This window comes from Lissotriton helveticus, chromosome 9, assembly GCF_964261635.1.
Source record: "Lissotriton helveticus chromosome 9, aLisHel1.1, whole genome shotgun sequence".
NCBI classification, from domain to species: domain Eukaryota; kingdom Metazoa; phylum Chordata; class Amphibia; order Caudata; family Salamandridae; genus Lissotriton; species Lissotriton helveticus.
Genome location: NC_136070.1, coordinates 1,200,926,121 through 1,200,998,209, shown reverse-complemented (window position 1 = coordinate 1,200,998,209; position 72,089 = coordinate 1,200,926,121).

Sequence of the window (72,089 nt, the reverse complement as noted above, 5' to 3'; positions counted from 1 at the left end):
TATTCAGCCAGGCGAAATCTTGTGATCCCTTCTGAATAACCAGGGCAAGATTCAACTCCATGGTTTCCCCTATATTGGATGAAATATTTACTCCTAAATACATTTCCGACTGCTCGACCTGAAGGTCATTTAGCCTAAGATATTCATGAATTACGATTTGGGTTTTATGCTGATTGAGTGAATACCCTGATATTTCCCCAAAGGCCAATGTTTCATTCATGATTTCAGCCAATGCTGGCTCCGGTATTGATGTGGTAACCGCTAAATCGTCTGCATAGCCCACGATCTTGGTGTCCATCCCATAACAGTTTACAGGCTTTATCCTGGGGTTAGCATCAATTCTGCGGATTAAGGGGTCAATATAGCAAGCAAACAATAAAGGAGAGCAGGGGCAGCCCTGCATAGTCCCTCTTTTTATCTTGAATTCCTCTGTTTGTCCTCCCACCAGTGCCAGTCTGGCTGTAGGAGCAGCATATAATACTCGTTAATCTTTAATAAAAGCCACTCCAGCCCCCAGCTGTTTGAGGACCGCCCACAGAAAGTCCCAGTAGACCCTATCAAATGCTTTCTCTGCATCTAAAACAATAAGTGCCATAGAGTCTCCTGGGATTGACGCCGCGTCGATGAGCGTGATGAGTCTTCTGACGTGATCTGTAGTACCCCTTCCAGGTATGAATCTGTGCTGTCTATGCGAGATAACTCGGCCAATAACAAGGCTCAGGCGGTTTGCCAGGACCTTTGAATATATTTTGGTGTCCCTGTTCATCAACGGCAGAGTTTTGCGCTGGGTGAAGTTTTCCTCTCCTTCCTCTACAAAAAACAGAGCCTGTTCTCGCTTTCCACTTTTGTCCCCTCAGTTGTCTGTCATTGTCTCTTATTGGTTTCCACTTCCCCCTGATGTACTTCCTGTAAAACGTGGACCAGTGGTGGAGACCAGGTAAGTCATTCTCCTGTTCCCACTCACACCCCTTAACCTAACAGCATGCCTGTTATTAATGTAGGAAATGCAGTAATTTACAAGAGAAAACAACAAAAACAGTATAAAACAAGGAATAACAGGGCTGAAGCATAAAGTTGCAGTTAAAAAGGAAACCGTTCTTGAAATTAGGCATAGCGAGGGCAGGTAAAGACAAGCACATGAAATCGAGATTTTCAGATTTTTCTCATCCTTGACCAAGCAATGGTGGATACGAATATTGGACACACTATTAGCGAAGGTAATTTAGTCAGGGGAAACCACATTTCACCAAGGGGAAACTGTTGCAAACTGGGGCAAGTGTTGCAAAAAAAGAATGAACCCTTCTAGGCATGGGATAAGGAACAATAGATACTTATTTGTGTTGTTTTATATGGAAATGTAAATGAAAGCCTTGGATTGTATTTAGAAACTGGGAGGTGGGTCAAGTTGTGACAAGTGTGAGTGTAATAATGCAAGGATAGTGAATGAAAGGGAAATGAAAATAATACAGGTGTATAAATCATTCTCATGGAGAAAAACGTAAACAAACTTTTTCAATTTCTTTTTAGCTGATTGAACTTCCAAGGAAAGCCTTGTGTGAACCCTGCTGCTTCAGAGGAGGCGGGTGAGTGCTGAGGAGGAACAATCTGTTTTTCTCCATGTCTTTAAAGTATGACTATACTGGGTAAGGGGAGTGGAGGCTGCTAGTAGCCATATGTGTTCAAGTTCTACACCACTGTTCAGTTTTTCCAATGTTACCTTAGTTTCACGTTGCCCAGCTTCTATAAACATGCATTAATGCACGTTTGTCCTACATCTACAATGCTGCAGTAATGTAGATAGTTATCTCATTTTCACAAAGTGCAGCAGCACTTACATGTCCACAGCTTCAGCAATGCTACAGCTGTACATGGTTTTATCAGCTTTTTATGTTTCTTCTTCTTAAACAGATGGGTTTACTATTGCAGAAGAGAGACTCTAGGTTCCCCTCATGGATGGGGCTGGCACACTAGCGTTGGATACTGAGACCAATATGTTAAATAAATATACTATAGATTGCACATATGGCTCTACAAAAGGTACAATGATTCCGTTTGACATTTTATTGACATATCCCATTGAGACTTTGAGAGATCCTGAGCATGTTTACTTGTTGAACATTTTTATTTTTCCCTTAAATGTTCTCCTTTCCTGCCCCTTCATGACAGCCTCATCACCCAGAGAGCTGCCCATCGGGGCAACGGTACATAGTAAATGTCTGTTGGAGAATAACTAAATCTGGTGAGCAGGACTTGACAAACATCAAAGCTACTTCATCCCAGATGAGAGCAATTTAAGAGCTCAGGAAGGTGATTGAAAATAATCATATTGAAATCTTGCTGAGAATTATTAACCCTTTCCCTGCTGGGCACATTCTCCCGCTGTGCTCGGGGGAGGGGGTTGTGCGCACAGCGCCCCGTGCTTATGACGAGCTCAGCTCGTCATGCAGCACAGTGCTCGTGTGCTCATGACCACACCCGTTTCTTTAGAACGTTCGCACAGCAGGGGAATTTGCCCAGCGTGCGAGTGTTCTAAAGGTCATGATGACAAGAACCGTGGCTCATGACGAGCTCAGCTCGTCATGAGCAGGGGAGGGGTTAAAGACATTCTTGGGAAGAAAAGGGCAAAGGATCTGGAAGCGAAGGAGGAGGCACGAAAATGAGTGGGGGTCCTATATTTGAACCAAGCTGTAGACATATTGATTAGGAGGTAATTGGAATCTAGGCTCCGAAAATCACTTGTATTCACATAGTGTTGATAACGGCATGGCCCACTCTGAAAGTAAGGGCATATTCACAAGCCCCTATCGCCACAACAACGTCACTTTCAGTGAAATTGTGGTGGCGTTAGGGGCCTTGCCTTATTCACAAGGCAGAGTTAAGCCATTATTGTGACTTAACGCTGCCTTGTGAATAAGGTCCCCTTTCATGCTGTGTTTAGCGTGAAAAGGGCATGCAGTGGGTGTTGTGGAGGGCGTTCCACCCCAACACTCATTGATTTTGACGCTGCCTCCTATTCACAAGGGCAGCGTAAATAGGAAGCAGCACCAAAATTAAGACCAGGAAAACCCTGGTTCTAAGTTTGCTAAACAAGGAGAAATGCTTTATTTCTCCTCGTTTATGCTTTTTCCATGTGTGCTGCCTTGTGCAGCACACATTGAAAAAGTGCATCCTTCACTTTCACGAGCGCAATCCCTGTGCAGTTCCTGTGACCAGGAGCTTATTTCTCCTCGTTTGCTGCTCTGAGTGGTCTCTGACCTTTTATACACACAATAGGCATGTGAACTCGCATAGAAGCTCCCCCCCATTTGGCCCCGCCCACACACTAGCGGTGTGCACCGTTTTCCCGCCATTTACCCACTATGATGGCCAGCTCACTCAAGGGAACCCTGCGGCGCGATGACAGTAACACACACATGGTCACTGGAGACAACTCTTCTGCACTTTACGCAGCTGTAGTGTAGAAAAGCACTATACATTTACCCAACGAGGTAGCACTTACTGGATTAGCCAGTAGAAAGTACTCCAGTGCAAATCGCAAAAAAATCCACGAGTTCGCAGGAAAATCCACGAAATCGCGGATTTTTTTGCGATTTCGTGCGAATTCGCGGACCGCAGATCCGCAAAATTCGCCCATACTTATCATGCACGTATGTAGTCTCCTAGAGCCAGTGCACTGTGTGATGCCTAGCACCAAGGCAAGCATCACGCACCATGTGTTACAGGCAGGATTGTTTTTGTGCAGGAAGGGATACCTTTCTGCCAAAAACAAACCCTTAGAAGCAATTTCCACTTTCAGTGTGTTTTGCAGAAAGCAGCACATAATGGAAGAGGATGTAACTAGGAGAAATAAGGATATTTGTCCTTTTAATGCTTGCTTCGGGGCAGAGTAGCTTTTTGGTGAAATACCAGATTTACTCAATTTAATAAATCTGGGATTGTGTCAACGTCCATGGGGGGATTAATGGGATTCTCATGCTCCACCCAGGGAACAACTCCCTGATGGAAAGCACCTCAAAGTAGCACCATGTGCTGACTTTAATTTGTATTACTAAACCACACGGAGATGCTCCCAGAACTGGTTTTGAGAAATTACAGAGGAGGGGCTGATACTTACTCTGGCCACACCTCTGGGTTGGCACACAAGATATGCACAACGGAGGAAAGGTTTCTCCATCTTGTCTTAAGTAAGTGAGGGGCACTGCTGGAAAAGGGGGTTGAATTACCACTGGGCATGTTTACCCTGTTGGTTAGGTTGGGTCCAAGAGTCACTCCCAAACAGAAGCTATTGCCAGGCATAGACGTGGCACCCCAGCGCAACCTGTTCAGAACACTACTGAACAAGTGGAAGACGGAAGAAAGACTGTACCTGCTGTTGAGACTTAGAGGAGACTTGAAAGGCTGGATGTGGTCTCACTTGTACCCAGGACTGGGATTTAGACTCCAATGGTCAGTTGGCTCATCGCCTTTTAAGCTTCAGAGACACAACAAGCTGCAGGACGTCCCTGGACCTGCCCTAGACCCTACTGGAGGCTTTCGGAGTGAGTCTCAATGCCCTAGGACTGTTCCTTCCATGTCTACCTGGACTTGTCCTGTCACCTCTGAATATTTTCAACTTATATAACTTTTGGACTTCAAGACCTCCGGAGGATCGGAACAGACCTGTCAAGTCAAGTGGCACAATGGGTGACCTCATCGGGCTGAAGAAAAAGGTTTCCCCAACTCTGAGTTCCTCCGCAGCAGAGACCTTGGCAAGACGATATTTGACCTTGTGAGCCCTTGTCAGATGCAGTTTCGCCCTGTTGGAGGTTTCTGAGCTCCAAAACAGAGACAAAGGGGGACAAATCATGACCGGGTGAAGGTGGCAAAAGTATCTGGCTGGAGAAAGGACTTTCCTGGCAAGAAATTCAAATGTTTCCGCTCACAGCTGTTTGCAACCGCGACACCAGGACCTTGTCCAACATCTATCTAACATCATGGAGACCACTTAGGACACAACCTGATGCCTTGCTCTTCTGAAGTGCCTTGACTTTCATTTTTGAGACTAAGTGCCAGACCTTATCAGATGGTTTACTTCATCACAACGGTGACGGAGTAACTCATCCACCAAGATCCCAATCAGGCCCCAAGTCCCTTGAAGGTTGATTGAACCTGGTTGGTGTATCTGACCTGCACTCTATTGCAGCTGACCTGAAATGACACCTAGGTTCTGATCTACCTTGACCATTGACAACCATTGGCGCTTTACTTTTTTGCAATATTTTTCTTTAAATCTTATAAATCTTTTTCCCCTTATTAGATTTTTGTCATTTTGGTGTAATTATGTTCAATACATTTTATTCCATCTTTCTAAATTGCTGTGGAATTTTTATTGTATTGTTTTTTTGACCTTTTAGCAGTTTATCTACTTCTAAATGCCTTACCCCCTTTCTCTAAATCATGCCCGTCTGCTTTGTCCCATAGCTACCAGGGTTTGAGCTCAGGTTTAAATTACTGTAACCTTTAACTGATGTTAAAAAGATAGTGCCTTCCGTACTTGTGGTCTACCCCAATGGCCCTTTCTAGGGTGCTTCTTCTCAACTTTTTGCTTTTCTCCTTCCCAGTTTTCCGCTGGTCTGGTTGCTAGTCTTGGATGGGAGCACGTTTTGCATTGCCGTTCAGTGTTAAAATGCTGTGCTCATCATATACAGACTGTGGAGTGGAGAATATAGGATGGGCTGATTTGAGTTAGCTGTAAGACCCTTGTCGTGGGGTAAGACCTGTACCAGGGGCATGCATCTCGAATGTGCCTCAGTAGGCTTGCCGCACTGGTTCTACCATCCATGGAGGGAGCTCATCGATTGTGCCCCATGTTTGCCCTGGTGGTACATGTGCGCACGGGTTACTGTTACTCAGTTTGCTGTTTAGAGAGCTACGTGCCCAGGCTCTGTATGTTTCCTGCTACATCAGAGTTCTCCCTGGTGACAAGGTGCGGTGTTGGGAAGAGGTCGAACGTTCCTGTGAGTGTTACATGCAAGGGTCGTGAGTGGCAGCGGTTGGTGTGTTCAGTACGACAGAGCCTGATTCTCCCATTGGATTAACCTAAGGTGGTTGTAGGTAAAGGCAGTTGAGCATTATTTCCAATGGGCAGAATAGTAACAGTATAGTGTTTGGTATGGATGAGTTTGTAATTGAGAATGCTCTCTGGTAGAGGGAGGGGGTTCGACATTAGGGTAAGGGAAATGTAGCTTTGCAAAAGTGGGAATTTTTGATGTGCCTCGTGGCCTTTCTCCTAATTCAAGACTGGGTGCTAGGGGGACAGCCACATCTGTGCATTCCTGACAGAGGGCCATAAACTAGGGGTTCACTAGAAACTGCCTCTGACTCTTACGGGCCTTTCTGAGATGGTTACGTGGTGGTGGAATTGGCACCTGCATTCCAAGGTTCAGGGTCCTGGCCCAACTGAAGATTGTGATCAAACCTCCTGGGGTAGGATGGCAGACAGGACACAGTTTAAAGAGGGCCTGTGCATTTCAAAAATGGCCTTTTGAACTGATAGTATCTTCAGAGGCCATGGTGTGTATAACGGATCACTGACAGAATATCGACTGAAAGAATATCGACTACCCAAAATATCGTTGACAAAATATCGACAGTCAAAATATCGAGTTCCAATCTACAAACAGGTAAGTACAAAAATATCGAGTACAAAATATCGTTTACAAAAATATCGTTGTAAAAAATATCGACTTTACTAAAAACAATGTTTAATTACATTAATATAAAAAATTAATTACTAAAATATAATTAACAATACTTAAAATAACTTTTAATAATTAAATAATTAATGAAAGTAAAAAAATAAAAAAAATTTCATCATATTTCTTAAAACATATATATATAGTAACAAAATTTTATTAAATAATAGGCAATATTGTATATGTACCCCAAAAACCCAAAACTGACCCTGAACCCTAAAAATACCCCTTTACCCAAAAACAGAAAACTGACCCTGAACCCTAAAAATACCCCTTTACCCAAAAACTGAAAACTGACCCTGAACCCTAAAAATACCCCTTTACCCAAAAACTGAAAACTGACCCTGAACCCTAAAAATACCCCTTTGCCCAAAAACTGAAAACTGACCCTGAACCCTAAAAATACCCCTTTGCCCAAAAACTGAAAACTGACCCTGAACCCTAAAAATACCCCTTTACCCAAAAACTGAAAACTGACCCTGAACCCTAAAAATACCCCTTTGCCCAAAAACTGAAAACTGACCCTGAACCCTAAAAATACCCCTTTGCCCAAAAACTGAAAACTGACCCTGAACCCTAAAAATACCCCTTTGCCCAAAAACTGAAAACTGACCCTGAACCCTAAAAATACCCCTTTGCCCAAAAACTGAAAACTGACCCTGAACCCTAAAAATACCCCTTTACCCAAAAACTGAAAACTGACCCTGAACCCTAAAAATACCCCTTTACCCAAAAACTGTAAACTGACCCTGAACCCTAAAAATACCCCTTTGCCCAAAAACTGAAAACTGACCCTGAACCCTAAAAATACCCCTTTAATTTAACATAATTAGCAATTAATCAATTAAATTAAAGTAATTGCCAATTACATTTTAATTAATTAAAAAATATTTTTTAATTTACAATTATTTAAATATTACTACCAATTATTAAATTTACATATTTAATTAATTATAATTAAATTACTTCCCACCCTATTCCCCTATAAACCCACAACCCGCTACAGAAAATACATTATTTTAATTTACATAATTAGCAATTAATCAATTAAATTAAATTAATTACCAATTTAATTGTAAATAATTAACATATATTATTTAATTACCAATTAATTAATTATTACTACCAATTAATAAATTTACATATTTAATTTATTATAATTAAATTACTTCCCACCCTATTCCCCTATAAACCCACAACCCGCTACAGAATAAAATTACACAATAATTTAAAAAAATTATTAATTAAAAATAATAATTAAAAAAAATGACACTTTTCACATATAATATAACATAAAACACTATAAATAATTAAATATTATTTAAAAAACTATATTTTTTACTATCTAGATTATATACTTGGATATTTTCACTGTCTATATTATTTACAGTCGATATTACTTCACTTACCTTAAAAACGATATTTTGACTGTCGATATTCTGTCTAGTCGATATTTTCTCCAAACGATATTTACAACTCGATATTCTTTCCAGTCGATATTTTGGAGTCGATATTATGTCTGTGCACCGTGTATAACTACTGGGGCTTCGGCCTCCCAAAGTAGAAACAATTTTGGATTTTGAACCATACTACGTTGGTTTGATACTGGAACATTGACACGAGGAATCATTAGGGCAGGAGGTACTGCAACTTGACTATCAGCAGACTTGTGGTGGATTGGAGCTTGTTGTGCTCCAGGACGGGGCTATCACTTGGTGGATTTTGCATGGACGTTGCTGGCCTGCAGCTAGTGCCAATTGTCATTGCCTGGGTTTCGAAGTACTTTCGAAGGGCCGGTGAGATGACCTCCAGTCCACGAGATCCCAGGTACACAACGGAGCTCACTGTCGCCACAATATCATAAGGACTGCAGGGGTGTGGCGGAGACAGGCGGAAGTGATCGCTAGTGGGACAAGGACCGTCCTGACATACACCATCATCTCACTGTGCAAGAGGAGTATGTGCCCAAAGATCAGCAGCAATTTGAGGTGCCGGGATGTCAGGAGCTCAAGGAGTGCGGGGGTAGCTTGCAGAATCCGAGGGACGGATGTATGACATTACAACGCATGCTTTTACATCGCATGCCTTTACAACGCAAGTATTACAGCGCAGTCCATTACAACGCATAGTGCTTTGGGGTGCTGGATAGTGAATAGTTTAATTTACTATTCCAACTCCAGTCCCCGTGGACACTAAGGAAGGTTATTGGATAGTAAATTAACCTATTCCCTATCCTAGAGCGCCCCCCAGAGCAATGCGTTGTAATAGTTTGCGTTGTAATGGTTGCGTTGTAAAGGCTCTGCGATGTAAAAGTTGCGTTGTAAAGGTTGTTTACCCCGAGGGACCTTTGCTTGCAAACAGGGGACCTGTGCTCGCATGCACTCGGGAGCGTCTGTTGTCAGAGGGGTGTTGGGGGAACCTGAGCCGGTAGCTGAGACTGTCTTCAGCATCCAGATCAGGAGGACAACAGTGCCTGACATTGCGGGCTATCTCTAAAGTTGTTGGCTCCCTCTCCCTAGACCTACGCCACAGAGTGCTTTGTGTTGGAAAAAATTGAGATGAGACTCGAGGGGTCTCATAAGCCTTGTGGTCATCTGCAGCTGACGGTCAAGGGTCTACAGCAGGTTACACCTTCTCTTCAGGGGGAAACATTTCTCCAGATGGCAGTGTGCCAGCTTCTTGGGTCACAACCTTTTGTCTACAGAGGGGATGTTAGGAAATTTGTTAGGAAATATTTAAAGCGCGTGAATACCAAAGGTGTCTTGGCGCTGTCAGGCAAGGCAGGTGTGTAGAGATGATGTTAAGGAAGGAATAGCTCTGAGGTGGGGTGGGAGGCTGTTCCATAGTTTGATGGTGTTGAGGATTATACCTCTGCCACCCAATTGCATATTTTTAAATGTCGGCCAACTAAAAGATTTGCGTTGGTCGATCGGAGGTCTCTAATGGGTTTGTATCTCTTGAAAGCCATCCTGAAGAATTCTGGGCCTGAGTTGTACACTCCTATGTGGACCAGGCAGAGGACTTTCAACTTGGTCCGGCTGCGCATGGGAAGCTAGGCAGCTCGCGAAGTCCCTGCTTGATGGAATGGAATTTAGGAAGATTAAAAATCAGTCTTGCTGCAGCATTTTGGACTAATTGTAGTCAACTCATATGTTTTTCTAAAACGGTTAGATAAAAACTATTACAATAGTCCAGCCTGGGAAGTACAAGCAGGGTTATTAGAATTTTTCTCTGACTGTCCGGAAATAAAAGGAAGAATTTTTCCTATCATTTTAATGATATAATAAGTTGCAGATATGACAGATGATATTTGCACGCTCATATTAAGTTGTCATCAATGATGATTCCTAAATTCTTCGCTATGGTGACATGGCGGGGTGGTTGTGGAAAATTATCAGACCACCAATTGGTGGACCAAGCTGGGGAGGGATTGTCAAACACCATAATCTCAGTTTTCCCTGCGTTGAGTTTAATTCAAAGGGATATCGATCTCGCACTCATGCAGGATGCCGTCGGGTGCCTTTGAGGCCTTCTCCGGATGGATGGAAATAAGTAACTGTTTCTTTCCATGTTAATGTAGTTCTGACTTTCTAGTCAATAGCACACCAGCAGGGGCAGTGTGTATCTTTAGCTGGTGGATTTGAGAGACTGAGGGGCTGGGTCACGAGGCGTAGTTAGACACTGGTGACTGTTTGACCTTTCCACAATGGAAAAATCTGACAATTGCATATAACCGTAAAGTGTATATCCAGTGAGTGTTTAGTTTTAATTTCAATAGAGAAGTTTGACATTTGCGTGTAACTGTAGAGTGTATAAACAATATGTATCTCATTTTGATTTCAGTGTGTGTGTGTGTGTGTGTGTGTGTGTAATATAAAGACTAGTGTTTTGCATACATCCGGTGTGGAGTCTTTTTGTGGCGAACGGAGTGTGTTGCGAAGGGGGGTGTTGTGCCAATCTACCAAGAGGTGAGCATGGGTTATTTGACAAGTGTATCATACTCATCCTATTTGGAGTGGCGGATTCTGACTGGCTTTGATGTTTCTCGCCCAGCCCGAAAGCGTTGGGTCTAGCACGCCTTAACTAATAAACCACTTTTTAACAATGAATCATTAGGCTTTTGCATCCTAGCTTTAGACTACATTATGTATATAATAATATGCACAGGGTGGGGAGTTTGAGAAAGGTAGTTGTAAAGAATCCACAGTCTTAAACCTTGCATGGTGCTTCCTATTAATGTCTTCTGTTTTACTAGTGGCCTTTCCACTCACCTTGACTTAAGACACACTGATGCACAGTAACCAGTGAAAATGAACATTAAACCTTGTTTGTCTGTATCTTTATAGGCAAAACAGTTATTTCTATTTACTTCATGTAACTCAATGTAAGAATGTGTAAATATATTTCTTTTTGCTTATTTGCAAAGCCCTGTGGCCTTTGGCTATTGCCCAGTAGCATTCAGCTAACCAGACAATTGTGAATGAAGAATGAAGGGAGAGATTGCAAGCAGTACACTTATGCTTTGTTTCCATATAAGTGGAACTCTATCAGCAAACCAGACCATTGCACAGACTTAGGCATAGCAGGATGCCTTTTGTGCATTCCGCTAGTTAAGAATTTATGTTTTTCCCTTGGGGGCGTGACTGTGGGCGGTTGTATGGCATGGACCTACCTAACAAAAAAGATGGCAAACTATTCTTGATCAAAAAGTTACCAATTTCTCCACACCTCCCTGCCCCTATACCATTTTCTACAAAAGAGAAACAATTCACTCTTCCATTACAATATTTTGTTCAACAGTTAACTGATACTTCCATTGGTTATGCTAGCCTGAAAAAGAGGATGCCATATACTGGTGGCACTAAGCAGTGTCTGTCTTGAAACAATAATATTCATGACCTGCAATATCTAAAAATGTAACACGATTAAAGACAGACTGATTGTGTTTTCCAGAAAGAACAAATCATCTAGTGGACCTGAAATGATTCCACAAATGTCCTAGAAACACAACTATGTGTAGAGATATGTGTGCGTTAATTCTTTTCTGCATAATTAACAATTTGCACTTGATTACACATGTACACACTGATATAATACTGATGTTTTTACAATAAATGTCCTGTGATGTGTAGAACTGCGTTTTCCTGACCCTTGTTAACTAGACCTCAATTTGGCAGAATTTATATTCATGTAGTGGGATAATCCTTAGGTGTTAAGGCAATATGATCTGTAATAAAACTGTGCTCTCATTGACTGAGAATGTAAAACTTTTGATCATACCAAGCATGATTCTGCAGTTTTAGTATTTTCAAATGCAAAAATAATGCATAAAAACCCTGGATTTTGGGATCGTGGCAGAGCTTTCCTGAATGCTGCTGCGGATGCTGTCTGTTTCTCTTTTTGATTTTGGTGCCCACTTGAGGCTTAGAATATTTTTGAATTTGCACTTCTATGTAATGCTCTCTTTGATATTTAAAGAATGTTCTATCTACCTGTAAGGACTTGGCTCTAGGAGATATTACAGTTTTTCACCAGGTAGGGTTTGGCACTGACCATACCTGCTTTCTCCATGATGCAACAGTTCTTGACAATCATGTTGCCTTGGAGAGGTCTGTTTGTAGAAGAAATTCTAATTATGTGTTTTCCATAACTTGATGAGATGTGCAGGGAGGCAGAGGGCAACGATATTAGGTGACGTCATTAGACTCTGAGGGGCTGGATATTGACACAGTTAAGGTGAGTTTGAACTAGAGCTTGAACAATGGCTGTGTAGCTCACTTTATCGCTTGAATCTACAGAGGAGTAATAGATGTATCAATCATACCATGCATGCAGTGCCTAATATGTAAAAGAATAAGTTGCAAAACCAAAGTTTTCACTCAGAAGATATGGAGTGTTGGTGCACCAAATGCCAAGACTGCATAATCTTGATTCCACCTCATGCCTCTTTAATCCACCACCAGACACATTCTGTCCCTTTATCTCGCTCTTGTGTAGATTTCTTTGATGCTTGCTTTCTCCCATTGTCATGTTTTTTTCATCTTTGTCTTCCTCCTTTTCCCCTCTTGTAATTGTTTCCTTACTTTTGCTCTGGGTTAAAGTCTGATGAGGAATATTACCTGTTTGTTTCTCAAACGTGAGTGCTGGTGGGCCCCATTTGCAACCACTGGCTTAAATTAAGCAGTGCAAGCATGCTAGTAGCTTTGTTGATATTGGGAGCCAAAACGATTGGTGGGCTTCACTTAGGTGTCTGAGCTAAGAAGGAGCTCATAATTAGGCAGACAGGTATTCTACGCAATGTGAAAACAACCACATTTGCCATTACCTAGCAATGGTGCTAGATCAGCTGCATTAAGGTTTGTGAATTGCCCGAATCCACCTGTGTTTTCTGGCATTATGTTTTTTCGAATGAGTGGTCAAAGTCTGTTGACATGCTGCATTACTCTAAACGAGAATGTAACCAAAGAAAGGGCTTAAGTACAAGTTTGTGATTAAGAACTCAATTGAATTTTGGTGGCTTAAGTTAACAGTAATGAGGAGCCAAACGGAACAACATCGAATTTTTGACATATAATTTGTGAATGATAGATGATGATAAACCTGGTAACTACTTTTTTTTAATGTAAGTAGTTAAAAGGGAAAAAAAAGAAAATGTCTCTGGCTACTCGACATACACCCATGATGAAGTTTGAGAGATGTGTATTGGAACCATCCAAACATTAAGGGCCAGATGTAGGTAAATACCATTTACCGATTCTGAAATACCGAATTTTACCGATTCGGGATTTTAGAATGGGCAACTGGTATGTAGGTATTAATTAGGTAATTTTTACAGAATCTGTCAAATTCGGTAAATACCGATTCGGTATTTACCGAATCGGTATTCCCCATTGATTCCTATGGGCCTTCAGGCCGATAGGAATGAATGGGGAATACCGATTCGGTAAATACCGAATCGGTAAGCGGGGAAGACTTACAAGGGTGGCAGGGTGGCACATTGACACCCTGTTGCACCCTTGAATAGTGCATGGGTGCACATGTGGCACACATACATGCCATGTATGTCTGCCACATGGCACTGTTAAAAAAGCACAAATTTGCTTTTTTAATGGTTTTCGTTATTTACCACCAACTTGTAGTTGGTGGTAAATAACAAATCCTTACAGGTGAAAAGCACTCACTTGAGTTCTTCCTACATTTCAGATACGATGATTTACCAAATCGGTATTTAAGAATTCGGTAATTTACCGAATTCTTAAATACCGATTTGGTAAATTACTGAATCTGAAATGTAGCCACCTACATCCCAAATGCCTATTACCGGTTGGTAACTGCCAAAATTCGGTAATTTCGGCTGTTACCAACCAGCATTACGGTTCCTACATCTGCCCTTAGTGCGTGCATAGAGGCTTGAAGTTACCATGCTCAAAGATTCCCTGTACTGCAGCACAAGTTTGTTTACTGTCAACCACAAATAGTGCACAGCTGTATCTGCAAACTACACTCTTGTTCTCATGTAGGGGCAGAAAATTAGGAGTTTGTGGAATATTTTGAGTGTATTCCAAAAACTCTTGCCTGCAGAGTATATGGTCATATACAAAACGTATGTCAGTAGCAATTTAAGCAGCAGCCCACTGCACTTAACACAGGTGTAGAGAGCGAGCAATAGGAAAACTAGCTTTTGTTGCTGCTTGTTTGTGTAGGTTTGGGAGAACATATGATTTGCTTTTCCTGCACCAAACAACGCTATTTCAGTATAGCTGTATGTAGAGAGTTCCTCTGCAGAGGAATACAGATGTGATCTTTATGGTATGGGAGTTATCTGTCCTTCATTGTATACTGCGTATGTTTAGATGGAAGTGCTGTGAACAACTCTATTCACTAGGTTTATTTTATTTTTACATGTCTGTAAATATTTAGGGCCTGATTTAGATCTTGGCAGTGTTACTGCTATCCTGCCGTGGTGGTGGTCTCAAGTACTCCATTGAGTTGATGGAGGTCCGTCTGTCGTATTTAGATGTTCCGGCATTGGGCAGAAGACCGCAGTGGTCTTTGCTTCTGGCTGACAGTACTCCATCGCTGTCACCCCAGCGGGATTGGGCCGAGCTGATTTAGATTCAGACACCCTTGCTTCATGTTGCAAGAGTGCCTGCATTTTATTTATTTATTTATTTATTTATGTATTTATTTTAAAGGTTTTCTATAGCGCTAGCTAGACCCAGGGGTATCAGAGTGCTTTACAGGAATGTCAGGAGGTACAGTATTAAAAAATCTTTGAGCAAAACAGGAGCCAATATAACAAAGAAAGCAGATAAAATACGAAGGCTATTTACAGAACACTATATTAAGCTAGTGTGGGTAGTGAGAACTTAGGTTAGGGTGGGTGGGGGTGAGATAGAAGAGAAAAAGAGAGGGGAAGAAGAGAAAATGGAGGGGAAGACCTGAGTAGGAGTTAGGGGAGTAGCAGGAGTAGTAAATCAGTGGGAGGTCGTGCGTAGGGCTAGGAGTCATAAGTAGATAAAGAGAGCAGGGAGGAGGGTAGAGTAAGAGAGGGGGGATTGGTAGGAGAAGATGGAGGGTAAAGAATTGGAGGGCAGTAGAGAGGGACATGACGTGGTCACAGCGCCTGAGATCAGTGTCAGAGGTAGGAATTAAGAACCCCAGAATTTGTTGAGGAGGAACAATTTGAGTTCTTTTTTGAAGTTGAAGTAGGAGGGGTTACAGCGTAGGACTTTAGGCAGGGAGTTCCAGATGGAGGGAGCGTTACCGGAGAAGGAGGGAACTTGAGTGCCTTTCTTCTTAAACAGGGGGGATAAGAGTGAGAGCGTTCGTGCTCCTCATCAGTCGTTTGCAGCTTGCTTTGTGGAGTTTATCTGAGAGGTAACTTGGGGTGTTTTGGTGAAGGGCTTTGTACGTGATACATGCAATCTTATAGGTGGACCTGCCTTAGATTGGTAACCATTTGAGGGTTTTCAGGGCGGGGGAGATGTGATCGAAACGTTTGTAGTCGGAGATAAGTCTAGCTGGTAGGTTGAGCACAGATTTGAGTGGAGTGAGGTGGGCTTTAGGTGTTTCAGTGAGGATGGCGTTGCCATAGTCGATTCTCGACAGGACCAGCGATTGGACCACAGTTTTAAAGTTGCAGGGAGGATTGTTTTTGTGCAGAAAGGAACACCTTCCTGCCCAAAAACAATCATTGATGTCATTTTCCTCTTTCTATGCGTGCTACAGAAAGCAGAAAAAAGGAAAAAAAGCTAAAAGAAATAAAATTATTTCTCCTCCTCGCTGCGCCACTCCTACGAGGTGTAGGATTCAGAAGCATTCCCAGCTTTACAAAATGTTGTAAATCTTGGAATGTGTCAGGTTCCATGATTGTAACAGGGGAACACCCATGGAATGCCCCATTCATGCAGAGTAATTCGCGAAAGGGGCACATATCTACAAGGTCATGACAAAGTCATCTCTGTTTCTTGCTCGGTTGCAATCCCTACTAATTCAATTTCAAGTATAATAGAATAAACCTTTTCAGTTAATGGGACCTTTAAAACTGCGGAATTAATTTCATCTTTTCCCAGCACAGGGACTGTCTCTGTTTCCATAATTTTCATGGACTCCTTTAAATCATTTGATGAATTTACATGATCAGGAATATTAATTCCAGAAGTACTAAGCATTTCATCATGCTTTTCAATTGCATTAATTTTATTAAAAGTCTGAACTGGCACTTTATCAGTTTGATCTGACACTTTTGGCGTTACATTAACCTGTTCTGGGGATCTTCTTGAATTTCTGTTCTGATCCATATTTACAATATCAATTTTACACTGATCAACATTTTCTTCTCTGACATTTTTATTATTTATTTTCGCTAATTTTGGAATCTTTAATTTACTCTCGCATTTGGCAACAACTTTTTTCACTTTCTTATATAAGAAAGACATTTTCTTTAATTAATTTGGTAAATGTACTCTCTAAATTTGCCTTGCAGCGTTTGCTGATCAATTAATTAATTAAATACTATCAGGTGTAGAAAACTTTTATAACTTGGTCAATCTAATATATCTCCTAATTTACCTGTATCACTAATTTTTATAAACCTGTAAAGAAAAATATCAATTTGCAAAAACAGTAGCAACGCAAAATATTTATTTATAACAATAATATCAACATATAATCACATGTGTTTTAAATGTACTTATATTTTTCACTTACACACCTTCTGCAACATATACCTGTGGAAAAAGAAAACCTAAAGTGCTTGCCTTATTTTTAAATAGAATGTCTGCTTGTAAATAACCTTTTACCCTTTAAACATTAATTATATATCATTATCGCATTTCGTTCTGTGACACAATGTTTTACTGTTTTCGCTATAACCTGTATTTAATTTACAATTTTAATGATAACTATTTATTATTTAACTTTTATTTAATAAACTCTAATCACTTTTGTTGCTATTGTTAAATAATCAAGATAGCTACTTGCTGTAATATTTAATGCTTTATAAAATTTCACTCTTTAATATTAATCAGTTACTAAAATAAAGCTCTGGGCATTTACTAGCGTACTCGACAAAAGGTAAACAATGTGCATCAATATAAGTGTTTTTACCCAATCAGCTTGTGGTTACACAGTGCTCAATCAACCACAATATCTGCCGAAGCCTCAACCAATCCGGTTGCGGCCTTTGTATGACACTGCAGTGTCCCTAGCTAATCAGGACACAGCAAGCCTTTTCTTAATGAATTTATTATAAAAAAAATTATTATTATTTTTTTTTATAGCGCGGACATTACAGAGCGCTTCACAATAGCAACAGACTAATCGATCTTCATCCAAGCCAGTCCCCGCTCACCAGTACTCCCTCTGAAAGAAGAAGAGGAAGTCTAACTACACGGAGCTCTGACCAATCAGGTCACAGCTCCTCTCTCGTGACAGCAGACGTCACGACCATCTAATGCACGACTCCTCCCTGACACCGAGATTCAATGGGAGAGCTCGGGAGAGCTTCGCCCAATCAGAGTAGGGCTCACGGAGCCTCGGCCAATGAGGTTGCAGCCCTTATGTGACGCTGCACGTTAATAGCCAATAGGTGCACTGTTTTGTTCTGACGCGTCGGGACCTCATCCAATCATAGCGCGGCCCCTTCGTAATTATTTCAATATCAAGCAAGCATTTCAAAGCCACAGCAAACACACCATGCTCACAAGAACAATCTCCAATTAACAAGGTATACAAATGCTTAGCATAACGCGCACATTTCACTCGCAGTCAGTCTCCTTCCACACACGCTCCTTTTAATGCGTGTAACACCCGAGGCCAATACACATCCCGAGGCAACAACAACGATTTAATATGGGGACATTTGCAATTACTAAACTACCTACGGAGCTTCGCCCAATCAGAGCGCAGCTCCTCTATCACACGGAGCTTCGCCCAATCAGCGCACGGCACTGTGTATGACGCGTCGGCCTTTTACCCAATGACAGTGCGGCGGCTGACGTAGACAGCCGCTGCAGTTGACAGAGCTCTCTCACTCGCTCCAGCCCCCCTCCTTCACAAAAATTGCTCGCGCGATAGTTAGCTTCAATCTAAAACATCAGCATGTAATTAACAAATCAAATCGAACAGGATGTTTAAAAGTGAGGTGCAAACGAGCTCACAATGCTACGCTCACTACATGTAATTAACCAATAATTTTCAACAAAAAAAATAACGCAGTCTGCAAAAGAAAAACAAAATCCAAACAGGGAACACTTTCAAAAATTTCGATATTAATCGCATCTCAATCCATAATATCGCTTCTTTATTTAGACACTCCAGCCATATTTTATCAAATGGGAGAGCCTCGCCCAATCAGAGCGGGGCTCACGAAGCCTCGCCCAATAGGAGCGCGGCTCTATCTGTGACACATCGGCCTCTGGATCAATGGGAGCGCGGCGGCCGACTTAGACAGCCGCTGCAGCTGAGGCAGCTCTCCCCTTCTCTCCTCGCTCAATAAACGGCCCCTCCCTCACAAAATTAGAATTTGAATAGAGCGCGCTATACTCTTCTTTATAAATAATAGCGTTTGGGAAGAAGTAATTTTAAAATAAAGCGGGCATTTATTTCGAAGACGCTTAATTAAACAAAAATTTTCGGCAGAAGACACTCCAAACACTTTAATTAATCGGAGTGTAACTTTATAGTGACGCTTTGGGTGCTTGACAGCTATTTTTATTCTTTAAGCAGTGCACTTACTACACGCATCAGCAGCATTATTAAAAACGAAGGGAACAACAGTGGAGGCTTAGCTAGTTACTCCATAACAACGCCTCAACCAATCAGGGGGCAGCTTTTCGTTATCAATGCTGACGCTCTAGCCAATCCGAGCGCGGCAATTCTGACGTAAGCAGCTGCTGCAGCTGCAGGCTCTCTCCCCACACGTTCTCACTCCTAAAACCAGCCCCTCCCTTACAATTTTCGATCGGGGCACTTTTTAATCATTTTAAACTACGGAGAACAATTTATTACTATATTTAAAACGAGGAATGTTTATAAAATGAATACTAATCACTTTTTATTTACTTAAAAATTGTTTAACAACGTGGAATACTTTAATTATAGCCTAATTAACACAGAACATTCTAAAATTCTCCTGAATGTTTTAAAATAGCACAGTTCACCTTTTTATATTTTTCAACTATGCTGAACACTTTTGAATCGAATTTATTAGCATGCAGAGCTTTTAAATATATTTAAACACTGCACAATACTTTTAGAAAGTCTTAGAATGGTACAGACTTTATCCTGAACTTTCCTAAGTACCTTAGAATTACTTTTGGTACATTTTAGTGAATATATAAAACGAAACACATCTGTCTGCTTCTCTAATTAGGATAGTTTACATACATTCAAGTATCCACACTTCGGAATAGACGGCGCTATTCACACTAAGGATAATTTCCATTTGCCAGTAGAGCAACTCTTACCCTACCCTTCTAACACGTAAGAATATGAACTCATTTTGCTCTGAACCCACCGCGAAGTGAAAGTTCTAAGAGTTCCACTTGAACATACCTTACAAAACAATCACGCACTTTCACACTGAAAATTCCCTAACTTCAGTCACACATGAAATCCGTACAGGACTCTCACCTGTTTATAGAAATCATGCACCGTTAGCAAAATAACACCGTTATCCGTACAGGGCTCTCACCTGTTTATAGATATAAAACATGTACCCGTACAGGACTCTAACCTGTTTATAGATAATCATGCACCGACATTACCCTACCCTTCACTCAAGCTCGAATATAACTAATACTCTTATCACAGTGAGTTTTATGGAAGGCGCTTTGTCCCTATTCTCATGCTGCTCTAATTTCTTAGAAAACCCTCACTATTACAAGATTCACACCTAGCCCTAAAATTGTGTTGCACGGCGACAACACTGTATTGCACGGCGACAATACTTCTGGTACACGGCGATACCAACAGTGATACTCGGCGATATCACAGAAACAGATCAGATATTCTGCATGACTACATTCTCATCACACAGTTTTTGTACCGGTACACACATAGCACAAAATAAACAAACTCAACATGTGTTAAAACTTAATCCTATGAATTTACCAACATATATGTATCATGCATGTAACATGTATGTCAAAAACAACATATATAAACCATCCTCTGCTACCAGAAATTGATCCAACGCTCTCACCAAAATATTGCACAAATGACACTATCTACTACCACAAAACTTACACTACAACACTAGGCCCATAACAACAATAGAGCGCTTGAATCATGAGGCGATAAGATCTAAATATAGTTGTTTAAACCATCTGCAATAATCAAGACCAGCTTGTCATTTTTGAAAGTTTATTTTAACACATCTAGAAAAACTTAGGTTTTGGTATTTTATTAAACAAGCATTAGAAAATGTCATAAAGAAAGATTTATTCAGTATTAATAAAAAGAGCATAAATCAAGAATTATTATTCATTAGCAGGAATAAGTAAAATTAAGCATTTTCCAAAATCCTAACTATATCTCAGTCTCTACCCTCATCACCTAGTAATAAAGTAATTAATAAAAACTCCTGTCCTCACGTGTAAAGTCCATCAGCATAACATCGTCCTCCAGAATTCTCGAGCGTAAGCCAACTATGTGTTCTCTGAACCTATTCTTATACCCTAATTTTAGCTGAGCTAACTATTTTTCACATTGCAGCAGACGAATTCTAGTTCTCCATTGGCTGAGCCACCTCGTACCACAGTAAACTGTGACACCTCCTTCTTACATGCCCGGGCAAATTCACTAGTCCATTGTTCATTTAGAAGTCTTGGCAGCTTCTCCTTAGGCTGCTACATTTTGTAGCGACAGCTTCCTTTTAACCTTGAGTTTAGTCAGCTCTGAACTCCCGTGGCACGTTAGCAACCGTTAGCAAATTTCTCCAAAAAGTCATCTTTTTAGCAGTTCATTCCAAAACCTTTCAAAATAAAAGCTCAGAGGCCTTTTCCATCCTTCTTGGAATTATTTTCACTTGAGCCATTTTCATCATTAGGCCTCTTTCAGAAAGCGTCAATTTTCTGCGCCACTGTCCCTGCACCACTTTTAAAAGGGTACTATTTTTCTGCAGCCATCTCTAAGCTTCACTTGTAAAACTATTATATAAACAAACAAAAAGGATAATTAGTGAAAGAAATACAGTTTGTTCTGTTGCCTCCCATCATTGCTAATAATTAACCCATTAGTCTAAATTACCTAGCAGTAAAGCACAAATAAAGCAGCATTTTATATCTACCATTCTTCATAATCCATAAAGCCTTATGTGCACCTAGAATAGTAGAAATGACATCACATAGACAAGGGAAGCAAAATAAGCACATGCCATTATTTCAAAAACAGCTGCTATTAGTTATGACATGACAATAGACAAGATTAATTTATTATTTTCCACATACATAAGAATGCAACATAATGCACATTTATGAGCACACATGTTAATTTCCCACGTGTTCTGTAATGTAATGTAACTTTAAACTAGGTTGAATTAGCATACACATAACACAAATTGTTAGCATTATTAATTTATTTATGGAAGTGTGACTTCACGGGTTCAAACAGAATTCTGTTTTCTATCCCGCTCCATCAGCTGCTGGTGCATCAAAAGAAGTGATGCACCGGCGGCTCAATGGGCTTGTAAATGAGGCCCTCTGTTGGTAAATTATATAACAATATCTGACTATTGTTGAATCTTTTTAGAATAAATAATAAGCAGGAAGTGGTCTGATGTCCTTTTACTTATGTTCAGTGAAGCTCTGCTCTTTGAAGTGTAATAATAAATGTTAATTACAATTATCAGTTTTCCTATAAGGTTGTTCACGACTCTGTGATAACTATTTTAGAACAGAAGGCAATGGGAATTAAATACTGTGAATATATTTTAGCAGACTTGATTATCATGCTGCAAAGAAAAGTGACATTAAACTACTGTGCATTCTATATTTGTCTTTCATACATACATGATTAACAGATGTCACCTAAAAAGGTGCTACCTAGAAAAGAAAAAAACATGATAATTGTAACACAATATGTCTGGTTCTCCTCTTATTGGATTTGTATTGTTTTGGTGTCATTTTGCTCATTAGATTTTTTTCTATTTTTAAAAACTGATTGTGAGAAAAAAAAATTTTTGACTTTTTAACAGTATTTTTCCTGCTACATACTTTGCACATTATTCTAATTTAAGAATGTCTACTCTGTACCATAATCACTGAAAATGTCATGACAGATGAGTATGTCTCAGGTGCAATATATATATATATATATATGCTAAATGGACTGCTGTGTTTGGGGGTTGGTGCAGTATGGGGAGCTGAGGAGGGAGTCGCCACGCAGAAGTTAGGTTGAAGTGGCCCACGCTATGTCATCACCCCCGTGGCTGTGCTGGACCAACGCACAGCATTCTGGTACCTGTAGTACAGACGCACTGGGCGTCCTACAGACAACACAGACAGCGAATCATATACCATGCTGTCTAACCGAGGGGCGGAGCTAACTCTCACCTGACTGGAAAGGAGAAGGTATTTCAACCACTTTGTTTGCCTGCTCCATGCAAACACCTCATGGCGCTGACGAAGGCTGAACTATGCCGAAATGCATTCGCCCTATTGCTGGTGTTCGTGGCATTAAAACCCCTCCAAAGAATCCTCTGTGCGGTTTCCACTTTTTGCTGCTGTTGGGGAAGATTTTCGTTTATATTTCAGCGCGATTGCCAGTTACGCGCTTTGGAAACCCCTGCACCCTCGAGGGTCCCGGTCAAAGCTGGCTTCTGCTTCGCAGTTTGTGACTTTTCCCAGGGTACTGGGTTGACCGAATCCCACCCTTGGACACTTCAAGACACCCGGCAGTGTTGGAGACATTGTGCCCCACATTGGGTGAACCGGAGCCCCGGTTCGACCCCTGCTAAATGGACTGCTGTGTTTGGGGGTTGGTGCAGTATGGGGAGCTGAGGAGGGAGTCGCCACGCAGAAAATAGGTTGAAGTGGCCCGCGCTATGTCATCACCCCCGTGGCTGTGCTGGACCAATGCACAGCATTCTGGTACCTGTAGTACAGACGCACTGGGCGTCCTACAGACAACACAGACAGCGAATCATATACCATGCAGTCTAACCGAGGGGCGGAGCTAACTCTCACCTGACTGGAAAGGAGAAGGTATTTCAACCACTTTGTTTGCCTGCTCCATGCACACACCTCATGGCGCTGACGAAGGCTGAACTATGCCGAAATGCATTCGCCCTATTGCTGGTGTTCGTGGCATTAAAACCCCTCCAAAGAATCCTCTGTGCGGTTTCCACTTCTTGCTGCTGTTGGGGAAGATTTTCGTTTATATTTCAGCGCGATTGCCTGTTACGCGCTTTGGAAACCCCTGCACCCTCGAGGGTCCCGGTCAAAGCTGGCTTCTGCTTCGCAGTTTGTGACTTTTCCCAGGGTACTGGGTTGACCGAATCCCACCCTTGGACACTTCAAGACACCCGGCAGTGTTGGAGACATTGTGCCCCACATTGGGTGAACCGGAGCCCCGGTTCGACCCCTGCTAAATGGACTGTTGTGTTTGGGGGTTGGTGCAGTATGGGGAGCTGAGGAGGGAGTCGCCACGCAGAAGTTAGGTTGAAGTGGCCCGCGCTATGTCATCACCCCCGTGGCTGTGCTGGACCAACGCACAGCATTCTGGTACCTGTAGTACAGACGCACTGGGCGTCCTACAGACAACACAGACAGCGAATCATATACCATGCTGTCTAACCGAGGGGCGGAGCTAACTCTCACCTGACTGGAAAGGAGAAGGTATTTTAACCACTTTGTTTGCCTGCTCCATGCACACACCTCATGGCGCTGACGAAGGCTGAACTATGCCGAAATGCATTCGCCCTATTGCTGGTGTTCGTGGCATTAAAACCCTTCCAAAGAATCCTCTATGCGGTTTCCACTTCTTGCTGCTGTTGGGGAAGATTTTCGTTTATATTTCAGCGCGATTGCCAGTTACGCGCTTTGGAAACCCCTGCACCCTCGAGGGTCCCGGTCAAAGCTGGCTTCTGCTTCGCAGTTTGTGACTTTTCCCAGGGTACTGGGTTGACCGAATCCCACCCTTGGACACTTCAAGACACCCGGCAGTGTTGGAGACATTGTGCCCCACATTGGGTGAACCGGAGCCCCGGTTCGACCCCTGCTAAATGGACTGCTGTGTTTGGGGGTTGGTGCAGTATGGGGAGCTGAGGAGGGAGTCGCCACGCAGAAGTTAGGTTGAAGTGGCCCGCGCTATGTCATCACCCCCGTGGCTGTGCTGGACCAACGCACAGCATTCTGGTACCTGTAGTACAGACGCACTGGGCGTCCTACAGACAACACAGACAGCGAATCATATACCATGCTGTCTAACCGAGGGGCGGAGCTAACTCTCACCTGACTGGAAAGGAGAAGGTATTTCAACCACTTTGTTTGCCTTCTCCATGCAAACACCTCATGGCGCTGACGAAGGCTGAACTATGCCGAAATGCATTCGCCCTATTGCTGGTGCTCGTGGCATTAAAACCCCTCCAAAGAATCCTCTGTGCGGTTTCCACTTCTTGCTGCTGTTGGGGAAGATTTTCGTTTATATTTTAGCGCGATTGCCAGTTACGCGCTTTGGAAACCCCTGCACCCTCGAGGGTCCCGGTCAAAGCTGGCTTCTGCTTCGCAGTTTGTGACTTTTCCCAGGGTACTGGGTTGACCGAATCCCACCCTTGGACACTTCAAGACACCCGGCAGTGTTGGAGACATTGTGCCCCACATTGGGTGAACCGGAGCCCCGGTTCGACCCCTGCTAAATGGACTGCTGTGTTTGGGGGTTGGTGCAGTATGGGGAGCTGAGGAGGGAGTCGCCACGCAGAAGTTAGGTTGAAGTGGCCCGCGCTATGTCATCACCCCCGTGGCTGTGCTGGACCAACGCACAGCATTCTGGTACCTGTAGTACAGACGCACTGGGCGTCCTACAGACAACACAGACAGCGAATCATATACCATGCTGTCTAACCGAGGGGCGGAGCTAACTCTCACCTGACTGGAAAGGAGAAGGTATTTCAACGACTTTGTTTGCCTGCTCCATGCAAACACCTCATGGCGCTGACGAAGGCTGAACTATGCCGAAATGCATTCGCCCTATTGCTGGTGTTCGTGGCATTAAAACCCCTCCAAAGAATCCTCTGTGCGGTTTCCACTTCTTGCTGCTGTTGGGGATGATTTTCGTTTATATATATATATATATATATATATATATATATATATATATATATTCACTGAAAAAACCATAGGTTATAGACCATATATAGTTAGGAATTAGCATTTAAAAAACCTTATTTTACTCACACAAAACCATTGAAATTCCATATATAGTTAGTTGCACTAACTATATATCGCGCACCCGCAATCCACTGCTGATGATGTCACATATTACATCATTCATGACATGGTCAGTGACATCACTGATGACATCACTGATGACATCTCAAATGACATCACTGATGACATCACTGATGACATCTCATTTGACATCAATGACCACATCACTGATGATATCATTCATGTGACAATACAATGCATCTCCTCATATTTTAATATAACCTCTGTTTCACCCAGTGTTAAATACAGAGTATAATTTTTGAAACCATTGACACACCAATACTAGTTACTACATATGTACTCACTGATTCCTACGTCTACACACACATTCACTCATTCACCCATACAATCATTCATACATACAATCACTCATCTTTACAACACTATCATATGCACTCATACACCTATACAGACACTCACACTCTGCCACTCATCCATGGAGTTACTCACACACCTAGTCAGTCCTGTAAAGAATCAATCACACTTCCATTTTCTTGTCTATACAGTTAAACATAGAGCACCTTATATTTTCAAACATATACTAACACATACTTACCTTGTTATACAATCATTGATATAAGTACACATTGATCTGCACAGAGTCACACACCTCCCAGCCAGCCACACACACACTCAGTCTCCCATACAAATACTTGGACAATCAATCAATAACCCATATAGTTACTCATATAGCTACTGATCAACACATGCAGCAGTTTACAGAACAACAGACATAATGATGCACAAATTAAGACAGTTTAGTCACTAACCCATGCACTCAGTGAGACACATTTAATCACTCACTCATACAGTCAGTCATGCACCTACTAAATCCTTCGTCCAGACACTTATACATCCACTCATTCTTCAATATGTAAGACATATTTAAACTTTACAGAAACATAAAATCACTGGATGTTGTTATCAGTGATGTCATTTGAGATGTCATCAGTGATGTCATCAGTGATGTCACTGACCATGTCATGAATGATGTAATATGTGACATCATCAGCAGTGGATTGCGGGTGCGCGATATATAGTTAGTGCAACTAACTATATATGGAATTTCAATGGTTTTGTGTGAGTAAAATAAGGTTTTTTAAATGCAAATTCCTAACTATATATGGTCTATAACCTATGGTTTTTTCAGTGAATTTTCAAGGTTTTGTAAATGCTAATTCCTAACTATATATGATCTATAACCTATGGTTTTTTCAGTGAATTTCAATGGTTTTTTAATAGCAAATATCATAAGCTGTCGAATGTCAAGTACGTGGTAAGTGAAAACATTTTCGTGTTTATGCACACTGATCTGCTTTGAATGGTGCCCCCCCCCCTCATTTCTATTAGGAGTACTCTCTCTTTGCACATAGTGAAGGGTAGTTAACGCAGGCCTTTGCCCCCGTTGTAATACGTCGTGCCTGCTTCTCTCTCCATTTGATTGATTGTTATCCAAGTATTTACTGTTTTAGAATTGGTTCTCTTTGGTTCATTCTCTATTTACAAACAAACACAGAGTCGCAATACTCTGTTTAGTCTTTGCAGATAACGAAAAATCGTGTAAAAAAAAAAGAAAAGGAATCGAGCAAAATCAGTAGGCCACTAACGGGATCTCTTTTTGACCTCGCTAAAATAGAAACATTAGGAACAACCCCTCATGACAAATACAAAACTAGTGAAATGAACTGAACTCCACACAATGATGGCTGCAAAACAGCTCGGCTCCGCCACCCACCCCGCCCAAAATAACGATAAAGAGCGGCTGCCATGATTGGTTGCGGAATGGCCACGACGGAGCTACGAAATGGTACTGCTCTCATGCTAACCCCAGCTTCAGTCTGAAACATCCAGAAACACTGTAGACTACCAATTCGATCAGTTCCGGTAGCGCCCCAATGTAACCCGGTAGAGAAGAACTAGCCCTCCCCTCTTTGACTGATGGTTCTTGTTGCCTGTCCCTTCTGTTGTCATTTAACAGAACTATTTAGCCTGCTGAAAGGGGTTGTGTTCCGACCGCTGGTTGGTGGAGACATTTTGACTATATTCTGGACCTGCGTTGTCGCGTAATGCGTCATATGACGCGCCGCGTTAGCGCATCCGGAAGTCATCCGGGGCGCGCAGCGCGTAACGTAAGCATAACAAGTCATGTGACTTGTTAATAAAACTTTTCATTGGTTCATTTTACTTTTCTTATTCTAATGATGAAAGGCTTGGTCATATGACCTAAAAATTACGCTTTTTATTACTTCCGAACATTATTTTTTCTTAAATATATGTTATAATGTTCCAGGCTAATGTACTTTCCCGGAAAATTTACAACTGTCCTGCAAGTAAAATATATTCTTTTTTCGAGAAAAAGAGCGTTTCTTCGTCCCATGACGGAGCCGTTGAGCAAAAGAGGGTCGACCTGCTGTCTTAGTCGCCGATACGCCTGAATATGAGATTCTTATCGATCACTTTATGTTGCAGGAATAGAAAACACAACAGCCCTTGACCATTTATCTTTACTGCGTTCCTTCGTATTATACCTTTTACCCTTCATGTAATTGGTCTGCTTTATTTCACTTGCCTTTTAATGATTCTAAAACAGTGACTATTATTAAAAACTTTACCAATGTATATACTACTACCATGTTTTCTTTTAAAAACCTTTATTGTGAAAATTTCATTATACAAATACGAGCCTATAACCACGTGGGCCGGCCATGGAGCAAACTGTAATCGTATATGATGAGTAGACATTTACACTGTAGAGGAACGTAACGGGCGGGCCATTAGGTTGCAAGAACTAAGGTGTCTAACAGTTACGGAATCGGTGGACGTACATTTTATAATTAAAATACGACAGGGCCAGTTACAATAAAATTATCTAGATATACATTTGCGGGCAAGTACCATGGGTGACGTTAATTCGAACTTTCAATAGTACAGTAATCAATAACACATCAGAACTTAATATCAATAGGGATGTCGAAATATTCAATCAATTCTCGTCCCCGCCCGCCATGTGCTTCAAAACTGCATACGTATCTCGTGATTTCAAGGTTCTGCAACCAGTACACAACAAGGAGTTACGAGTCCCATTTATTCCGGCGCCATTTTGGGCGAGGATGGGCAGGTCCAGGATATAGTCAAAATGTCTCTACCAACCATCGACTATGATGATGTTCATATGCTGTATTTATTAGAGTAACACTCATCTGTCCACATGAAATTAATTTGCCACAATCTAAACATGTCATTTTAATCTTTCCAAAGTTCTTCTAAATATTTGGGACCGTTTCCCTTGCCTCTGATGCTGTCAGTGCCACTTCTTTGATGAATGTACTAGCAGGTCAGGGGTTCTCCTCCAAATCTCTCTTTTATGCAGCACTATAATTAATTGGTGCCACCTCTCCATATGACGATGCATGGTATAGTTACCATAACTATATATTTTTTCGGTTCCTCTGGAGAGTTCATCGTGGCAGATGAAGCGTGTAACGTACCGGGCATTTACCTTTTTTTGCATGTACAGGAAAGGAAAAAAAAATCGAGCGTCCGAGTTCTAAGGTGTCCCAGGGCCATTTTAGTGGACCAGGCCCAAATCCAAAGAACAGGCCGCCATTTTGAGAGTCCTGTTGCAGCCGCCTGTCGCTGTAGCATCAAGAGCAGCCGAAACTCAGCTGAATGGCAACTGAAACGGTAAAGGGGCGCCCCACTACAGCAGACGAGCCTCCACCTAGGAAGGCCCGTTCACGCCGCCTCCTCCCCCCCCCCCCTTCGGGCACCCCACGCCGTTATTCGGAGCAGTATTGTAGGATGGCCACACCAGTGTGGCAACTTGCTAGACATCACCTCGGTGGTAACCGAATCTCAACGCCTTGTGGTGTCTTCTATTCAGAAAACATTGTTACGCTGCCTTCGACCTATTCGCCGCAAGTGCGCACACAACTCAACTGCATAGCTTGCTAGACACCACCTCGGTGCCATCCGGATCTTGGAATCTCAGCGCCTTTTGGTGTCTTCTCTTCAGAAAATATTGTTGCGCTGCCTTTGGCCCCATTCGCACATCGGTCCGCTACTGACGCCATCTCACAGGCTAATGGGGCGCCCCACGCCGAGTTTCAGCATTGTAGGATGACCACACCAGTACAGCAAATTGCTAGACATCACCTCGGTGCCATCCGGATCTCGGCGCCCCACTGCAGATGAAGTGCCTCTCAACTATGAAACCACCACGGTGACATCCGGATCTTGGCGCGTTGTGCTGCCTTCGGCCTATTCGCACATCGGTCCGCTACTGACGCCATCTCGCAGGCTAATGGGGCGCCCCACGCCGAGTTTCAGCATTGTAGGATGATCACACCAGTACAGCAACTTGCTAGACATCACCTCGGTGCCATCCGGATCTCGGCGCCCCACTGCAGATGAAGTGCCTCTCAACTATGAAACCACCACGGTGACATCCGGATCTTGGCGCGTTGTGCTGCCTTCGGCCTATTCGCACATCGGTCCGCTACTGACGCCATCTCACAGGCTAATGGGGCGCCCCACGCCGAGTTTCAGCATTGTAGGATGACCACACCAGTACAGCAACTTGCTAGACATCACCTCGGTGCCATCCGGATCTCGGCGCCCCACTGCAGATGAAGTGCCTCTCAACTATGAAACCACCACGGTGACATCCGGATCTTGACGCGTTGTGCTGCCTTCGGCCTATTCGCACATCGGTCCGCTACTGACGCCATCTCACAGACTAATGGGGCGCCCCACGCCGAGTTTCAGCATGTAGGATGACCACACCAGTGCACCTTACTAGACACCACCTCGGTGCCATCCGGATCTTGGCATCTCAGCGCCTTGTGGTGTCTTCTATTCAGAAAATATTCTTGCGCTACCTTTGCCCCATTCACACATCGGTCCGCTACTGACGCCATCTCACAGGCTAATAGGGCGCCCCACGCCGAGTTTCAGCATTGTAGGATGACCACACCAGTACAGCAACTTGCTAGACATCACCTCGGTGCCATCCGGATCTTGGCATCTCAACGCCTAGTGGTATCTTCCATACAGAAAATATTGTTGCGCTGCCTTTGGCCCCATTCGCACATCGGTCCGCAACTGACACCATCTCACAGGCCAACAGGGCGCCCCACGCCGACTTTTACCATTGTAGGATGGCCACACCAGTACAGCAACTTGCTAGACATCACCTCGGTGCCATCCGGATCTTGGCATCTCAGCGCCTTGTGGTGTCAGTCAGAAAATATTGTTGCGCTGCCTTTGGCCCCATTCGCACATCAGTCCGCTACTGACACCATCTCACAGGCCAACAGGGCGCCCCACGCCGACTTTTACCATTGTAGGATGGCCACACCAGTGCCACAACTTGCTAGACACCACCTCGGTGCCATCCGGATCTTGGCATCTCAGCGCCTTGTGGTGTCTTCTATTCCGAAAATATTGTTGCGCTGCCTTTGGCCCCATTCGCACATCGGTCCGCTACTGCCGCCATCTCACAGGCCAACGGGGCGCCCCACGCCGACTTTCAACATTGTAGGATGGCCACACCAGTGCGGCAACTTACTAGACACCACCTCGGTGCCATCCGGATCTTGGCGCGTTGTGCTGCCTTCGGCCTATTCGCACATCGGTCCGCTACTGACGCAAACTCACAGGCCAACGGGGCGCCCCACGCCGACTTTCAGCATTGTAGGATGGCCACACCAGTGCTGCAACTTGCTGGACACCACCTCGGTGCCATCCGGATCTTGGCGCGTTGTATTGCCTTCGGCCTATTCGCACATCGGTCCGCTACTGACGCCGCCTCACGTGCCAACGTATTTTCTCCGCATTTTATACCCTATGCCGCATAACAGGTCATGTGACTTGTTTATAAAACTTTTCATTGGTTCATTTTACTTTTGGTTTCCTAATGATGGAAGGCTTGATCATATGACCTAAAAACAACACTTTTCATTGGATGAAAACTTTTTTTTTTCCCAAACGATGAAAGCCCCACCTTGTTTCTGGATGTTTCAGACTGAAGCTGGCGTCAGCATGAGAGCACCACCATCTCGTAGCTCCGTCGTGGTCATTCCGCGAGCAATCATGGCAACCGCTCCCCACCAGAAGCCTACAGGAGTCGGGGGCCCCCAAAACTTTTGATGAATCCTCAAGGCGGAGGGGACGCTTTCGAGAATGGGGTCCAAGACCTAGCAGACAAGCGTCCGATTTCCAAGGTGTCCCAGGGCCATTTCAGTGGACCAGGCCCAAAAAGGAAACAGCCTGCCGCCATTTTGAGAGTCCTGTGACAGCCGCCTATCGCTGCACCGCAAGAGTGGGCGCAACTCAGCTGAATTGCGGCTTTTGACACAGTGGACCAAAAACGGACGGAATGGCAACTGAAACGGTAAAGGGGCGCCCCACTACAACAGATGACACTCCACCTGGAGAGGCCCGTTCACGCCGCCTCCCCCGGGGCGCCCCACGCCGTTATTCGGAGCAGCATTGTAGGATACCAAAACCAGTGCGGCAACTTACTGGACATCACCTTGGTGCCATCGTTCTGCTGCCTTGGAACTATTCGCACAACAGTTTGCTACTGATGACCCACCCCCCGCGACGCCCCACGCCGGAAATCTGGACGTTGTGCTGCGTTGGGACTATTCGCACAGCCGACCGCTACTTCTTTGTTTTTCCCTAAAAATGTTTATATGTTATTACTATTTTTGTTTTCTTGTATATATTTATAAGTTATTAAAGTTTTATAATCTTACTACTTTGTCGGAGTGCTATATATTTTTAATGTGACACATAATTGTAAAAACTTTGATGTACAAAGAGTCATCCCTGGAATCTTCCGCTTCAGGCTCGGTCCCCTCCCCAATCACAATACAGGATGGTTTTCAGATAATAGGAACGCGTCTGCTGTGACGGATCTCATCGAGTGTGGGCCTTGATCTACTATAACTCCTTTGAAGAGGGGTAATTCTTTACAGCTGGGGCCATAAACTACATCTGCAGGGCTAGCTGATACCCTAGGACCGGCCTGGACAATCGGACACAGAGGAAAAGGAGTGTCAGAGGGTGCGGTAGTGAATAGGGCGAAAGGGAGGTGTCGGGCGGGCACAGGGTGTGATTCTCAAGGAAGAGCAGCGCAGATGGGGGGAGGTTTATTACCCATGCATAAGACAGAGAGCGGGGGTGACCACTGCCTGGGGGAGATGCTTGCGAGGGTGGGGAGCCATGCTAAGGATCGACAGCGTGCACAGAGTGGGTCTGGTCAAGGCATCTAAAATGGCTGCCGTGCACGACAAAAGTGTGGCATTTGAAAAAAGACAAGATGGCGCAGACAATGTTTTTCAACACTTCCTGATTTCCTTCGAATCGAACGTTAACAGACGTTGGGGCATATTACCAAAGTTAAGCGATATTTATCCCTAACGATGCTTAGCAACGATTTTTTTACCGCTAAGCATCGTCAGAAATTATCGCAGATAAACCTTGCTATTATCAAGGTTTATCGCAAATACGATAAAAAACGACCGCAATGCATTAATATCGCTGAAAACTCAGCGATATTCATGCATTACCGAGCTAATGCTCTTAGCCATGTTATCCACCTCCCATTGGATAACATGGCTAAGAACTGCTCAGGGCAGGTGCTAGCTTTTGGAGATATTCACGCTTATCTCGAATATTTCCAAAAGTTGATAATAGGAGATAGCGATGTTAGCGACTGTTTCCAGTCGCTAACATCTTGGCATGCCCACTTTGCATGTCATTAGTGATAAATATCACTCACATGCAAAGTGGGGCCCAAGATGGTCGCTATCTCCTACTAGCCGTCGCTAACTGGTGTTAGCAACAGCTAGGTAATACAGATATAGTTTTATCTCCGCAAAGCGGAGCGCTGTTACAGATATATATCTTTTTTTGAACGTTAATTTCTCAAAATCCACTGAAGCACATATATTGAGACCTAGCAAAGGCACATCGAGCTACCAGTCCCTACAATTTTGCCAAGTTTCGTGCAAATCCATTCAGCCGTTCGATTATTATTATTATTTTTTTTTTGCCCCGCGGGGCCCTTTTAAAACCTCCACATCAAACCTAAGAGGTCAAGGAGGATCTACTATGCCCCCTTATGGTCATTTGCCCCTTCGCTTTGGCCTCCTCTTGTCTCTCGATCCTACCGAGAGACAAGATGGCGGCCGCTACGGACTGTTTGCAATGTTTACAGACGCCGGAGAACCAATCAGCTTCGCAAACCTCCTTTACGCGAAGCGGAGCGCTGTTACAGATATATATCTTTTTTTGAACGTTAATTTCTCAAAATCCACTGGAGCACATATATTGAGACCTAGCAAAGGCACATCGGGCTACCAGTCCCTAATATTTTACCAAGTTTTGTGCAAATCCATTCAGCCGTTCGATTATTATTATTATTTTTTTTTTGCCCCGCGGGACCCTTTTAAAACCTCCACATCAAACCTAGGGGGTCAGCGAGGATCTACTATGCCCCCTTATGGTCATTTGCCCCTTCGCTTTGGCCTCCTCTTGTCTCTCGATCCTACCGAGAGACAAGATGGCGGCCGCTACGGACTGTTTGGAATGTTCACAGACGCCGGAGAACCAATCAGCTTCGCTTCACAAAGCTCCGTACCGCGAAAAGTCCGCGAACCGGAGCGCTGCCCGGTCCGCTGTTACAGATATATATCTTTTTTTAAACGTTAATTTCTCAAAATCCACTGGAGCACATATATTGAGACCTACAAAAGGCACATCGGGCTACCAGTCCCTACAATTTTGCCAAGTTTCGTGCAAATCCATTCAGCCGTTCGGGCTAAAAGTGAGGCCAACCGCCCTATGGAAAACTCAATGTTAAAAACACGTTTTGGGACCCCCCTTTTTTCTCGGCCCCCCCTTGACGAACCCCCCCCAAATTTTCAAGGGCTGCTCAGAAACAAAATGTGCCATTTTCCTGAAAATTTCAGCCAATTCCGTCCACAAACGCCAAAGTTATTAGACATAGAATTTTCAAAAATCCCATAGAGAAAAAATCCTAACTATATATACCTACTGGCGACCGCCAGTAGGTAATATATATATATATATATATATATATATATATATATATATATTTATATATATATATATATATATATATATATATATATATATATATATATATATATAAATATATATCCAGACACATATATAGAATGATTTTTTTTATTTTTTTATTTAAAAATGGTATGTTTTAACTGACATTTTCACTTAACTCTAACATCACTATAAATTTCGTTTTTAAGTGACTTTTTAAGATTTTTTAAACATAAAGTAAGAAATTATTACCAGACCTAACTATAAGGTCAATTTAAGCTTAGGTTTTTTTCTGTGAATTTCTTGCTTTTCTAAAAAATTTAAATTAAGCTATTACTGCTATACCTAACTGTATGTACTAGGGTCTTAGCTACATATAGAAATTTGATACTGGTCTCCCCACAGAAGCCATAGCACAGGGCAAAGGCTTTACATAGTAGTTAGTGTTTGGTGAGCTACTGGCATCTCTGTAAACACCCCTCTACAGGGTGAAGGCTGTACATGGTGGAATTTGGACGGGTGGGTGCGGGAGCAGATTGAGAGCGATCTGGATGTCTTTAGTGATTTGCAATGTTTTCTCAGCGAAAAAGGTTTCACAGTCAGGGGGTGCTATATTGTTGGTGGAAGCAAGGTCACTCTTGCAAAAAGATTGGTGTCTGATAATTTTGAACAGTTTCTTGGGCCTATTAGAGGCAGTGTCTAGTTGGTTTTGAGTGAAGGCTGCTTTGGAGTTCCTAATGTACTTGTTGTAGGCACTGCACCTTTGACTCAGGAGTATGAGGTTGGCCAAGGAGGGGGAGTGCCTCTACACTCTTTCAGCAAGTCTAAGGTGTTGCCGTTCTTCATTAAGGTTACTGTTGAGGCATGGGTTGTATCATTTCGATGGGATTCTTTTTAATTGCATAGGGGCTGTGGTATCCATGATTTTGGATATGGAATTAAAATGATACTTGAGGTCCTGGGCATTGGTCGTGGTGAGAGGTGGGATCATGGTCTTGTTACTGATAGTTGTCATACTGTGTGAGTTAATGTTTCGGGTGCCATGGATCCAGTGTTTGGCTTACTTTGGTTGGCCTTTGGAGGGGATTGCCTCTATATTTAGGAAGAAGGTGACATGGAGTCTTTGGTTCGGTCATATGGGAGAATGGAATCAATTTGTATGGTGTTCTATCTAGCAATGATTAGGTCATGGGTGGCACCTTTCTTATGTGTCTGGCTATTGCAAGCTTGGACGAGGTTGAGGTCATGAAGGAAGGTTTTGAAGCAGTTAATGAGTGGGCCAGTGGGATTGTTTCAGTGTATTTTGAAGTCACCCAGGAAGAACTAGTTGTAATGATCCTCAATGTTGTAGGAGATAAGCTCCTTGACCCATTAAGTGAATGCACAATTACTGCCGGAGGGGGATGATAGAACGTGGGGAGGGAGCACTTTGAGTTACTTGTAGTGGAGATGTCGATCAAGAGGTATTTACAGGTGGGCAGAGATGTGGCGTGTGTCTGTTTCACCAAGAGTAAGGCGCTGTATAAACAGGCTAGGTCAACCCCATGGTCCAGAGCAGTCTAGTCTAAAAATGCCATAACTAGGGGGGACCAGGGTATCCAAGATAGGCCCAGAGGAATTGTTTAACCAGGATTCCTTGAGCATGAGAATGTCCAGTTTTCAGGTCGAGGATAAGAGCAGCTGTGTTGGCCACATGTTTCATGGCTGAGCAGCAGTTTAGTAGCATGCATTTCGGGAATGTATTAGAGGTGCTCCTAACAGAGGGTGTATGAGAGAGGGGAACTTGAGTGAGGTTCAATTTGCTCTCAGACTTAGTATTGCGTGGGAAGACCTGAAGGGGTGGGAGATAAAAGTCTCAATTTTGGTGACAGGTTGGGTGAGAGCAGCCGGGGTAGGGTTATAGGAGTTTAGGAGGTCAAGGAGGTCATTGTTAGATAGCTGTCTGACTAGTCTATTGAGACGGAAGGAGTGATTATGGATGGGTGTGGTCATGTAGCCAGGCAGGGTGTTCCCTGTGTAGGCAGGGATACGGAACAAGTAGTGGCTGGAAATTCTGGGGGTGTCATTAGATAAGTGTTGAGCAAAGTATGGGAACCACCTGTGTTCGAGGTTGGAGGTGATGCGAAATAGTTGGAGAATGCCTGCACAGATCTGATACAGGTCTGAGGTTATAGAGTCAAGCATTATGTCATGGGACAGGTTTCTGAGGAGTCCCAGGTTGCCGGAAAGCATTGGAGTTTGGGGGGGAGACCAAGCGATGGGGGGAGCTGGCGTTGGTAATGTTCAATAACTGGGCCTTGGAAGTGAGTGGTTGAGTTGAGGCAGTTTCATGGTAGAGCCAATTAATGGGAGTGTGGATATGGGGGGGCACTGCTGGTGTGGATGAGGGGGGTGGTTGGTGTTGGGGGAAGTTGTCAGTGGAGGGTGGTAAAAAGGGCAGCGATTGAACCAATGGACGGTTGGGTGACTACCCGGTGTGACAGGTGGGAATGGTGGACTGGCAGGGTAATAGCGGAGGGGAGGGGGAGAGGCGAGGGAGTTAGAAGGGGAGTGGCTGTAACTAGTTTGTTTTTGAGGTAGCAGAAGAGGTTGCCAAAGAGTTCCAGCTTGTGATCAAAAGACTGGATGAGTACAGTGCCGTTATTGTAGGTGGAAATTATGGCAGTGCTGGGGTAAAGCGAGGAGGACATGATAGTGAGTTTGTGGCCATGTGGGATTTTTTTGGTTATGGTGGTGTTGAGTGAGTAAGCAAGAACATTCCTCCATTTGGCACGCCAGTTCTTGGAGAAAATGTGGTTGTTCATTAAGTAACCCTTGTTGTGGCAAAAGTAGGGGTCGGTGAAAAGGGTTTCTTTTTTCAGGTCAAGGATTTTATATTTGAGATTTCTCTTGACATGTCTGGATATGTTGGGGGTAGTTTATTACAAACTAGTCCTTTCTATAGGGGGATATCAAGGCGTTCAACATTCTGGCCTCGGTTTGGTCAATGAAGGGGGTGGGAGTAGGGGAAGTAGGAAGGGACCTATAAAGGGGGGAATATCCAAGCGAGCTGGAGCATATGCAAAACCGAGAAGATGGAGTACTTGTTTGACGGTCTAGTTAGTGCGGTTGGTGGCCTGAGGGAGAATGATAGAGCTAGATAGAGATAAGCTTATTTGGTCATTATTACTAGGACCAGGGTAGGGAAAGAATGAGCTTTGGGTGGATGGCAGGAGGTGCCCCTTCAGACAAGAGCATCCACAGAATCTGGGGGAAGGGTAGCACAACGTGGGAGGGGGAGCGAAGCAGGTCATGCACCAAAAAATAGGCCATAGCAACATACTGTCAAAGTCAAGAGAAAAAAGGTCAGATTTTGCATTAGAGTAGAATTAGCGGACTAAGACATGAGTGGTCTTTGGTCCATGGAGTATTTAGGAGGAGATATGAGATTATCATGGCAAGGACATCTGCGACATCTGAAGGGTAGCAGCGATGTGGGGGGGTACAGCAGGTCATGCATTGCCAAACCATGAAGTTGTGATGGGGAGATGACAGCCTATCAGATCAGAGAGAGAGATAGGATATCTTATGGAATAAATGGGCATAACAACAAACATGCTCACCGTCAGGACAGAGTGAGAGAGGATAGATAATTGGATAAATGTGGCAGACAACATACATGTCAATAGATCAGAGAGAGAGAGACAGAATGCACTAAGGCTGAAAGGCTGTGCATAGCAGAGTTCAAAGAGGGAGTGACCTCTCCGCAGAGACCTGTGAAGGTGAAGGCTGTGCATAATAGGGTTTGGTAAGGAGTAGCTTCTCCGCAAAGATCTCTGTAGAGCACAAGACTGTACATAGTAAGGTTTGGTGAGGGAGTGGCCACTCCGTGAAGACCTCTGTGCACGAAGCAGGAGTAGCATTTGTTTTCAGATTTCAGCCCACGGGACTCCAGCAGGACCATAATGACAGTTCATTTTTCAAATTTCAGCTTGAGGTGGTCCCTCAACAAGGGCTAGTTCAGGATAACCCTATTCTGTCCCCTTATGTCCTTTTTTCAATCCTCGAGTTCTCTAATGGTGGCAGCAACATTTTTCTCTGTTGCAACCAGTCAATCACATCAATTGGTCTGATAGGACTCCCTTGGGAGTCCTTCAGGGCCAGCCACTCAGATCACTTTTTTTGCAAGTGCGTTCCCGAGGGAATCTCGTGGAAACAATTATCCATACATTTTGAACCTTAATTTCTCTGTAACAGTTGAACAGGATTACATAAAGTCACAAAAAAACACAGATCTGGTGTCATTTTGTTCAACCGTTTTGGTTGTTTTGTTCTCTAAATTGTCCTATGGAAATCGCATGTGAAAAAAAGTTTTTTCCACCACCCCCTTTTTCTTGGCCCCCGCTTGACGGGTCACACTGAAACTTTACAGAAAGAGCTGAGGTGAGTTATATATTTTTTTTAAGTTTCATGAAAATTGTCTAACGGCGCCCAAGTTACGAGCAAAACGAAAATCACTCTGCCAATAAAAAGTCTGATCACCAGATAACATGCTGGTGTACATCACATTTTGGGGGCAGTAGTGATTAGATCCACATGCAAACCCCCTGCTACCCCACACACACTTATACACAGATATGAACACATGGCTCTAATATGCACATAGATAGACATGTCCATAAACACAAACATATCCATGTCTTTGCAGACACAGCACACACTACAGCACCCTGTAATCCTGCTAACTAATTAACCTACCAAGTCGTGGTAATTTCCTCCTCCAGCTCTACAACTGTTTGCACGAGACCAGAAGGACTAGATTAGGCATTGGGACCATGCCATCTTCTCATTGTCCTGAAAGCTTATGAATTGCAGTGTGACAAACAGCACACAGCTCAAAGCTAGAAATACATGGGTGCTCAACATGTAGCTTCTATGAAGCCACATAAAAAATGTCTATGGGCTAAAGGAGCCACATTGGTGGAGCGAGCATAATGCAATGTAATGTAATGTTGGCTTCCTATATAGCACACTAATCACCCCAAAGGGTCTCAAGGCGCTTGCTTTGGGAACCCGTCCTGGTTTTCCCTGTGAGATAGCCCTTACTGGGCACCCCCAAGGTGAAAGCCAGGCATCCCGCTGCGGGGGGCCGTAGTGGAGATTGAGCAAGCTATTGCCCAGAGTTGCAGAGTGTGAGCCCCTGATTTGAGTAGGCACCGAAGTGAGATTTATCGAGTCCGTGGACATTTTGAGCTCAGGACCCTGCCGCATCGGGAATTGAACCCTGGTCCCAGTCTGACCTCTGCTCCAGGGTCTGCCTCCTCTAACCAGTGAGCCACACTTCTCCACAGGGCATAGGACTGTGAAATTACCAAGATCGACTTCTTACTCACTGGATTTGTACGGTGTCTCCTTCTGAAGTGTTAAAAGCAAACCTACAAGCCGCAAAATGCTACATGATGTAGGTTCATAAGCCAAGAACAGTTGATGATATCACATGTCATTAGTGCCATTGGCTGACTTGTGAAATGCAAAATAAAATTGAGTTCCTGACTTTCAGTTTTTTTCTAGTAGTAAACAACCAGGGGGTTGAATAGTCCAGGTGGCAGAGGGAAGATGTAGCCTTTCAAATACAGGAAATATCTAACATTAATAGTCTTTGAAAAAATAAACCAGTATGCTAAAAAGAAAATATTTACATGAGCAGTACCAGCAGCAGGGCTGAATGTGCCCGAAGAAACAACAAGAAAGGAAAAACAATGTGTTGGTGACACTTTCTAAATCCATCCTCTGTTTAGAGACTGGTGTGATAGGTGCAGCGCCTGTAACACCATTGGGCACAGGCTGTGCTCCTCAGAGCTCTCACACAGAACCCAAGGGCAGCAAGGTTACTCATGAGGGTTTACTTGCAGCCAGAGGGGTATTGTGGACAATGGCAGCTGTGATGGACAGCCAGGAGGCAGTATGAACACCTTAGAGTTCTACCAAAGGAATTGCTTTCCAGGTGCACAGCCTATATTTTATTTAAAAAATGATGTTCGTGAAGTTCGCAATATTAGGTGCTCCTTCGGTGGCGTCTTCCGACCTGTGACGCCTCTTACTTATAACCTACCCGTGCTTCCAATGAACCATTAGTCGCATCCCAAAAGGGCACACTTTAATCTCCTCCTGTGTGAAAAGAGGATTCCATTCAAAGTTTTTTTTGTCATTCAACTTCTTTTATTCTTTGTTTTCATGAATTTGAAGAAATATTCTCATGATTTTTCTTGTTTCATCAAAAACTCATATTCATACGTATGGGTTATTGAATTTGAGTTTATATGTTTCTGAATTTTCAGTGCTACTCCCTGAGGAAGGGCGTCCTAGTGCCCGAAATGCATAGGAGTGATTAGAGCAATGACAACCTAATGAATATGAGTTTTCTGATGAAACAAGAAAAATCATGAGAATATTTCTTCAAATTCATGAAAACAGAGAATAAAAGAAGTTGAATAACAAAAAAACTTTGAATGGAATCCTCTTTTCACACAGGAGGAGATTAAAATGCACCTTAGAGTTCTGACAGAGAGGGTAGGGGTATCAATGGGTACCACAGAGCTCTGGAACAGCAGAGCCCAGAGATAACATGTCTCGAGGCAGTGCCGTCCAGAGCATGACAATTTCACAACTCTGATTCAAAGCGCCCCTGGATGCAGATTGTGGAGCATAGGAGCACTGAGGGTTGTTTAGCCAGCTGGCACAGAGCTCAGGGGCACAGGGGCACGTCGTTGCAGTGATGTAGAGGTCACGGGCTTAATAGTTAAGTGTCTGAAACCTGGAAAGTCAGGCAATCGTACTGGCGTTTGGCACCCCTGAACTGTCACTGTTTCATCCTGCACTTGAGTCTTTAACATCCCAGACAAAGCGTCTGAGCAGGTAAATCTGGGATTAGCCGCGCAGGAAGCTTAATCCCTCAATTAAACCATGTCAGCTTTAATCAGGGCCGAAGATTCTCTTCTACTTTCATACGGGGGCTGACTTCCGAGTAATCCCGCCGCGTGCTAAGCACTTAGGTGAGCCGAGAGATCCGCTGCATCCTGTGGCGCCCCCAGGGGTACCAGCAACAGCCCAAAAGTGTATTTCGGCACGTTCAAGTGCTGGCAACCGCATTCTAAAGTCATACTGTAAGCTCCTGGCTTCAAGTCTGACAGGCCGTGTTGTTTATGTGCCCTCTCCCGCCGTAATTCTTCTTATGCCAGGCTCCGACGTGAATCTGCAGCAAGCTGCATATTTATGAACGCAGCTTCCTTTCTTCCTTGTTTGTTCGAGGCAGTCACGTGACCAAGTCGGTATGAACTAACTTCCCGCTGTGCGGAAGTTATGTTTTTCTCCAACATTATTGAGTTCAAGTACCACAAAATGAGGAATATATGATTTTTCCACGAAGACAAGTTCCACGCATGGCATTACCACGCGAACTTTAGTTCGCATGTGTCTTCACCACGCAGCATTTGACAACGCATGTTTTTACTCCGCAAAATGAACGTTACGAAACATCTCACGTCTCATTTAAATTTACATAACGATGCTGATAGGCTACATGCAGTACGAAGGAAAAGATCGATGTTTTAAACAATTAAAAACAACAGATTCCCTTACATTTTATTTTTATTTTTTTCATAATGCGCTTAAATAATACCTTAATTAATAAAGTTTAGATTCTTATCTGACCCCTGTACGTCTTTCCCCATCAGCCCTTTCTTCCACCGACCACGGAAACAAGCGTCAAAACACGTCTATCAAAACTGTGAAAGGACTTCAATTATGACGTACACGTCTCCTTGTTGGTGAGGCTATTTCCTTGTTCGTTTTTTAAGTTTTCTTATTTATTTATTGTTATCCGCTTGTTTTTTTTTTGGGGGGGGAGACCCCCCCAACCCCCCCTAGCCCCCCCCCCAACTCCCCCTAGCCCCCCCAGCCCCCCCCCCCCAAGCCCACGCAGATCGTACAGGCAGAACGACACGAAGGAATACCACTCGCGTGGTAAAGACGGACGTTGAAAGCATACGCGTGGAAAAGACCTTTTCGTGGTGAGTGACGCGTGGTAAACGTTATGCGGGGTAATTCCTTCGTAGTAAATGATGTTTCCCCAAAATGAGATTTTGACTAACCGTGTCCGAAGGGTTTTTGGAACTTGCTAACTTTGGTCTCCCTAACCCATCGCAACTGAGCACCCGTAGCACCCACTGCTGTCACTAGAGTTGACTGACAGCCTGCAGGCAGGCCCAGGGTTACCGCGTCCAACGTGATGTGACTCCCAGCATGCTATTCTCTTTCTTCTTTATAGAACGTCTTCTGTCATCGTGCCGCACAAACAGTCAGTTCTGCCGGCCGCCACCGTTCTATAGCTTATGTACCAAACAACCGTCAGTGAGCCGAAGCCGCGTTGTCCCACTAACCAGTAAGTAAGTAAGTAAAGTCCACATTTGTAAAGCGCACAATCACCCGTAAGGGTCTCTAGGCGCTGGGGGCCGTCGGGAAGATTAAGCGAGCTATTGCCCAGAGTCACATGGTGCTGGGCTAACCTGCTGCCGGAGCCGGGGATCGAACCGTGGTCCCCAGATTCCAGCGTCAGTCGCCCTGGCCGCGGCGCCACACCTCTCCCTCACCACGATCACTTGGGGTGACACCAATCACCTGGTGCGTGATTGGTGTCACCCCAGGTGATGGTGTCACCCGGTGCAGTCCGCACTTCCCGCACCCCCCTAGTGACGCCACTGATCAGTGATCCTTCACACAACAATAAAACAATGTGACAATAAAATGACCACCGAAAGCTGCAGTACAGCTACAGGAAAAGCCTGAAGTCACAGGTGACTGGAGTCACCCACTAGATCAGTGGTCCTTAACCTTTTGACTTCTGTTGCCCTCTCCCACTGAACCATTATTGGAATCCGCCCCCCCCCCTCACTGAACCATTATTGGAATCCTGGAGCCCCCCCACTGAATTATTATTGGAATACGGGGGCCTCCACTGAACCATTATTGGAAACCTGGAACCACCTACTGAATGATTTTTGAAATCCGGGGACACCAGCCTCAGCAAATGTGATGATCTGAAATGAAAAATAACACAAAAAATCACGGAACTAACCATTCATCAAATAAATACACAACTTATGATATATTTTATTTAGTTGACAAGCAACTATAAAGCAAAATCCAAATTGTAATTTTAATGGGAAGGGTGGAGTGTTTCTAACACAAGCACCACCGTTCCTACGATGGACACGGAAGAAGTCTGTAGTGGATGATCATTGGTATATAGTCATAAGTAAGTGGAAGAGGACTGGAATACGTCTATTTCAATGAATCAGGTTTCTTGTTATGTGCGACTACTCACCCATTAGGGTCTGAAGGTCTCTCAGTTGAAGGGTGATGTGGCTGCAGCAGGCGATGTTCTGGATGAGTCTGGAGGAGGTCTTCTGGATGTTCTGCAGTTTCTTTAGGAGTTTTTTGATGGTGCTGACGTAGATTATGTTGCTGAAGCCGAGTCTGCTGCTGACAAGCGCTTTGCTGACCTTTTTCCTGGATTTGGTGGGGTTCCACTTGAAAATCTTCTGAAGCAGGTGTAGCATGTGGAAGCAGGCAGATGAGACTGAGTTCATTTGGCAGTTCATTGAGAGTGAGGAGTCCAGGATGCTGCCAAGGTTTTGTGCAAAGTCTGTGGGCATGGGGGTTCGAGCACTGCCGGCCAACAGCAGTCATACCAGGCAGAGGGGGTGGAACCCAGGATGGGGACTTCGGTCTTGTCCGAGATGAACTTGAGGTAGCTGTCCTTCATCCAGGTGGCGATTGCCTTCATCCCATTGTGGAAGTTGCTCTTGGCAACTGTGGGCACATCTGTGAGGGAGAGAATCAGCTGGGTATCATCGGCCTGGGAGACGATGTTGAGTCCCTGGCTTCTGACAATGGCTGCAAGCGGGCCATGCAGATGTTGAAGAGGGTTGGGCTCAGGGAGGATCCCTGCGGCACTCCATAGCTGAACTCTGTAGGTCTTGATAAGAACGGTGGAAGTCTGACTCTCTGTGTTCAGCCAGTGAAGAAGTAGTGCATCTATTCTACGGCTTTGTTGTGGTTGCCGGCATTGTGGAGTCTTGCGCTGTGGTGGAAGACAGTGTTGAAGGCAGGTGAGAGGTCCAGGAGGATGAGGGCTGCAGTTTCGCCTCAGTCGAGGAGGGTGCGAATGTTGTCTGTAGCAACAAGGAGAGTGGTCTCGGTGCTGTGGTTGCTTCTGAAGCCTGATTGGGAAAGGTCCCGGATGTTGTTTGGGAGAGGTCCAGGATTTTGTTTGTTTCAATGAACTCGGAGAGTTGGGTGTTGATGGCTTTCTGAATGACTTTGGCTGGGAAGGGGAGCAGACAGATGGGTCTGTGGTTCTTGAGGTCCATTGGATGGGCAGAGGGTTTCTTCAGCAGAGGGTTGATCTCTGCATGTTTGCAGTCTTCAGGGAAGGGGGCGGACACAATAGAGCTGTTGATGTTGCTGCTGAGTTTTGGGCGATGGAGGTGCCAGCTCTGTTGAAGATGTCATGAGGGCAGGGGTCTGAGGGGACTACAGAGTGAATGCTCTTCATGATCCTGAGGGTGTCATTAGTGGTGAGGGTGGTCCAGTTGGGCAGGGTCTGCTGGGATCTGGAGCCATTGGTTGCAGTGGTAGCAGGTGGGGTGGGTAGATGGGTCTTGAGTTGCGATGCTGTCGTAGAGCTCCTTGATCTTTCGGTGGAAGAAGATGGTGAGGTTGTCGCAGAGGTCTTGAGAGAGGGGAATGTCTGCTGTCTCTGTGCTGGGTTTGCCAAATGCTTTGACTACAGTGAAGAGTTCTTTGCTGTTGTGTGCGTTGGCATTGATCCATTCCTGTATGGCTGTTTCCTTTGTTGTTCTAATGAGGTGGTGGTGTGCAGTGACAGCGGTTTTGAGGCTGTCTGGTCTGCCAAGATCTTGCTGTGCCTCCATCTATTCTCGAGCCATCTGCAGGTGCGCCTGGACTCTTGGAGGACAGGAGAGAACCAGCTGGCTTTCTCGGAGGTCTGCTTGCCTGAGGGTTTCCTGAGGGGGGACAGTGCATTGGTGCAAATGGAGATCTTATGGTGGAGGTTGCGTGCTGAGGCATTAGCATCAGTGGATGTCAGTGGTGGGGTTATGCTGAGGAAGGTGGTGAGCTGTTCTTCTGTGACCTTGTTCCAGCTTCTGTTAGGATACTGGTGGGTACAGTGGTGTACAGTTGGTTTGGTGAAGGAGTAGTGGATGCAGTGGTGGCCAGTCCAATGTCGCTCTGAGGGTTCGCTGAAAAAGGTGTTGTTGCTTGTGGAAAAGATAGGTTGAGCATGTGTCCTGCTGAGTGGGTTGGAGAGGTGACCAGATGTTTGAGTCTGATGGTGGTGAGGTTCTCCAGTAGGGATGAGGTGTTGTGGTCGATGAGGTTGTCCAGGTGGAAATTGAGGTAGCTGAGGAGGATGTATTCTTTTCAGAGCGTGGTGAGCGATTAAGTTGGCTATAGCTTTGCTGAAGGGGGCAAAGTTCAGAAGGTCTGTAGACGAGGGTGCCACAGAGGGTGGTGTTGGGGTTGGTCTGGATCAGGAACTGGGGGTGTTCCATGTCGGGTGAGTGGTGTTCAGAGCTGGTTGTGAGGCACATGGTGTTTTTGTGTAGAATGGTAATGCCTCCTCCTGGACGGTTGGCGTGGTCCTTGTGGATGATTTTATAGCTGTCGGGGATGACGGTTGCAATGTCCAGGGCTGAGTTGAAGTTCTTCCATGTTTCTGTGAAGAAGGTGACGTCGGGGGAGGTGGATTCAAGCAGGTCCCAGATCCTAATGACATGTCTTTTGATGGAGTGGGTTTTGAGTAGGATGCAGCTGAGGTGGATGGGTCTGGATCTTGAGGGTTGTGCGGTCAGAGGGTGGTCTTGTTGTGCGGAGGCAGGAGAACTCGCAGTTGCAGGCAGCAGGTGAAATGGCCTTGGGTGTCCTTCGGTGATGTGAGGTGATAGGTGCTGGAACGTCTGGGGTTGAGTGCGTGAAGGGTGCTGGCGTTGTAGCAGTGGGAGCCATGGGAACCAGGGTTAGTGCCCTGGCCACAGATGGGTGCAGGCTGGTTTGCCTTTGGCATGCCGTCAGCAGGGCTGCACAGCAGGCACCATTAAGTAGTATTGGGGTGGCGGAGGGCTGGTCAGCTGGGAGGTGGGAATCAATGCTAGAAGGGGACGGGCTGTGGGGAACAACCAGCGGCAAGGGCGGGAAGGTAGTGAAAAGCGAACCAGAGTAAAAGTAAAGGACAAAGCACAATTGGAAGTGGACAGAAAAAAGTGCCAGAAACAAGACAGAAAAATGCAATAAATGAAAAAGAAATAGAAAAAAAAATAACAGCAGGGTCAAACAAGAGCTCGCCACTGGGCCACCAGGGATAAGCCGCAGGTGGGAGTCTGCAGGTGGAGGAGGAACTCGAACTCCAGACCTAGGACACAGGAGAGCAAGACCAATACTAGGTGAAGCTCTGTGGTGGGGGAGCAAAGCACGCTGACATGATCAGTGAGGTCGGTCTCTCACCACACAGCAGCTGCCATTATGTAGTTTTTGGGAGACCGGAGGATGGTCAGCTGGGGAGCGGAAGGTGTGAAACGATGCTGCAGCTGGGTGGGGAACAAGCAGCGGAGGGAAGGGGTTGAAAAGCAAACGTGAGTAAAAATAAAGGCCAGAGCAGAATTGAAATTGGACAGGAAATAGAGGCAAAAAAGACAGAAAAAGGCAATAAGAGAAAAGTAAAAGAAACAATAGCAGACAGTAACAGGAGCTCACCACTGGGCCTCCAGTAATAAGCCGCAGGCGGGAGCCTAATCCTGTAGATGGAGGATGACTTTAAACTCTGGACCTAGAGCACAGGAGGGCAGACCACTACTAGGTGAAGCTGCGCAGGGAGGGGAGCAATGCAAGCTGACAAGGTCAGTGAGGTTGCAATTCTGTAGCAATGAGTGCTTGTACATCAGCTTCTGTAGATGCATCTAAACCAATGGTATTGTGATGTTTAATGTAACTTGTCATCTCCTCTCTTCCAGGGATTTCCACTGAGACCCTGGCTGATCACACCACTTCATAACCCAAGGAAAGCATGGGAACAAACCTACATTAAGCACACACAAAGAACAGAAATGCCACTGAGTATGCTTTTAAACTTTTGATGGACAGATCCACATGCCTTGACTGAACAGATAGTACATTGTAATGTGTGAGAGATAAGGTGTGTAACACCACACTCCTTGTCATCTGCTTCTTAACATGCTTAGACAACTTGTGCAAAGGCCAAGGAGGTGGATGAGGACATTTTTGCTAATATTTATGTGTGTGTGTTTCTGTCTCTATCTATCTATCTATCTATCTATCTATCTATCTATCTATCTATCTATCTATCTATCTATCTATCTATCTATCTATCTATCTATCTATCTATCTATCTATCTATCTATCTATCTATCTATATTACCCTGCAGCGGTCACGACTGGGTAGTTATAGTTAGGTCAGCTCTTGCATGGGAAAATATTTTTTGTGTTCCTAATAACCTTAGCATCGTTTGACAAATCCCCAATTAACTTACCAAAAAGGTGCTAAGTTTTGACTAGTTTGTGCATAAAAAGTTTTGGTATGATCCTTTAGACAAGGCTACAGCAAAAACTGCTGAATGTAATTACACCAAATTTGGCAAGAAGCTAGAGCTTGGTCCGCAGACTTTGCTTTTAGTAATTTGGTGTAAATCGTTCAGTCATTTTTGAGAAATCAAGGTTCAAATATAATTGTATATCTTGACAGTTGAACAAGAAGCGGTTCCGTCGGGTTGGACAACCGTTAATTCGGGATGCTATTAATGCAATCTAACAAATAACAATAAGCTCTCAAACACACAATGATTTATAACACTATGGTATTTTTGCACATAATGAATAAGGCCTGAGATAATAGTTTTGAAGAAAATGATTTATATCCAAATTTCTTCATTCAAAGATTTATACATATACAAAGAAAGACTGTCAAAAAGCAATAATTTGCAAAGGCATAAAGTGCATGTTGGTGACAAATGTGCATAGTGCTCAAGTGGTGAACATTATATACAGTGTGAACATTTAGGTGACCACCGACTGGGGCACCACAGAGTCGAAACATCGACGCTTTTGTCTAGGTCCAGCACCTCCGGGATTCTATACTAGGAAAGATAGGAATCTCTGGACTACAATCAACGTCTGGCCTATTTTTAAACCTGTATATATCTAAATGTTCACACAGTATATAATGTTCACCACTTGAGCACTATGCACATTTATCACCAACATGCACTCTATGCCTTTGCAAATTATTGCTTTTTGACAGTCTTTTTTTGTATATGTATATATCTTTAAAAGTAAGTAATTCGTATATAAATCATTTTCATCAAAACTATTATCTCAGGCCTAATTCATTTTGTGCAAAAATACCATAGTGTTATAAATCATTGTGTGTTTGAGAGCTTATTATTGTTTGTTAGATTGCATTAATAGCATCCCGAATTAACAGTTGTCCAACCCAACAGAACCGCTTCTTGTTTAACTATAACTTACCCAGGTTCTGAGGGACACAGGGTCACCCTTTTTTTCTTAACTATCTTGACAGTTGGGTCTGTAAGAGACTCAAGAGACTCTAGCAAGAGCGCCAATTTAAAAATAAAGTGTTCTGATTGGCCCAATGAGCATAAATTTCCCTTGGACCATCTCGCTCCTGAGGAAGTCAGACTTCTGCAATAGCGAGCACTCTGATTAGCAGCTAGCAACATCAGAAAAATGTTGCTGGCAGCCATTACAGGACTTGGGGATTTAGTTCCCTATCCTGAAGCAAAAAATGAAAAGTAAAATAAAGAGGCAGGGTAGGGCCTAACCCCCTCGGTCCCATGAGGTGGAGACAGATGGGCCAAAATAACTAAAATAAAATCCGAAAAAATGTCTTTGATCTGAAAAAATGAAAGGAAGACGGCCCACAATTACTAAGTTTAGGCCCCATGTAGCCCACCACCAGGGGTCGCATTCAATAAGGGTAGGGGGGGACTGCATGGCCCTCCTCCCTCAAGCCATTAAACACCCATGGAGCCCAACACCCAGGCCCATATTGGCATATAAGGGGAGGGGGATCGTGCACCCCTGTCCCGTGCCTTCCTAGGCCCCGGGGACAATATCCGACTGGGCCGATTTCAATAATGAAGGGGAGAAGGGCTCCCACCCGAGCCATGACAGGCCTCGTGGAGCCCACACCCAGGGCAGACCCTATGAAAGTGATCTAGAAGCTGAGGCGAAACTTCAAGGTACACCTGCCAAGTACGTTCTGAATGAAAGGGTAATATCCATTCAATTATTTTAACTCAGCCAATATCCATGAGCTGGTCAAGGATATTTCTGTGGCATTTATTTTTCCATGTGTTGCGGGTTGGTGCCACCAGCACTTGATTCAGGAAACTGGGATTCGTTGTCACCTTCTGCACTGTATTGGTTCCATCCTGCAGAGAGACAAGCAACAGAAGGTCATCAGTCCCCCCGTTATTTCTAAAAAGGTCATAGAAACAGAAGAAGGTAGTGATTGTTTACCATACAGTATATTCAACATTCTTCTTCTATTGCATAAAAACATAGTGGAAATAAAAGAAGGACAATATTCACACTTTTTGTTAGGGTGCAGGATGAGCCAGCAGGCTGGCAGTTATTAGCAAATGTCAAGAACCTCAGCAGGTAGCAGTGCTGCAGCTGCTGCGGTAGGTAAGGCTAGGCTTCCTAATTTTGGAAACCTTCACTTTTTACAATTTAATCATGAAGGTTCTGTGATCCTTTTGCATCAAGAAGCTTGTAATCTGCAAGGTGACACTGTAACTGCTGAGCAGCTGGACATTCTAGAATTGTATCCATGGTGTTGGACTAAGTGTTCCTAAATCACAATTGAATGTCCCCTAGTGCTGCTCTGCCAGATGGCCCAGGCATTAGCAGGATCTAGAGGGTTTAAAGGTGACCTGTGTTCACTTTATAGGTGCCCTTTTGAGTATTGCCCCATTTTTGCTTCTCTTACGGGTCAGAAATCCATCGCCCAGTTCAGTTCTAAAATGTGTAGTGTAGTCACTGACCCAGAGAGGGTAAGACCCCCAGGTCACGGGTTGCTTGACAGATAAGAGTATCCCTATTACAACAACATCCTACAACTGATTCATGAATTTCTCTGACCATTGTGTCGCTCTGCTAATAACTAACCCTGGGCAAAGCACTACGCTCCGCTCGCGGAGTTTGCGAAGTTTTTGCAACTTCGCACTACGCGAGCGGCACGTAGCACAGTGCGAACATGCGTAGTGCAGCGTAGCGTAGTGCAGCGCTAATTTTTTGCTTGTTCGCGGTCCTGAACGTCATGTTTGCGACCGCGAGCAAGCAAAATGACATCCCGGCGAGATTCTCAACGCGAGGAGGTCAGGTTTCTCATTGTGAGTGGTTGCGCATGCTCGCGACCGCTCTCAATGAGAAACTACCTGTTCGCGTTGAGAAAGCTGCCGCTCGAGTAATAATCTCCTCGAGCAGCAGAAAACTACAGCTCGCACTGTGCAAGATGCCGTTTTCAATGCTTGCACAGTGCCGGATGCTTGTCCGCACTGTGCAATCATTGAAAACGCATCTTGCACAGTGCGAACATGCTACTACGCAGCTCGCGTAGTGCTACGTGAAGTTCGCGTAGTGCGAAGTGCACTTCGCGTAGCTTCGCGTAGCTTCGCGTAGCGCTACTTCGCGAACTACGCCCACCCTTACTAATAACTTGACTTGGGCCTATGAGAGTATTAGTTGAAGACGGGTGAAAACCCACCTCAAAGAATAATCACAGTCCTTGTCAGGGTGACCATTAAAGTCACAAAATAAATCTACCTGGAAGATTAGTACAAAGCAGTAAGGGTTAACTTAGAGGCAATATGTCAATTATTTTTACAGCACACATACAGTAATAAAGTGAAAACATATCACAGGAAAAATCCCAAATCAATTTAGAAAAATAGAGAATATTTTTCTAAATTGATTTGGGATTTTTCCTGTGATAGGCCTCGGATTACTCCCTGCGCAGCTGTGCAAAGTCAGCGAAGACCAGGCGGCGCATCTAGCATTGGAGTCGGGTCCTCTTGCCACTGCAGTACCGATGACATCGCGACAATTTACCCGGTCTACTAGAACTGGCAGGACTGGAAAGACGGCGAAACAAGACGAGCCAGGTATGTCCGCCAGCGAGATAAAAACACTTATGGGGGGTTCGGCCATAAAAAACAAAATTCCTGCGGGACTCATGGCGGGAACTCCACACCCAACTATAACTATCGGCAAAGGCGGTAAGGGCGCAGTGAGTGCCGGGGCAGAAAAACAGACACTCAGCGTAGCCATATCAGACGGGAGCGCCAGTAGTGACATCGAGGCAATAACTCTTCACGAGGGGGGCCCTGGCTCTCAGACATCTCCCACCTCAGTTGACCTAGCTAAGAAAGGCATTAGCGCTACAGCTATGTTTCCCACTAACGCAGACACAAGCCGAGTGAATGCTAAAGGGAAAGACAAAACCAAAAATAATACCAAGAGTGCAGATAGAATCAATAAATCGGGCACTCATGTGAATGATGATGACTCTATTCTTGAATTTGAGTCCGCAGTCATAAGGCGGGGAGGCGGGGCCAATGCTACCATACTCCCCGATGTTGATGCTGCTAATGCTGTCAAAGGCCCCTTCAATACTGCTAATACTGCTAACAATCATCTGGAATGCACACTCACTACATCGGAACTTACCGTGAATGATGAGATAGAAGCTAGCGGACTAACCAGCGATGCACCGCTTGCACCAGAGACTGACTTATCTATGCTTAGAAACCAAGTGAATGATAATCAGCTTGGAAAGAACGATCACCTATCAAACGATGAAACTGCAAGGGCAGAAGAAAACTCTAATCAAGAATACAAAGAGATATCTGAAGAGGGCGAGTTAGAGGTGGAAACAACCCCTACTAGGAACAAAACTGGTCGAGCTATGGGTGCAAGAAAAACTAAATTAAAAGTCAAGGCTAGACAAAAATCTACGACCCGCAAACTACTGAATAAAGACCCTATTGCAAACAAGAAAGGGCGTAAGGCTCTAATCGACGAAAGCCCGTTGAGGAAGTGGATCGAGACAAAGGGAGGAGTGAAGGGTATGGCCCTAAGACTATCTGGAGCAAGCTTCGATGATGACCTGCATCCACACGACAGGAATATACTTCCTAGAACAGAGAATGTAGAGAATGTAGAAAACGCTAAAAGCAACTCGACTACTGTAATGACAATAGCTCTACCAACTTCACCAACTGAAAACGGATTGACCAATGCTGGCACCACCGTTGATTTACAGCTTAGTGCTCCAACTACCTCTCTAGTTGTTAACCCGGCTAATAATCTGGATATAAGCGAGCCCGCTGATGCACCTACTGCACCAATAAACTCTAACACAAGGCCAATGCTGACCGAAACAGTCTCTGAAACACATCCGTTGGAAATCTCTAATGACTCAATGGAAATAATGACTAGAAATCCTAGTCAGATCTTCTCGGCTACCAACTATCTGACCACAATGTCAGCACCTAGTCCAACAACCAACAAATCGCAACCTGCAACGCCTAAACCAGGTGAAGGAACACAGTATCAACTAGATAACATATCTATGGGCCTAATCATGCAAACTCTCATGGCACAAAGGCAGGAAAGTCATCAACAGCATCTTCAGCTGAGAGAGGACAATACAAAACTACAGGCCTCTATGAGCGAAGTGTGTCAGAAACTCGGTGGGGTCACGCAAGAGATAGAAGACTTGAAGCAGCGAGTAGTGGGAATCGAAGAAGGGACCTCACGATCAGAGTCAATTACAAGAACTCATTCGTCTCGCATCTCTCAGCTAGAGGCTAAAGTCCTGGATATGGAAAACAGGGCACGCAGACACAATTTAAGATTGTTTGGAATACCTGAGGGTGCCGAGGGGGCTGACCCCCGCACCTTTGTCGTGAAACTTTTTCAAAAAGCCTTCAGCGACCTCTCGGACTGGGATTGGGATTCCCAGCTACAACGGGTACATAGATTGCCCTCTTTCCAAAGGAATCTGAACAATAAATTTCCTAGACCAATCATGATCTATTTTGGAAACTTCCTATTGAGGCAAGCTGTTGCTCTTAAAGCTAAAGTTAACAACCCTGTCACTATAGATAACTTCACTTTCTTCGTACGCTCTGATCTATGTAAGGCTACAATGGATCGACGTTGGGAGCTTCGTAAACTAATAGACTCTTTCAAAGCTATTGGCTTTATGGTGTACCTACAAGAACCTGCGCGCCTTAAAGTCATTAGGGGTGGACAATCACTATTCTTTACTGATCCAGAAGAAGCGATCAAAAATTTAGAGAAACTAACGAGTGAAAAAGATTAAAGACCTAGTAAGACAGGATGCAATAAGATATAACTCTGATCATTTGAGTAATTTGGAAAATCAATTGAAATGAAATTACTAATGTAAGACTTACTATAACTAGAACATAATTATTTTGATTACTTTTTTCTCCTCTCTCTCTTTCTTCTCTTCTCTTTTCCTCTCTCTTCGACCATACCTTCTTTTTCTTTTTTTTTCCTACTTTCCCTTTTTTCCTTTCTTCTATCCTCTCTTCTTTACTATTCTATAGCTTTCCTCTTTTGTTGATGTTTATACACTATCAGCTATCTTAGCGGTAAGGAGCAGACTCCATGCTCATAACTTCACTGTGCTGCCCTACCAGCGGCAGCAAGGGATAGAGGGGTGCTCTCCCCAGGGGGTTTTGAAGACGAGGGGGTGGTTGGGTGGGATCGAGCCATCTGGGTGGGTTGGGCAAAAAAATGGGAAAAAAATGTATTGCAAGAATAGGAAATGTATAAAAAGTTGTAATAAGGTTATTGAATTTGCTTTGTGGAAGAGATTGAGAAATATCAATATAAGCTATGTCTTCTCTTAGATGTTTAGTTTGGAACGTTGCCGGTCTCAACAATAAATGTAAAAGGAAACTAGTACAAGAAGAAATGAATATGTACAAACCACATATGGCATTTATCTCAGAGACCCATATTAGATACCAAGACCACAAACTTCTATCACAAATGGGCTATGATCTTGTTGTTTGCTCTACTTTAGGGGCATCAATTCGAGGTGTTGCTATCTTAAAACAAAAATGGCTAAGAGTAAATGTTATTAAAACTGCTGCTGCTACCAAAGGCAGGTGGGCAATAGTACAATTGCAATTCAATCAAACATGCTACGTATTTTGCATAGTCTATGGACCAAACTTAGAAATACCTAAACTGTACGAACAATTGACTATTGAATTATTGGATTGGGATGGGGAATTGTTGATAATGGGGGATTTCAACTGTGTCATGAACTATGCTATAGATTCTACAAGTAAAGGTACTAGAAATAGGATGGGTAAAGTGAGATCAGCTATCTTGGAACTAGCTAGGATGCACAATCTGAAAGACGTCTGGCGTATTAAACACATTACTATGGCCGGCTTCACATATTATTCCTCTCCACATCAAACTTTCTCTAGAATCGATATGATTTGGGCAACAGACAACATCTTAGAAAATTGTGAAATAGAAATTTGCCCTAAAGTCGCCTCAGATCATAACCCGATATTGTTTGAATTTAAAAACTTAGACACCCAACCAACAGCCCGGCAGTTTACATTCCCCAGATATCTACTAACGGACCCTAAATTTATCTCTGGTATTAAAAAACACATACAGGAATACATATCATTGAATATCAATTCTACTGCTATTAATTATGTATGGCATTCATGTAAAAGCAGCATCAGAGGCTACACACAGCAATATATTTTTAGGGACAATGCTGAAAAACGAGGGTTAGAAAAATTTACTATATCAAATATTTCTTTAGCTGAGCAACAACTCTCAGACGCTATAATACAAGGCAAAACCAACACCAAAGAGCTAAGCTTAGGACTTATCTAACTAAGGGCATCACTAAAGAAAACTCTTAGGGAAAAATATAGCTCTAAAATACACAAATATAAACTTGCACAATATGAAGGGGGAGACAGAATCGGGAAAATTCTGGCATACAAGGTAGCTGATAAAAAGGCCAAAACTACTATAAAAACTATAAAAGGGCTTGATTCCAAAGTGTATAGAAAACCAGAGCAGATTCTGGAACAATTTGCTAAATATTATTGCCACCTTTACACCCCAGAAAACATACCCACTCTAGAAGCAATAGAATCATATTTAGAGAAACACACACCTGAAAGATTGGACCCAGAAATAACCAGACCGCTGGGTACTAAAATCTCTATTGAGGAAATTGGCAAAGCTGTACAGGCACTCCCCCCAGGCCAGGCTGCAGGGGAAGACTGTTTTCCTGTGGAGATTTACAAGATCTGTGAACAGGAATTACTCCCTTTATTCAAGCATGTGATAGACTCTGTGGGGGAAACAGGAGGTGCCCCTTTTTCATGGCGTACTGCTAAAATAGTATTCTTTCTAAAAAAGAATAAACACCGGAAGAACAGGGATCATACAGGCCAATTTCATTAATCAATACTGATGCTAAAATCTTCGCTAAAGTACTAGCAAATCGCTTAGCTCCTATAATGCCGGCCCTAGTCAATTGCCAACAACACGGATTTGTGGTAGGTAGAGATACCACCACTCATGTCAACACTGCAGTAACCGCTTTTGATGTCGCTGCGACTACTCTCACCCCACTCGGAATGGTCATGCTAGATGCAGAGAAGGCATTTGACCGAGTGGGGTGGGAGTATCTCTGGGCAACACTAGTGGCTTATGGTATACAGGGGCAATATCTGGGATGGATCCAATCTCTGTATGAGACACCTACAGCAATAGTTAGTTATATGGGGAATAACTCGGATAACTTTTCAATAAAAAGGGGCACTAGACAGGGGTGCCCTCTTTCACCCCTGCTATTCGCTATAGCCCTAGAACCGTTTCTAAATGCATTAATTGCTCAAGAGCACATAATCCCAATAAAACATGAAGACATGTGCTTAAAAATTACAGCCTTTGCCGACGACATAGCTATATATACTACTGACCTGGCGCGGGCTATACCTAAAATAATCCAGGAAGCTAGCGAATTTGGCGATATTTCGGGATACAGACTAAATGTCAACAAAGCCCAAGTGATAGCGAATCATCAACCTACACATCCGATAATAGGGCTTTGCTATAATGCTACCTATCTAGGAGTGAAACTTACCTCTAACATCGAGAAAATTATCCCATTAAACTATGATCCCCTACTCAAAGATATTACTTCTACGCTTAAAAATTGGAATAGAATACCACTCAGTCTGATCGGACGTATTAATATAATAAAGATGAAGATAGTACCGAAAATACTATATCTATTCAGATCTATCCCGCTACAACTGAATAAATCTTACATTAAGAAAATAGAAAGTATTTGTAGTAGCTACATTTGGGGATATAAAAAAGCCCGCAGGTCAATGATGGCATTGAAACTATCTATCGAAAAAGGAGGACTAAATTTCCCAGATCTAAAAATTTACTTTTTCACCACTTTTATACAACGCATACGCAGCCTTCTGTCTAAAGATACCCCTCTATTCTATCACCAATTCATGTTAGGACTGCAAGCAACCAGTTCCTATTTAGGGTACATGATCCAAACTACTACAAGAGAGTCAAATTCAAGACTGCTAGAGCTATTAAAAGAATTTGGGATCAAATCATGGACACTGATAAAATCTCTTTTTTTAATGCTGAACTCCCAATATGGGGGAACCCAGGGCTGCCAAACATTTTCACGGATGGCGCTTGCATTCAATGGATAGGCCAGAATATCAACAAGCTAGGGGATCTCTATGGTCCAGACGGCTTTCTAAGCTTCAATACACTAAAAATACTTTATCAAATCAAAGACACTACGTATTTTAAATACATACAGATACAAGACTTCTTGATCAACAAAAAGAAAATCGAGAGAGTAGAACACTCAGACATTTTACAATTTATCTACTCTAATCATACTAAAGCTATTATTAGTAAGAGTTATACTCTTCTCAATAAAGGCCAAGCAGGCGACTGTGGGAAAATGGCAGATAAATGGACCAATAGGTTGGGAATCAATATCAACTCCAGCCAGATTGCGGGCTCACTTAAACAAATAAACCGAGTGGTCCAGTCCTCAAATTTAAGGCTACAATTTTATAGGACAATTACTCAAATATACTATACGCCTCAAAGAATCTCTAGCTGGACCTCTGGCAATATTTCCAACGAACGTACCAAATGCTCAAAATGCAACATGGAAGCAGCAAGCATAGAGCACATGCTTTATCAGTGTCCAAAACTTACAACCTTCTGGCTGGGAATAATTGGCGTTCTTAACAAGAAGCATATAACAATACTTGCACTCTCTGCTCATTTAGTTCTGCTAGATATACAAGACACTAATAGCAACTACAAAGACCTGCTATCAATTATTTTCGCTTGTGCCAGACTGGCCATTGCGCGGACATGGATTTCGGAAGAACCCCCCAGCGTCATGGAATGGTGGTATCTCATCCACGAAATACATACTATGGAATTCTCATTGGCTAAATTAAGAGGCCCTAAAGCACTAAAAGTAAGGGAAAAAATATGGGGAACATTCATTAGCTAAACGGACAAACATTCTGTGAGACCGACATGCTATATCTCTTTGTTATGTTTCAGACCTTCTAGTTAACTCGTATTGTAATCTTTTGTTTTTCTTCTCTCTCTCTATAATGACAATAATATGTACAGAGAATTATGTATATATGTACAACTAAGGTGATTTCATTATTGTATTCATGTCTTCTCTTGCAATAAATAAAAAGATATACAAAAAAAGAAAAAGAAAAATAGAGAATATTTAAATAAATAAAGCTACACCCAAACTACAAGAAATCCAATAAGTAAAACCGGTGATATGAATTTTTTTAATTCAATTAAAAATAGGATGAAACAGCTCCAAATCACTGTTATGTGGTCATGCTATACCGAGCCAAAGTTAAAAGTTAAAGCTGAATGCGATGGAGCGCCAGACAAATCCGGGGTACAAGGTTCATCCTAGTGAAAAGTTTACCTTCAGACTTAGAAACTTTCATGGAGAAAAAGTGACTGTCTATGAGCCTCCAGCAGGGCAAGCAGCAAGCTGGATCTGGAGTGGAGGTCCACGATGACGAGTTGCTGAAGAGCGAGTACCAGTATGGGCCTCGTTGATAAAGGCGGGAAAGATTTGAGTGGATAAAGGCTGGAGTCTGTGTCTAGGAAGGTCTCAATGTTGATAGGTTGCTTCTTAGCGTCAGTCTTAATGAAGCCTTCCTCTTTTCTACTTGGAAACTTTTCTGGAAAGCAGATCTCCCTCAGCAGAGCAAATCAGCAAGCTGAGGCTGGCTGGTGATTCAAACATTAACAGCTGCATCTTCGACTGCAATCCTGGAATCTGTTAGTTCTCCAGGCAGAAAGTTGGCAAAAAATGTCAAAGTCCCAGTTTTTGCAGTGGCGGCAGGATGAGTAACACTCTAACATCAGTCAAGGGTCCAGGGCCTGGGACACACATCTTGGGGGTTAGGACTCACTCCAACAAGGGCCAGCAGCAGAGACTAGGACAGGTCCAGTGGGTTCTGGTCATTTGGGCAGTTGCAGGGAGAGAGGCCACTGGAAGTGTGTGGTCTTCCTGTGGCTCTTACAGGAGGCCAGCAAACTGACCTTTGGAATCACTTTTCGGGTCCTGAGTTCAAAGTAAACAGGTCCAATCTTCCTTCAAGTTCTTCAGATAAGCAGAGCAAATCTTCTGATTCCTCACAGGTCCAGGAGTGTTCTGAGGAGAAGTATATGGGGTCAATGTTTGTGCTCATTGCCAGTCTGTGGGTGGTGGGCAAACTTTTGTCTGCCTCTAAACTAGCTCTGGTCAGTTCCTTTACGCCCACTGGGTTTGGTGGTCTCCTGACTAGAAAGACAAAGGGGAGGCAGGTCTAGATGTGAGCCTCATCTGCCATGCTGTCAAGGGAGGAATCCCCTTCTCCACACCAATGGACATTTGTCCGCTGTCTGGGACCAATATACATCTCACCACAGGGCAGCCATCAGGGGTCAGGTGTCAGCTGGATACTGGCAAGAACGCCTTTTGGTTTTAGGCAAGAAAATTACAACTTTCTAAAAGTGTAATTTCCCAAATAGTCATATAAAATCCAACTTGACCATTAAACTGGATTATCAATTTCTATTATCCTTTCACCATTTTCTTGATACCCCAAACTGAATTTAGCACTTAATATAGATAATAGTGTGTTCCAGTGTTAACCCATGGGAGGGGCAGCCTTGCCACAGTGAAAACCAACTTTGTAGGTTTTTCACTGCCAAAGCACATAAAACATATATTGTACATGTTCTACTTTTTGAATACCATGCACCTTACCCTATGGGCATTTACAGCCTACCTCAGGAGTGGCTTATAAGTATTAACAAGTAAGGTGTAGGACTAGCAAAGGTTTGTTTTGCCTGGCCGAAACAGCAGATTAGAACTGCAAACCCAGCCTTTAGTGTCAGACTTGGAGAAATATTTTATAGTGGTAAGTGTAAGTCACACAATAAATGCTGCAGTCCACTAGTATCATTTAATTTATTGGCCTCGGATATGTATAGTACCCCATACTAGAGTCTTATAGATAAATAAAATGTGATAAATAGGTGTATGCCAATTTCATCATGTTTAAAGGGGAATGAACAAGCCTGGTTAGTAGGAGTGGAGTGCACAAAAATGGGTCAGGCAAAAAGGCAACAAAAACCTTGCTGTGGCCCTGCAGGAAAGTCAAATTTCCAAAAGTGGCAATGTCTTAAAGACATACATCCAAGGAGTTGGCTTGGGGTGTCTCGGCCCGTTCTCAGGACACATGGAAACATGTAATCTGCCAATTTAGACTTACATTAGTTTCCGTGCTGTATTCACACACAACAAAAAAAGTTTTAATGAAGAAGAATGCCAAGCAGAAATTCAAAATAAATGGACGCGTCTGTTAAACAAGCGTCCAACACCTCACACATAAACAAGCGCGGTGCCCAAGTGCCTGAAGTTTTATGGCCCAGACGAACAACTGCACATAAAGAAAGAGCAAACATGAAAGCACAATGGACATTAAAAATGAAAGCACGTTCCTGTCGCTGCCTCTCATTGGCACCTCCATAAATCCAAAAGCACCGGCAAAAAGCATCACATTAAAATCATACAATCAGAGCGGGGACAAGAAGGAAGCTTAGAGCAGTGATAGCTGCGTGAAATTTAGAGGAGAGACAGCATGTTTAGGTTTGGAATTGGAATGAGAATATATGAAAATATGACTAGGACAGGTGTAGAGAACGGAGAGGATGGACGACCATCTTTAGCGCCCTTTGTGGGAAGCCGTTATAAATGCTGAAGGTGCAAACAAAAAAGTGCAGGGGCTTAAAATTTCCTTCACAGCCCACCTCGGGCGTTGCCGAATTGCGTCGCTTTTGCATACAAGGCTTTATAGTTTTTCTTAGTTCTTGTTTCTCTTTCTACAATTCACTCTACAATACATCTCACTTTATCTCGCTCTTGCTGCGTCTTTTCCATCTCTTTTTTCTCCATTTATCAATGTTTTACCTATCTTTTTCTTCCTCCATTTTAGGCCTCACCACCAGAAAGCATCAGGTGTCTTGCAAGACTTTATGTCAGCATGACACAAACCACACATCACACAACAATACACACCATGAATGGAATATTCAGAAAGGGGGCTTGGTCTAGGCGCAATAAGTTTAAATGATGTGGACGTAATGCGCGTAATTTCCAGAATTTTTCTTTTGCGCTTGTAACGAGAAATTCTTGGAATTTTGTCATTATTCCTTGCCGCAAAGCTACCCCATCAGTCACTGCAAAATTATAGTGCAGGAGTGCGGAACAACATGAACAACCAGAATATAAGAGGCTGTCGTTTTCGCATGTGTTTGAGAGAAATACCTCCTTGGGTCAAAAAATTACAGAGGGACACATTTTTTGCACTAAAATATAGGGCTTGATGATGGACTTGCATTTCGTGTAATTACTTACAATTTCGCACACCCCTCCCTCCGTATGATCCTCACTCTTAAGTCATTGGTTTGTTCAGGTGAGCTCTCTTCATGTCTTGTTGTGATGGGCACAATTTGGAGCAGCACTTGGCATATCTCAGATGTTTATATGTAAAAGTATTTCTTAGAACATTCATGTGTCCAAAGGCACACATAAAGAACTGTATTATTTGTTGTGCTCCGTTTTTGGGATTTTTGCAGCATGTTGATACATTCTGCCCCTCTCCTAGCTGCCACCAGGCAGTAAATGCAGCCAGGAAAGTGTTCTGCTCAAGAGCATTGCGAGGTGCTGTTCTGTGCCGAGCATGATCCCAGCTTTACTCCCTCACTGAGAGATCTCAGCACTCACACCTGCCTCATATTCCAGTATTGCTTAACTTGTAAAAAAACATAAGTGCCAGGGCTCTTGTTGGAGGTATTTACAGCTTGCACCACACATTTCCCTTGCCAACGCTGCCAATGACAGTAACACCCCATATGCTAACCATCACACTCCTACAAGCATGACAATCCAGACTATACCAGGCCCCCAAAGTTGAAAGAATGGCCTGGGAGGCAGGTATTAGTCATTTAACCCCTCCGCTGCGCCGAACGTTCCGCACTGGTGCTGAACGTTCTATTGCGCGGGCGGAGCCGGACTGTTCAGCAGACGTGCGCAGCACTGCCGAGGTACTGCACGCGACGTCTGCTGAACGTGCGCCGCACGGAAGGGGTTAAATGTAGGATGAATTAATAAACAGCTATTGCTGTGTGTTTAACACTAAATTAGACAAACAGCACCACCATGCAGCAAACTATTATAAGTGCGGGTGCTGAAATTTAAGTGCTGGTGCTGAGCGCCGGAAACTACAGGCTCAAATTAAGCACTGTATTTGTCTACTCCATCCTGGGCGCTAAAGGCTGCCTGATCTAGAGTGACGCATAGAGATCGGAGTCAAAGGGGATGGCATAGGACAAGGAAGGTGTGAGAGCAATGTGGCATGCTCTCCCCCTCTGACACAAAATTGACAGCAGAATGATACGCCCTATCCAAGAGAATAGGAGATGGGTGCTGGGCAAGTGTGTAATGCTGTGCTCATGGTTGTGGTGGGCACCATGGCATTTTTGTTTGTCACATTTACGCGACATGCTTCTTCAGCACGTCCTCTCCTAGCCTTGAACTGAGGTTCTTGAGGAGCTTTAACAGGTGTAACCACACTTAATTGAGTCAATTGTGATTAAAATGTTATGATTGAAGGCAATATACATTTTATTAGAAATACTCTCTATCAGAAGTTCAAAACATTTATTTGCATCTGAGGTGGTTAATTAAGCCCCTATCTACATGGTTATAAAACCCAACATGTTTCTGCACTTAAAACAAATACGTACATAAGTCCTGGGGCCTTCCTCAGGACTTGGAAGACGTTTACATTTAGTAAAATGATAGCCCCCTTGACCATCACTGTATAGAAAACAACATACTGTATTTTTTATTTCCTCTAATCTAATGACCTGGAGTAACTGTACTATGTACAGCGTAGGTACTTCGTCTACACCTACTTGCTGTTCGGTGATTACAAGTCGCCTATTTACCAAAGCTCTCTCCATCTCCTATAACATAGTTTCAAAATACAAAATAGCTTCTTTAGCCAAATATCCGAATTAGATTCAATCACATCTGATTCTTCATGCTGTATGTATGTTGACATGGTCCACAGGGGTGGGGGGGCACGCCATATATGTGTCTCCTTATCTATTAAGCAGGAATTCCCCTCTCTCCCACTTGTTTGAATGTGGTTAATCGGATTATGTGAGTTGAATAGTGGACTTCCTGATGTGATGGGACGGTCTTAGAAGACAGCAAGGAATTTGGACAATGTATTTGGCTTCGTTCACTGCAATTACTTTGACTCAAAGCCCAGAAGAAAGTTAAGTATCCATGTACATGTGTATGCTTGAATTGTATATAGTGAAAACGTAACTATAACACAATGGAGCACTAGACAGGAGAGAAGTTGTACCTACGTGTGTGGAGTGGTGAGGGCGTGTGTTGTGGATAGCGTATGGGGGGCGTTGTGTATTACAGAGAGGCAACATTTAGAGGGGAAATGACAGATGGGATTTTATGAGTGATGGGGTTGCCGAAGGAGGAGGGAGGGGCAGCATGAAGTAATTAGAGGGAAGGTCAGAAGTGGTCGAGAAATTAGCAGAAAATGAAAGGAGCAGGACCGGGTATAGGCTGTGCTGGGAGGGAGACCACATGGCTGTGAGACAAGGAAAGAGTGAGTTTGTTTGCTTCAATTAGTGGCGAAAGTATGAGGTCAGGCGTCCTGGATCATAGAGCCACAGATCACCCCTGAGGAACAAGGAAAGGGGACAGAACGAAGGCCTGTTTAATTTTATTGAGTATTAGTGGCCAGTGGTTGTTCAAATGTACATAATCAGGGTCAGACTGGGGTTCCAAAAGTAGCCCAGGCAAAAATCCATCCACCCACCCAAATCAATAAATCCATCCATCCATACATCCACCCACCCAGATCCATCCATCCATCCATCCATCCATCCAACCATCCATCCATCCATCCATCCTCTCGCCTTCTCGCCTTTTCTCCTAGTCTCCCTCTCTGGTCGCTTTCTCTTTACCTTCTCCCTCCCTGCCTTCCATCTACCCTCCATTTCTCTCTCTCTCTTGAATCCTCCTCATTAACCTCGGGCAGCTGGAAGCACCAGGAGTGGCCCCGAACTTACAAAACCAGCCGCCAACGGTTCCAGCACATCGGGGAAATGCCCAGTGGAATAAACAGCCTGTCCGGCCCTGTAACTAACTACTATGCTGATCTTTGCTGACCTCCACAGGTCCATACGCAGTGGGTCAGCCCCTCCCTGTACTCCCAGGAGTGTGAAATGTTTCTAAGGGAGGCTATTGAGCCGATGCTGTGCACCGCTGCAGCACCACAGGAAAGGGGCAGGCCACGCGCGTTCCCAGCCAGACGCGCCCACAGAGTCAATCAACCTTTGCTGATGGATAATGGAAGTGCTATCGAATGCGGATCAGTGCAATATTGATGCATTATCTTTTCATTACTGGGTAAGCATTGCATCCCTGACAGTTATTTACAACATACCAAAGGAAGTGATTTACACTGCAATATATTTAAACTAATGTGTAATAAATAAGAGAACAAGTAGCCTTCAGCACACAATACAGTGACTCCAGCCCAGAAGTGGTTTCTTCCTCTCTGATAGTTTTTTCCCATACTATAATCACACTGTAGATTATTTAATCAATCTGCACTTTAAGCCTGAATGGGGATTTGGTTGACAGGCTAGATTGATAGTACAGCAATGTACAGCTCATGTATAGAATAGGATCCTGCATGCCCCTCTGGTTTCCATACAGTATGGAATGAAATATGTTATCACGTGTAATGTATTGGTATGCTTTGGCCGTAAAACATTTTGATAGCCTGAAAAGCCAAGGATGTGATTCTTCTTATTTCTCTCTCCAAGGCATAAAGGAATTGAAGAAAAAAATGGACCAAATTGTCGAATATGCATAATGAGACATGAAATGATAAGGAGATGGGATATTTTATTGAAAAGAATGTCTGAGATTAAATTAAGATAATAAATATTGGAGTACTCTGAGAATTCTGGTTTTCGTTTCTGCTTCATCATATGGCCTGTGCCTCTAATAGTGCTCAGTGGATTTTCATATGGCTAATTTGTACAACTAATTGGAAATTTTGGATGGATGGTGGGGTGTGCGAGGATCACAGAGTAGTGGATGACGTACGATGTTCGGGAATGGGCCAGAGAGGAAGAACATGAGGGTAAAACAAAAAGCTGAATGACAGAAAGTGGCAGGTAAGGTGTAGACTGTCTGCTTATTTCCCTGTCTAAAATAGAATTACAGATTATTCATGGACACCTCACACCCCTAAATGAGGCAGGGAGGCCTGAGTCTGGGGGAGCAGGACATGACTGTGGATATCCCATTTTGCCACACTTTAAATTACCCATTTTTTACCCTTTCAGTGAGCATCTTTTGTGTAGCACCATTGGATTCCTGGAACGGTGGTGGGATTTGCAGGTCTCTGAACGAACAGGCGATCTTACTCACCTTGTCAGTAAATTGCTTCCCTCGCTGCCCAGCTCTGCCTGGTAGCTGTTGCCCGCTGACCCTTCCAGGTCCTGAGTTTGAGGCCCTGATCCCTGGTGGTCCAGTGGGGAGCATCTCTGCTCTGCTGCTGCTCTCTGCCCTCTGTTTTCTGTTTCTGGGTTTTTCTCCTCCGCTCTTTTTTCTCCTTCTGATTTTTCACCTTCCTTTTTATTTTTCTATTGCTTTTCTTATTGCTTTTTCGCTTTCTCTTATTTCGCCTCTTTTTATGCCTTTTTCCCTTTCCATGCCCTTGCCCCTACTCGTCCCGCACAGCCCTGACCCCCTCCAGTGCCTTTTTGCCACTTCCTGCCTCCCAGCTGTCCAGCCCTCCCCAACACTACTTAATGGCAGATGCTGCACAGTGAAGGAGCAATCTTAGTGAACTTGTCAGTAAATTGATTTCCTCGTCGCAGCGCTCCGCCTGGTGGCTGTTGTCCCCTGACTCTTCCAGGTCCTGAGTTCAAGGCCCTGATTCCTGGTGGTCCAGTTAGGAACTTCTCTGCTCTTCTGCTGCTCTCTGGCCTCTGTTTTTTTTGCTTCTGCCTTGTGCTCTACTGCCCCTGTCCAGTCCTCCAGAACACTACTTAATGGCAGCCACTGAGCGGCCGTGCAGATGGCAAGCCCGTCTGCTCCTGACCACACCTGGACCATGCCCAGTGCCACAGACCCATCCACAGCTATGACTCCAAACCCTACACGCCCTCAACACTGGACGCTCCATTGCCTGCCACCTCACATTGCCGAAGAACACTCAAGGCCTGTTCACCTGCCACAACTGCAATTGCACCTTCGCCTGCCTCTACACACCAGATCCACCAACCACACGACCCTCAAGAACAAGACCCAACCACCTCAGATGCATCCTATTCAACATCCGATCCCTTGAAAGACACGCCGTGGAGATCTGGGACCTGCTCGGCCACATCTACCACGATGTCACCTTCTATACGGAAACCTGGATGAACGCCACCTCCAGCTATAAAATCATCCACAAGGACCGCTTCAACAAACTGGCAGGAGGCATCGTTCATCGTAGATAAAAACACCCTCTGCTTCACAGCCAGCTCTGATGACCACTCACCCGACATGCAGCACCTCCACTTCCACTTCCTCTTCTAGATCCAGACCAACCCAAACACCACACTCTGCTGCACCCTCCCTTACAGACCTCCCAGACCCCATCCCCCCCTTCAGCAAAGACATAGCCAACTTCATCGCTCACCATGCTCTTGCTTTACCAGACTACATCCTCCTCGGTGACCTCAATTTTCACCCGGACAACCTTGACAACAACAAAACCTCATCCCTACTGGACAATCTCGCCACTATCGCACTCAAACTGGCCACAACGCCAGCCCACTTAGCAGGACACACACTTGACCCCATCTTCTCCACAAGCAACAACATCTCTATCAGCCACAACTCTGAGCCACACTAGACTGACCACAACTGCGTCCACTTCTCCTTCACCAAACCCACCATTTGCCACCATGCCCACCGAGTTCCTCGCAGAAGCTGGAACAAGATCACCAAAGACCAGCTCACTACCTCCCTCAGCAAAACCCCACCACTGACATCCACGGACACCAACACCTCACCATGCAAGCTCCAACGCTAGATCTCCGACTCCATCAACACACTGGCTTCCCTCAAGAAACCTTCAGGCAAGCAGCCCTCCAAGAAAGCCAGCTGGTTCTCCCCCACCCTCCAAGCGTCCAGGCACCCATGCAGATGGCTCAAGAAAAGAGGGAGGAGCAGCAAGATTGCGGCAGACCACGCATCCTTCAAAACCGCTATCACCGCACACCACCATCTCATCAGAATAACAAAGAAAGCAGCCATCCAGGAACACATCAATGCCCACACACACATCAGCAAATAACTCTTCACCATGGTCAAAGAGTTTGCCAAACCCAGCACAGAGACAGAAGACATTCCCCCCTCTCAAGACCTCTGCAACAACCTCAACCCCATCTTTCACCGCAACATCAAGAAGATCTATGACAGCTTTGCAACACAAGACCCACCCACCCAACCCACAACGACCACACCCAATGGCTCCAGACCCCAGAAGACCATGCCCAACTAGACTACACTGACCCCTGACGATACACTCAGGATCATGAAGAGCATCCACTCCGCAGCCCCCTTGTATCCCTGCCCTCACCATATCTTCAACAAAGCCGGCACCCCCATCATGCCTGAACTCTGATGCACCATCAACCGCTCCATCGAGTCTGCCACCTTCCCGGAAGACTGGAAGCACGCAGAGGTCAGCCCCCTGCTGAAGAAAAAACCCGCCAACCCGATGGACCTCAAGAATGACAAACCAATCTCTTTTCTCCCCTTCCCAACCAAAGTCATTGAGAAAGCCATCAACGCCAAACTCTCCGAGTTCGTCAAAACAAATCACATCCTGGACATCTCCCAATCGGGCTTCAGAAGCAACCATAGCACCGAGACTGCAATCCTCACCGCTACAGCTGACATCGGCACCATACTAAATCAAGGCGAAACTGCTGCCCTCATCCTTCTGGACCTCTCAGCCACCTTCAACAGTCGTCTCCCACCGCACCCTCTGCGCAAGACTCCACAGTGCCTGCATCTGTGACAAATCCCTAGAATGGATCTGCTCCTTTCTCACCGGCCAAACACAGAGAGTCAGACTTCCACTGTTCAACTCAGAACCTACAGAGATCAGCTGCAGATTCAACATTTACATGGCCCCGCTTGTAGCCATTGTCAGAAGGCAAGGACTCAACATAGTCTTCTACGCCAATGACACCCAGTGGATTCTCCCTCTCACAGAGGAACCCAGAGCTGCCAAGAGCAACTTCCACAACGGGATGAAGGGGGTGGCCACCTGGATGAAAGACAGCTGCCTCAAGCTTAACTCAGACTAGAACCACATCTTTTTACTGGGCTCCACCCCCTCCGTCTGGGATGAGTCTTGGTGGCCCACCGCTCTCGGAACCCCTCCCACACCCACAGACCATGCACAAAACTTTGGCATCATCCTGGAATCCTTGGTCTCAATGAATGACCTAATCAACTTTGTTTCGTCCTACTGATTCAATGTGCTCCGCCTGCTTCGTAAGATCAACAAGTGGATCCCTACCGAGTCCAGGGAAAATGGTCACCCATGCGCTCGTCAGCAGCAGCCTCGACAACAGCAACGCACTCTAAGTCAGCACCACCTAGAAACTCCTAAACAAAACTGCAGAGCATCCAAAACGCCTCCGCCACACTCATCATGAACATCCCACGCTGCAGCCACATCACCAGCCACCAGAGAAACCTACACTACCTATCAACAAAAGAATTACCTTCAAGCTCCTCATGCATGCCTACTAAGCCCTCCACAACACTGGACCTTCATACTTCAGCCACCAACTCTCCTTTTACACTACCACCAGACATCTTCGCTCTGCCCAACTGACTCTGGCCACCATCCTATGGATCTGCTAGAGGAGAATCCTTTTCCTACCTCGCTCTGAAGACCTGAAACTCCCTGCTTCTGCACCTCAGGTAATACGGCTGCCACAATTCAGCAAGGACCTCAAGACTTAGCTCTTGAAATGAACAACAGATCCACACCCCCATCCCACCCCACACACACTCAGCGCCTTGAGCTTTATAAGAACACTGATTAAGTGACAGGGGCGGCAAATAGTCTTTCCCTTATTTTCTTTATAGGGATAGCTTGTGCCCAATGAGGGACATAGGCCCTGAGTCATGGAAAAAATAATGCCATCAGTGGAGCTTGTGTAAGCTTCTCCGCCATGGTGTTAGGCAGTGGTGGTTTCTTGTCAAGGGCGTCGGGGCTTCGCCCCCTTTACTTTTGCCCCAATTAGAATGATCCCTAAAATAAAATAAAAGTGCTTGTTGTGTTTTTAAATCAATGCAGCAAGTACACACAATCATTAGTCTTTCTTGCTGAGGCTAGGGCGGCTGCAGTCTGCCACTAACGTGTGGTGCGGTGCGATGACATTTCAGATGCCAAGTGACACGTAAAACCTGCTGCCCTGAAGTTTATACTATTTGCCGGGTGGAAGATCCCACAGACCTGAGGCCTGTGAGGTCATCAGCTCGGCAAAGACATAGCCTGAAGGACTGGTCTCCACCCCCTGATGACGTGGGGATAAAGTTAACCCCGGGCGCTTCAGACTGAAACCCTGAAGTGCTGGAGCTTCACATCAATCAGGGAGTGGAGAGCACTGTCACCCCACCCTTTCCAAACTCGTCACAGGGTGGGGTGGTTCCCCACCCTGTGACGAGTTGGGAAAGGGAGGGGTAGAGTCTGCAGATGGGAAGCTAAGAAATCCAGTGTGCAGCAGTATGTCATCAGGTCTTTTGAACACACTAGGGCTTTGGGGGGGTGGCCGTCGACCAACGGGAGGCCTGAACCCCCTGGAGGATTTTGGGCCAATGGCGCAGCCCAGAGCCCAATTGGGCTTGTTGAGCTGTATTTGAGCTAGGTCCTTTAAGACCGACCATTTTGGGTCACCAGCCACCATTTCGGTGGGGTGACACGCCGGCCGGTTAGTTATGGGTGGGGTGTAACGCAGGAAGAAAATATTTAGTGAGGTTTAGATTTGTACGGCACAGGCCAATGATAATGTGTTTGTAATGTCTTCAATAAAGCAGCCTTTTTCACACTTAACAAGCCTTGTTTGTGGTCTGTGATGAGTGGCCTAAACTGCATAGACTCGAGGTGTCTCCTACCTGCGCTGCATTTTGTCATGGAGGCCATAAGCTCTGGTGCGTCGTGTGTGTGTGCTTCACTCACTGTCTTGCTGCCAGGAGTTGAATCGGGGACCTATTATGGAGTGGAGCCCCACAGCCCCCAACTCTGTGGACCACCAGGACAGTGAAAGGTTTTTACATACCTCGCGCATGACACCTTTCTCTTGTTTAACAATTTCTGTTTCCTCACTGACACCCCTCCAGTCTGCACAGCATTGTGGCTCAATCTCCCTTAAACGTAGTTTGTTTAAAAAGCTACAGAGATAGTCACGTCCATGCATCGACTGGCTAACTCTGTCGTCCGTCTGAAATGTTTTTATCTACAACAGATGCAGAATCACAGGTTATACATCGCAATGGCTGGCTGCATTAGTGAATGTCAAAGCAAAGAGGCCAAGCTCCAGGGCACGTGGTGGACAAATAGCTTATAAGGGCTGTTCATAAGACAGGTGTTGGGTAGTAGTAAAAGAGAATCACACTGAGATTCTGTTGATAACTTAACCTTGTGCTGCACTCACGCCACTTCACAGGAGTGTAAACATTCCACTACACTATTCATGTGCAGTAAATAATAATGTAATCCAGGGACTTAGTAAGTCAGCTGAACACTGTTTCCGGGTTCACAAACCATGACTTCTGCGTGACTTAACTTGTTCGACATACGGAACACGCCACTACTGGCAGACCATGAGTTAAACAACTCAAATGTTCACATTTCATCATGGACACTAGGTATTATATATTTGAAAATGTTAGTGTGGGCAGGGGAAATAATGTGAGGCAGCTAAGTGATTTGCACAGAATAATGCTATTTGGTCAAAGAGAAATCTGTAGTTTGGACCGGTATCTTTAGGTTACATGGGCTTCAAATGATCACTATGTCAAATTTCCCTGGCTACTCCAAAAAGAGAGCCAGTCCAGATAGGTAAAACAGGAGACCCTTCTATACTGTGGATTCTGGTAGTCCTGCAGAGCACATAATTGACACCTATTAGGAAACTGAGTCATCAGAGAAGTCCGACCCCAAACCAATTAACTGAATCTAATGGAGGGGAGGGAGAAAGTGATGAATGCATTCAGGGGAGGGGAGATGGGGAGGGGACGATGGGTCAGTGAGAGAGGGCCCTGAGAAGAAACCACAAGAGGAGGCTCCTTCAAATCAAAGCTAATTGTATCAAAAGCCTCCGGAGGAAAACTAAGTAGGTGGATGGAGTGCAGTGACTCGGCGGAGAG